Genomic DNA, 72089 nt, shown 5'->3' with positions numbered 1-72089 from the left:
AAACCTAGCTTTTCTTCACGAACAATAAACCAAGTTCCATTAAAAGGCTCCATTGAAGATCCAACAACCTTGAACAAAAGCTTCAGTAGCAACGTTAATTTCTTGGAGACCTCTCTCTTTCTCTCTCTTAAATGAAAGCTCCATACAATCTCTTTCTCTCTCACTCCCCCCCCCCCCCCTTCTCTCTTTTTCTTTCTCGTCACATCATTCCTTTGAACCTCAAGAGCATTTTTGTCTCTTTTGTTTGTTGTGAACCCTAACTGTTCTTCACCATTAGAAGTTCTATTGAAGCTTGAATGAACCAGCAATGTCAAGCAAACTAAAAATTCTTCACGAACAACGAATCATGTTATTCACCGAACCCTAACAACGATTTGAATATTGCAACAAACCTACTATTCCTCCACCATTCCAGCAACCATTGAAACTCGAATGAACTCACTCTTTCAAACATCTTTGCAAGTGCGACACCAATCTCTATCCAGTCTCAACAGAGTTGAGTATTTAAATTTTATGTTTGGTCTTTTATTATTTTGATTGTTTTTTTTTTTCATTATTATAGATTTTTTTATTTGATTTTTAAACTGGATTTTGTGTGTAGATTTACATGTAGGTCTGATGGTGCTTCACTTGCTGCTTATTGAACTTGATTGAAGAAGATTTATAATGTTACAACCTTAAGTCATAACTTGATGATTATATCGCAAGAAATAAAAATAAAAAATAAAAAATAAAAATAAGGAAGATGAGATAAATAAAATCAGACCTCCTAGACCATTAATTCGAGGGGAGCGGATCCTCTGTAGTATTACTTTCCTGTAATTTCCTATTGTGAATCTTCCACAATCAAGACAAAGTAACTTTCAAATCCATTAATACCTCAATTCTCCAGATTTCATAGGATAGGTCAGACTTAAGAAAAGAAATTGCACCCCTCCCCCCTCAAAAAAAAAAAAAAAAAAAAAAAAAAAAAAAAAAAAAAAAAAAAAAAAAAATAAAAATAAGGAAGATGAGATAAATAAAATCAGACCTCCTAGACCATTAATTCGAGGGGAGCGGATCCTCTGTAGTATTACTTTCCTGTAATTTCCTATTGTGAATCTTCCACAATCAAGACAAAGTAACTTTCAAATCCATTAATACCTCAATTCTCCAGATTTCATAGGATAGGTCAGACTTAAGAAAAGAAATTGCACCCCTCCCCCTCAAAAAAAAAAAAAAAAAACAAAAAAAAATTAAAATAAAATAAATAAAATAAATAATAATAATAATAATAATAATAATAATAATAATAAATAAATAAATAAATAAAATGATTTGAAAATTGACGGTGAATGAAAGTTGAAATATAGAAGTGTATAATTGCTACTTGGAAGACGTGAAAAAAATCTCAACCGTTAGAATACACTACAAAGAAAAATTACGGCAAAAGATTTACTCCCTAATTCGAGATAGCTAGTCTCTTACACCAAAAAGATTTGGTACATATTTCTCATTAATTCTCAAAACTAAGATATATTTATAAATGTTTTTTTAAACTAATTAATCCTTATTAAATTCAAATTCAAATTATTCACAATTCAATTCCAATTAGAACTAATCCACTAATATATCGCATGCTACACTTCTTACCAACATGTAATGTGCAATTAAAAAAAAAATCATCCCCCAATTCATTAAAAAACATCTTATTTTGGTATGGGGTCCTACAAGAACAAATTGGCGTGTCAAATGAAAGACCTCTTTTTTAACCCCAAACTACGTTTGACGGATATTGTCAAATGTACGGCTGAGATGGGAAGAAAAAGAATAATTTACCTAGAGATCATTAGATGTTCTAAAGATTCCCAGAAATATCTTCCCTATTCATCCTCAAACATCGTTTGAGGTTTGAATACTATATACTATATATGAGAAAAAAGAAAGATAAAACCGAAATAAAACCTCAACCTTCCTCCTTAATTCATCAGACGTTAGTGTAAAAAAGGGTTCTTGAAGTTGCAGAGAAATCCATCATCCATGGCGACCTCACTGATCTCTTCTGTAACTATTCCTCCAACCTCATCCACAGTTACCATGAACGAGTCTGGAAATCGAGAAAATTTGGGCGCTGGGTTTAGTTTCTCCAAGACTTCTTTTATTTGTGGTGACGCCAAGAAGCTCTTCGCGACTCCCTCTTCGTCTCTTCTTAGTTTGAGAAGAAGAAAAGCAGTTCGGAAATTTCAGTCTCCCTCTGCCTCGAGTTCTTTCGATCACATCCCCAAACAGTTCAGAGAGGTGAATCTCAAAGATGGATGTGAGTCTCTAGGAAAAAAAATCTCTTCTTTGCTCCCGTTTTAATTTCAATTGACTTTTTTTTTTCCTTTATTGTTCTTGTTTTATTTTGCAATTTTGTCTATTGGGTTACTTTGATTTTTTATTTTTGGTGATAATTTCCCTTTTGGTGATTGATTCCTGTATTGGGGTTGAATAAATTTTAATGGGTTTGTTTGTTTCTTTCTCTCTTATTAGAATTTTTGAACTTTGTTTAGGATTTTTGGCATTTTATTGATAGAAAATAGATTGAAATCACACGCCTTTGCAGGGTGAGAAGGGGAAGTGCAAATTAAATCTGACTTTGTTGTTGTCAATTGAACTACTTGTATATAGTTTCTTTGCTTTGCTACTCACTAAATGATTAGTTCCCAATTTGTTTGGAAGAGTTTCTATATGATTTTTAGAATTTGTTAATCAATAATTAACACCCGACTCCCAACCCATTCGTTCATATGGGCTTTCTAATTTGGTTTGGCCCCCAAAACCCGGCATCTTAGTAAAATTGTTCCTTAGGTCCGGTTGATGGCAATTTCTGTTACTTGGTGTTGATCATCTACATATTCATGTTTAGTCTCTCTAGCTCCATAGCTAATTAACTTGTACACTCATGTGAATGATTCTAGTGCTATTGTAGTTTCCATTGTTTATGAATAAATGTTGATATCTCTCAATAGACCACCATTGCTTCACCGATTATAATTGTAGTGGGCTTTGATTTTGTATTTGCCTTAAAAAATGACACCCCATGCATCCTCCATAGATTTTTCCACATTAGGGTAGGAATGGATGACCCTAAAACATAGGGAGTCACAATTTTCTATTTATAATATTAAAAAACGATTTTCACTCTTTGTTGTTCATTATATGTTTTCAAGTGGAGTATGGAATTGGTGTGTCCTTTGTGTAGATAGAACAAACCCTGAAAAGGTAGATGATCTTGTTGTTCGATGCTTTTGAAATGTGTTTGGTACTAAGTGAAACATTCTCTGGACTTATGTTCCTTGTGCTCTTTGTCGGGAGTTTTGGAAAGTAAGAAATATGATTATTTTTTACAAAAAATGACCTTTTATCTCAAGTCATATGCTGTTTTAACAGATTCACTACTAATGTCATTCTAATTTTTGGATTAAATTAGGTAAGGGTTCTAAAAGCTTTCAATTCATTTCATTAAATTAAATGTAACACGACAAAACTAGATGGAGATATGAATTGAAACCCTGTTTGTGTAATAAAAAAGTAAAGACAAGTAAGGCAGTCGTGGAAGTTCAATAAGTGGACCTTAATTTTCTAGTTAATACAAAAAATTTCGGGACCTTGAATAAATTGGGAGCAGTTGGTGATGTTAGATCCCAAAAAATAAAGTGGTGCTTGGATGGTAAAATCGGAGAATAATAGAGTTAAAATTAAGTTTGAGGGATGTTCACCTGGGAATCTCAGTCAATCTGACTAAGGCAAGGAGTTGAGCTTATGAAGTTGAGAGATCTCATCTGGAAATCTAGATTGTTTATTACAATTGCTTTAATAGCATCTAATGGTTAGAAGCAATCTATGAATATTAATGGTTTGGCGTCAAGTGCGGGGAGTGTTCCTTGGAAATATTGTAGAGAAAATGAAAGATGTTGATGAAGGTGTCATTCTTTTCTTAATATGATATCTTAGAAATGCTAATGAGAGTACCAACTTGTAAGCGGGCGAATTTTTATAGGCAATAGTAGTCTTGAGTTTTCAACAATACTTGTTTGGAAAATGTCAATAAACAATTAAATCCATACTAATCTTCATTTGAGCAATATAAATCCTTAGTCATTCTCTATTCTCCCCCAAGAAAATACATACTTGTCCTTGATGTATATATAACTATTACACCTGGATTTTTTTTATTGGAATCCATAATGTAGCATGAACATGAATTCGATTTAGGGAATTCGAGTTCCAATCCTTCTTCGTACCCACCATGAGTTGGATTGGTAAGCAATCAAGCTTACAGTGAGTTAGTTGGTTTTAACTTGGTTGTTCTCAACTTGGTTTCTGGATAATATTCAATAAGAAATTAAAAATGAAAGACGAAATCACATCCATCCTAGAACAGATAACTTACCATTTTGCTAGTGAAAAGCTTCAAAAGAATCATAGATATACAAGAAAAAGAATGGATCTGAACCCTGAAGTCTTATGAGAGAATAGAGAGAATTACAAGCCCAAAATTGAAAAGCATGAAAAATGAAAGACTGTCTCATTTAGACCTCCCCACCCCTGTTTATAAATGTACATAGGTATGGAGTCACATGAAAATAGAAAAATGGAAAATATTGGATTGCCGATTGGATTGGTATTCGCCTTTATGTAGGTTATTGATCAGATCGGTAATATCTTCATAGGCTTCAATCTTCAAGTTATCTATCAGATTGGTAATAACTTATTCTTCAATTTTCAAGTTACCGATCAGTTCTATATCTTCACATTCTTCAATCTTCAAGTTACTGATTGGATCTATGCTAGTGTTATTCAATCGTCATGTTACCAATTGGGTCAGTAACTTCAAACTTCAAGCTCTTTCGTGTCTTCATGCATTTTTGACAAAATTTGTGGTTTTTAAGACAACTTCCAAAGAGCCATTTCTCACGTATGACAATTGTAAACTCGAATACATTGATATCTGGGGAGATTCTTATTAAATAGAGATGGGAACTACGAGTAGTTACATAATTGACTAACTACCCTAACCACATGATCTGATCCTAAATAAGATGAACCAATGCATCTCAATGTACCTTAATATACACTACCACATAACTAATATTCTAATACCTGATCACATTTATTGAATTGATGTTCTCAAAGAGGAGTTTCCACCATGCTAGTGATCATCATATGATCTCATTCAAGAGCATTCAATTGGATTGCGAGTCTTGACTATTACTCAATGGGAATTACCAAACCTTTAAGGTTGTTTCTATGAAAAAGAGTAAAATCTTGACTCTGAAGGATAAGACTGAAGTTGGATTTGTGGATTTTAATGGCCCATGGACTAAGGCACAAGATCATTGGGCTTCTACGACCTATGTCAAGAAAATCCACAAAGTCTAGTTGGAAACTAGCTATTGGAAGGTGGAGCCCACATTCTTCAAATTTTTTTTCCATCAAATTAGGAGAAAGGGTGCTGATGGGGGGATGTTAAAGTTTGAAGAGTAGAGATTTTTTTAGGCTTTTATTTTGGACTTATTTTTATCTTCTTGGGCTTATTTTCATGTTTCATTGGCCCATGGTCGTAGTATGCATGTTTGGGGGTGGTTTAGTAACTTTAGTATGTCTTTTTATTAAATTTATAATGGTTGAAAGTTTAGGTGAGAAAATGTTATGAAAATTAAAGAATTTTTGTAATTTATTTTTAACTTTAAGGGTAGCTTTAAGTCTTTTTTTCTTTAGGGTTTTGTTTTAGTATTTAAACACACATTTATGTTATCTTATCAGATTTTTTTAATATAATTTACAAAATTTCTGGTTTTCCTATCTTGAATGTTGGGTTATCATCTTGGTGGACAAAAATCATCAATATCTACCATTTTGCTTCTTGGTTTGCAGGTATTAATTTAATTTTCTTCTTTTTCTTCATCATTTTCCATAGATTTCTTTAATTTTCTGTTTCTAAACACTAGGTCAACCTTTACCAACATCTTTTAGAGTCCCTATACATAATAGAACCTATCAAATCCTTTCCAAAACCTACAATGTTGTTGCCTAGTCCCAACCAGTCCCAAAACCCTAACTGAATCGACTTAAGTTACTCTAAAAATCATTCATACTTGCTGTCCAAAAATCATCTCTGATGCCAAATAGGAAGCAAGACTATGAAACTAACTAAAATGATGATTATGACATTATGAAGAAATTACCAAGGATAAAGAATATTATAAACTTCTGGATACTACCACAGAAAATAAGAAAAGTCTAATAAATAACTAACTAATAATTCCAAACAATGTTTTAAGCCCCATCGGTCTGAATCTAAAATATTAAATTGAGGAATCTTATGGAAGGTAGAACTTCAACTAACCTAAGATATTAATCTAACAATATCTGAGAAGATATAGAAAATTATGGTTCCTAAGATTAAATCTAGGGTTGGAGTAAGGTTAGATTAATAAAAATAATGATATAGGATGGTCTAAGCTTGTTATAAATTATGGGGCAACAAGTAGGGATGATTTTTGGAGTGAGTTAGGTTGATTTGGCTAGGGTTTTCGGACTGGTTTGGGTTGGGCAGCGGTATGGTAGGTTTTATGAGAATATTTGATTGGTTTTATAATGTTTAGGGACTCTTAAAGATGTTTCTAAGGGCTGACCTAGTGTTTAGAAACAAAAATCAAAGAAACTTGTAGAAAATGATGGAGAAAAAGAAGAAAATTAGACTAATACCTGCAAACTAAGAAGAAAAATGAATGATATTGATGATTTTTTTCTACTAAGATGAATGCCCCAACATTCAAGATAGGAAAACTAGAAATTCTATAAATTGTATAGTTAAAATTAAGAGATGATTATTATTCGATTAATTAGCCCTAATTAGGCTATATAAGATTACATAAGATAAATAAAAAAAAGTGAAAAGACTAAAATACCCTACAGACTTATTTAACACTCCCCCTCAAGTTGGTGCGTGGATATCAACAATGCCCAACTTGGACAAGACATCTTCAAAGGAGGTTTTACTAACACCTTTAGTAAGAACATCAGCAAGTTGTTGAGAGGTAGGAACAAAGGGAGTACAAATCTGTCCAGAAGCTATCTTTTCTCTAATGAAATGACGATCAACTTCTATGTGCTTCGTTCTGTCATGCTGAACCGGATTTGCAGCTATGTTAATAGCTGATTTATTATCGCAATATAGTAAGAAGGGGACCGGCACAGAAAGACGTAAATCAGCTAGTAAGATTTTGAGCCACAACAATTCGCATACTCCAAGTGCCATGGCTCTGTATTCTGACTCAGCACTCGACCGAGAAACCACATCCTGCTTCTTACTACGCCAAGTTACCAAATTACCACCAACTTTAGTATAATACCCAGAAGTAGACCGTTTATCAGTCACTGAACCAGTATAATCTGCATCTGTCCATGCCTCAATGCGAAAATGACCATGATTGTTGAATAAAATACCTCGACCAGGACATCCCTTAAGGTATCTAAGAATACGATGAACAACAACAAGATGAGATGTTCGAGGCGAGTGCATAAACTGACTTACAACACTAACAGCATAGGCAATGTCAGGGCGAGTCATAGACAAGTAGATCAATTTTCCCACAAGACGCTGATATTGGCCAATATCTGACACACACTCCCCCTCAGAATCAGCCAACCTGTGATTCTACTCAATAGGAGTATCAGCTGGACGAGATCCAAGCTGACCGGAGGCACGGAGTAAGTCAAGAACATACTTACGCTGAGAAATAAATATACCAGACTGGGACCGTGCAACCTCAATACCCAGAAAATAACGAAGATGTCCCAGGTCCTTAATCTCAAATTGACGGCCTAAGTAAGTTTTGACCTCGGTGAGGCCATCGGCATCATCTCCAGTAAGAACAATATCATCCACATATACAATCAAAGCAATAGTTTTGCCTTGGGAGTGACGCAAAAACAAGGTGTGATCAGCAGAACTCTGATGGAAACCAAACTGATGCATGGCCTTAGTGAAGCGCTCAGACCAAGCACGAGGAGACTGCTTCAGACCATAAAGAGACCGGCGAAGACGGCAAACATGTGTAGGAGAAGCAGAAGGAAGAAACCCAGGAGGTTGGACCATATAGACTTCTTCCTGAAGATCACCATTGAGAAAAGCATTCTTGACATCTAACTGAAAAGAGGCCATCTTCGGATAGCAGCAACAGAAAGTAGAACGCGAATAGTGGTCATCTTGGCAACTGGAGCAAAAGTTTCCTGATAATCAATCCCATAAGTTTGAGCATAACCTTTGGCCACCAGACGGGCCTTATAACGAGCAATGGAACCATCCGGATTATGCTTAAGCGTGAATACCCAGCGATAACCCACAGCTTTCCTTCCAGGCGGAAGAGGCACAATTTCCCAAGTTTGAGTCTTTTCAAGAGCAGTCAACTCATCAATCATAGCGGCGCGCCACTCAGGATGAGCAATAGCATCTGCAACAGTAGTAGGAAGAGAAACAGCGGAAACAGAAGTAAGAAAACTCCGATATGAGGGTGATAGTGCAGAGTCAGATATATAATTGGAAATGGGATAAGTACAAGTGCGCTTACCCTTACGAGTGGCAATAGGAAGATCATCACAGGGAACAGACGAAGGCGGAGCTGGAGGCGAAGAGGCGAGCTGGTCGGACATAGAAGTGATGGTAGTATCACGTGGACGTTGAGAGTAAACCTGCAATGGAGGAGAGGACGAACTGACAGGGGGTGGAGAGGAACAGGCAGAGGAAGGGGAAATAAAGAAGGAAAATGATCATCAGGTGAATCCAAAGGAAACCACTCAGATTGAATGCCAACGGACCCATTATAATGAGTATGCTCAAAAAAAGAAACATCTCGAGAAATGAAACGTCGTCGAGAAGGAGGATGGTAACAACGGCATCCTTTCTGGGTAGAGGAATAACCTAGAAAGATACATTTGACGGCTTTAGGGTCAAGTTTAGAACGATTTTGGTCAAGAATTTGAACAAAACAGACACACCCAAAAACACGCGGAGGAAGTGGAAACACGGGACGATCTGGAGAGAGCTTAGAGAGAGGTATGACAAACTGAAGAACACTGGAGGGGGTCCGATTAATAAGGTAAACAGCAGTAAGAACTGCATCAGCCCAATAGGATTGGGGCACGTTCATGCCAATCGAAATAGCACGGGCTAACTCTAGAATATGACGATTTTTTCTTTCGGATCGGCCGTTCTGCTGAGGGGTCTTAACATTGGACATTTGATGCTCAATGCCAGACTCTAAACAAAGTTTCAAGACCTCACTATAGGTGTACTCAGTACCATGATCAGAACGGAAGGTCCTGATGGTACGACCAAATTGGGTTTGAACCATAGTAAGAAATTGCTTGAAGATCCCATAAACCTCATTCTTGTGTTTCATAAGATAAACCCAAGTGGTGCGACTGTAATCATCAATGAACAAAACAAAATAACGAAAACCAAGAGTAGATGTGACAGGGGAAGGACCCCACACATCAGAATGAATTAAGTCAAACATAGCAGGTGTAGTAGGATTCATACTAATAGGATAAGAAGAACGCACATGTTTAGCTAATTGACAAGTTTCACAAGAAAAATCAAGCACATTGTTATTATTAAATAAATTAGGGAACATGTGTTTCAAATATCCAAAAGAAATATGGCCTAAGCGTAAATGCCAACGCATTACAAGAGCCTTATTAGATTGACTACTAAAACTACTAAGCTGAAGAGCGGAATGGGTGCTAGGGGAACCGGGAACATCCAGGAGATACAATCCATTCACTTCATGTCCAGTGCCAATTGTCTTCTTCGACTCCAGATCCTGAAAGACACAATGAGAAGAATAAAAGGTTACACTGCAGTTCAAATTTTTAGTAAGACTACTAACGGATACCAGGTTAGTAGTAAGTTGAGGAACATGCAGTGTTTTAGTTAAGGATAAAGAGGATGTAACAGGTAAAAGACCTTGACTAGCTATGGAAGACAAAGACAAAGAACCATCAGCTAGGCGAACCTTGCGATGACCAGAGCAAACACTATAGGTTTGAAATAGGGAGAACATACCGGTCATGTTATCTGAGGTACCAGAATCAATGATCCAAGGTGAGGAAGTGGTGGAAACACTGTTTGCAGATGCAAAGGTACCTGAGTGTACGAAGGTAGAAACCGGCTGAGATGAAGTCTCTATCTGATTGAAGAATTTTCTGAACTTGTCAAGCTCTACTTGAGATAGAGATACTGAGTCTGATGAGGATGTAGTAACTGAAAGAGGTGCTGAATCAGTAGTCGACTGAGAAACTATATGAGCTGAAGATCGTTGAGACTGTTTACGTTGCTGATTAGGATGACCATGAAGTGCATAACATCGAGCCTTCACATGACCTAACTTTCCACAATAATCACACTTATGTCGTTGACGGGTAGGCATAGACCCACTGGGGGGTTGTGGAGAAGATAGACGAGTAAGCATAGCCGAATGATCCCCTGAAGAATGAGGTAGGACAGCTGCACGACGACTCTCATCCGCTAAGACATATGAATAAGCAGTCTGAAGCGATGGAAAATGATCCATACCCAATAAATGAACTCGCGCATACTCAAATTCGTCCCGGAGACTCGCTAGAAACTGAAAAACCCGATTCTTATCCAGAATTGACGAATATAATGTCTCATCAAGAGGGTCTTTCCAAACATAGGATGAGGAATAGAAAGTCAGCTCTTCCCACCGAGCACGTAGCTGTGAGATATAAGTGGTAACTGAAGAGTCTCCTTGGGAAATACGAGAAATCTCACGCTCCAAATTAAAGATCCTAACATTATTTTGACGTTGTGAGTAAATACTCTTTACGAAATCCCATATCTGTTTTGCTGTCGAGGAAAACATAAAACCAGCCGCAATGTGTGGTTGCATAGAAGTAACCAACCAAGAACGGACCATAGAATCATTAGCAAATCAATGGGAGTAAGAACTGTCAGTCTGTGCAGGTTGTTTGTCTGTCCCAGTGAGGTAACCGATTTTCCCTTTTCCACCAATGAACATTTCAACTGATCGTGCCCAAAGGAGATAATTAGGACCATCTAATTTTACGGTAGTGATCTGAATACCTGGAAAATCGGTTGAGTGAGAAAGAGAACCACTCGATCCATTACTATTACCAGTGATCGAGGAGGAGGATGTCTCAGAGGCCATCAAAGAATCCGAGTACTCTGTTGTGATCCCAAGACTCATAACAGCAAACTGCTGTGTCGCACAGGTCAGGGCAGTCACCTAATGGTGTCGCCTGCTAAAAAAAACTAACTCCTGCTGTGATCGAACAAGAAGAAGGAGCCCAAACAGCAACCTACTGGTGTCGCACAAGGCAGAGCATCGCCTGCTGTGGTAAAAAAAGCCTAGATGGCTACCCACAAGGGTCGTACAGGCCCCTGCTGTGATCGCAAGGTTCTGGCAGCTACCAACCAGCGTCGTGTGAGGCAGAGCAACCTCTACTGGTGTTGTCTGCTCAGAAACTATCGCCTGTTGTGATCGTAGAGGTCGAACCGAGTTGGTTAGGTAGTCGTAAGTCTCAAAGACAGCCACTGTGGGTGTCGAAAATCTTATACGAGACCACTAGAGATGTCATAAGTCCTCAACAGCATCACTGCTGTGAATACAGCCTGATCGCAGGCTCTAAATAACTGTTATCTCCCTATCGCATGATGCGATTAGGGTATGTTGCGACTGAGAACCCCCGTAGGGGTGATCTGAATCGAAGATGAGAAGTATCGGTGCTGTTTTTGATGAAAAACTTGTCAATGGAGTTATCGCAGAAGGAGTAGAGGTCGAGAGTTCGCTCTGATACCAAGTTAAAATTAAGAGAGGATTATTATTCGATTAATTAGCCCTAATTAGGCTATATAAGATTACATAAGATAAATAAAAAAGTGAAAAGACTAAAATACCCTACAACTTATTTAACATGTATTAAAAAAAAAGTCTTGATAAAATAACATAAAGGTGTATTTAAATATTAAAACAAAATCCTAAAGAGAAAAAGACCTAAGTTACCCTTAAGTTAATACAAAAAATTTCTAATTTTCTTAATTTTCTCTCTCCTAAATCTTCAACCATTATAAACTTAATAAAAAAAACATTAAATTTACTGAACTACCCTCAAACATCTATATGACCATGGGCCAATAAAACATGTAAATATGCCCCAAAACATAAAATAATTCCAAAATAAAATCCTAAAAAAAAAAAATCTCTACTCTTCAAACTTTGATGTCCCCATCAATTCTCCTCGGATGGGAAGATTCTCCACTGGCGAAATAAAATGGTTGTAATACACCAACAGATCAGGTCCCTATAATCTACATGCAATCTGATCTTGACTTGCTTATAAACCAATGCATCCTCTACGCTCCAATATATATATCAAACCAGATAAATGATTGTTGGACACTTATTTTCTGACAAGAATTGAAGCTGGCACTTTGAAATGCTCCATGGATAATGTAACTCATTGGTTTGTCCAAAATATTATCTACCTTTTCTTTTCCATTGGATAAAACCTATGTAAGAGGTATAGGATGTAGCGAATCAACAATTTCCTTTTTCGGTTCAGATTTTTCAAACATAGATTCTTCTTCAAAGATCCAATAATGATGCCTCACATGCATCAATCTCACTCTCGTTGAAACCAGGTTCATAAATTTCTTCATCGATTTTTTCATTACTCGCCTTGAGTTTAGGCTCATGTACTTTAATCACATGCTTCATTATCCTAGTTTGAGCACTCTGGTTTATAGTGTCCAAGACGATTGCACTTGCAACATAAGTTTTGTTGCATGGGCACTTCATCCCGTTCATGTAGTTGTTTGCGTTCTTCGCTTTCCTTTATAATACGGTCACGAACACAATAGAAATCTGCCCGAGAGGCTTGTTTGACGTAAGTTTGACAACATAGTTGTTAGTTCCTCTAAGAACGTGTATGTTGGGTCCATTTTCTCTCAACATGATCTACTAATTTTTTTTGTTACCTGAACCTAGGCTCCGATATTAATTTGATGCAGGACAAAGAGAGAATGAATGATGTTTTTTTTTGACAGAAGTTTCTGTTTTCTTATTCTAAATGTTGTTACATTCAACGTGGTGATGCTATGAAATCATTGGGGTGATTCTAAGGTAAATCTACCATGTTTTTCTCTTTAATCTTCTTTTTAGTCCTATCTTCGTCAATCCAAATTTTTTATATTATTTTTGTTTATATGTGACGAATCAATCTATTCAAACCCTTCTTGAATCTTGTTAGAATTCTTGAATTTTGATTTTTGAACCTTGAATTCTTGAAATCCTTTTCTCACAACCCTTGATCCTTAACCTATAAACCTGGGCCTTAACCCTTTCCTTTATCCTATTGAAAATATTACAATTGCAAAACTTTATATTTTACCTTTCAACATATAGCCATTGGGATTGTGATTGTAATTGCAAAACATCAAAATTTAACCCCACAACTCAAATTCTTTTGGGTTTACCCTATCATAGCTCAAATCCTTGGCCCAATCCCAAACCAGATTCCTGAATCCCCATATTTCATTTTCTTCCCTCATCTTCCTACATCAGGTGCTTGGAGAGGTAATATTCCGACTGTGAATGTTGGATGCAACCCATCAATAGAAAAGGTTGTTATGCGATACGCTTAGTGTTAACTTCACAATGGTGATTTGGTGAGGCCATAAACGACAATTTGGTGAAGACACGATAAAATTCTGCAACAATAGTGGTGCGCCTTGGGACTTTCCTTTGATAATGAAGACCATCTTTGGCAGCCATTTCAATCTGAGAAGTGGAGAAGAGAGAAATTCATGTTCTACTCTCATGTAAAGTACACTACAAACCTTGAATTTAGATCAACGGTGGCATGGTAGTGGCAATGATAATAAACATGGTGAAAATGATCATGGCAAAGATTAGACCTTGATCCCACCTTTGGCAGTGAAAAACAAAGGCCTTGTGTCCAAATGGATTGCTTGGTATTTTGAATAAGAAGTTTGAGGATTTGGTAACATCTTTGATGGTCCGTGCCTATAAAATGTTTGATGAAATATCCAAATGGCTGAAGAAATGGGTGATGTTTTGCCTGCAGTACTTCCACCACCGGTGGAGGAGTGGCGTTTCAAGTTTGGTTGTCAATAAAGACCTGCTCTAATACCATGATAACTTTTAAGTTTAAGTGGAATATCTGAATACATTGATCTCCGGTGAGATTCTTATTAAATAGAGAAGGCAACTACAAATAGTTACATATCTGACTAACTATCCTAACCTCATGATCTGATCCTAAATAAGATGAGCCGGTGCATCTCAATGTGCCTTAATACATTACAACATAACTAATACTTTAATAACAATAAGTTGAAGGATCGCCCAAGTTTTAGGTTTTATGTTTTTGATTCAGTAAGTAGAGGTCTTTAAAATTGCTAGGACTTATCTACCTTTAAATTTGGATCATGTAATCAGCATTTATATTTACCTTTATCATTTTGATTTCCTTTAAATTTCTTTACAACAACTAGAATTGTTTAGTTTCTCCTGGAAACTTTTTTCTAAGTTTCTCTTTTATAGTGATGGACAATTACAAAAATGTACCCAAACACCTTTATGGCCTTACGCCTTCACAAATGGACATGTTCATGACAGAAGATAACCCCGTCAGAAGACAATCAGAAAAAGTCACAGAGGTATTCTTTGTTTTTTTTTTTCCTTTTTGTTTTACATTGCAGTCGTGTTGTCTTTATTTTTAATCTTCTAGGAAAAATTCGCTATTCCCATGACACAATTATAAACTGTGACAGGAAAGCATTGCGTCTGCCACTAATTATATAAATCATGGGGGAATGTGGAGCCAATCAGGAATGAAGGATTCAGGTCCATCAAGGTATAGTATGAGTGTAAGCATGTACCGTGGAGGGGCCCGAGGATTTGGAAGACCCAGAAGTGCTCCTCCAGATTTGCCTTCTTTACTCTTGGATGCCCGGATTTGCTTTCTAGGCATGTCTGTAAGACACTACACTCGATCTTGTTTGATTCTATTATTCACAACTTAGATTTTTCTTTTTGATAACCTACTGCTTTAGATTTTTCTGGTTTCTCTCGTCACATTTGTATACTTTGATCTGTCATTTTAAACTTTTTTGTTTCTGGTTTACAACAGATTGTTCCGGCAGTAACAGAGCTTCTTGTTGCTCAGCTTATGTGGTTGGATTATGATAATCCTTCCAAGCCTATATATTTATATATTAATTCATCTGGGACACAGGTAAGTCTACGATAGATATATGGGACATGTTTTGCAGCCCACATTAGGGAGAAATTTGTCTCATATGGGTTAAAAGTTTTGGATTGGGCTGGTTTTTTTTGTGAGGATGATCTTTATGGTGAGGAGAGCATCCTCACAAAAAATCAGCCCAATCTGAAACTTATAACTTCATCAAAAGTGATTTACAAGTTGAAGAATTGTAGACCGTTGATTTTTACCATTAATTTGTAAACCACTTTTGATGGGGTTAGAAGTTTCAGAATGGGCTATTTTCTGAAACTTTTAACCCATATAAAACAAATTTTGGTTCCCGACGTTGGTTCCCTAATGTTGGCTGCCGAACCTGACCCTATATATACACATGTAGATACATACATACATACATGTTAAGGAAATATTTCCTCCTTAGCCGGCAGCATTACTTCCAGAGTTGAATTCCTCTCTTTATATGCCAGAATGAGAAGATGGAGACTGTTGGATCTGAAACTGAGGCATATGCAATCGCTGACACCTTGTCTGTAAGAAATCTCATTTGATTCTATGGGGTTATAACTGCTTTTAATTTCATCAATCAACCCGCATTAATGTCATCTGTTTTCTTCATATTAAGTACTGCAAATCCAAAATCTACACGGTGAATTGCGGCATGGCATATGGTCAAGCAGCAATGTTGTTATCACTTGGAGCCAAGGGTTTCCGTGCTGTACAGCCGAATGCATCGAGTATGTTTCATCTTCATTTCAACAAATATAATTTCTTTTTGAAGAAACGTCCGGTGTCCCCTACCCGAGGAGCATTTATTATCAGCAGGCCACCTATTGTATGGAAAGCATAACCGTAGATCAGATCAACCAGACAGATCTTAAGACCCGACCTTTTTAACCATGTCGTTTCAAATAATCGGTACTCTAGATCAGGGTTACCCAATTCATTGGAAAGGAACCGAACTGCAAACTGGTTTGGACCAAACCACTTTGCGGTACGGTTGGCTGTTGGTTGGTGAAATGAAGCAAACCAAAGCAACTGTATATTTTATCTTATTTTTTTACTTCCCCCTCCACAAGTTTGATAATATTTAAGATATCCCCCTAAAATTTTAAAACAATAGCATGCCCCTTTGACCTTGGTCTTTTTTAATAGACTTTTGCAAAATGACCAAATCTTCAACTCATAAATTAAAAAAGCTTGATTGTTTTTCTTCCCAAAATCTGCCATCTTCAATCTCTTTCTTACCTTACTCATCACTTCAACCTTTAAATGCCCCTCATCTCTGGCTACCCCTATGGATTGGGTTCATTCTTGAGTGGCGAACCGGGAACCGAATTCGAACTGAGCAAACCCACGAATCAGGTAACATAGCTCTAGATTACCATTAAGATACTCCTGTAAGTCTGAATTTTGGGCTATATGCCCTAAAGGTGCTTTCTGAGCAGTTTGGAACGAACTGTAAGACGACCACATATCAAGTAAGTGTGAGGTATGGATGGCTTCTGATCATTTTAATATTGAATTGCAGCAAAATTATATTTGCCAAAAGTTGATAGGTCAAGCGGGGCAGTGATCGATATGTGGATCAAGGTACTCTCTCTGACTTTTTTGATTGTTTTCTCGACTGTTTCCTGAGTTCTCTTTCTTTTTAGGCCAAAGAGTTAGATGCAACCACAGATTACTACATTGAGCTATTAGCTAAAGGAACTGGGAAATCAAAGGAGGAAATCGCAAAAGACGTCCAGCGTCCCAAGTATCTCCAAGCACAAGAAGCCATTGAATATGGAATTGTTGACAAGATAATCAACTCTAGAGATGTTGCGTTTGAGAAACGGGTAAGGCTTCCTTTCAATGTCTTCAGTTACTTTGAAAAGCTTAAATGTCTTCCTTGTCTTTTACTATTATTTGTAATGTGTTCTTACCAGGACTATGAGGACATTCTTGCTCAATCTAGAGCCATGCGAAAAGGAGCAGGGGGACCACAAGCTGCTCCCGCTGGACTTAGGTAGACAAAATGCATTAAGTATATCATGACAATATCTGTGAAAAATGGTAGATGTATTTTGTTCTATATACCATGTTGTGGATGTTGCTTTTCGCTACTGCGAACACTAAGTTAAAGGTATATTTAATCAGATTGTTTGGTTTATCGCCATTATGTGATAATGCATGAATTGATGTGGGTTTCTTGAGTACAGGAACAAACAACAAAATTGTGATTCATATGTGTTCTTCCTGCTATAGAAAATTTGTCTACCATCCATTAGTAGTCTTTTCTGGCTGCTTTGTCCTAGGAGTTGTCTGCTCATCTCGGTGTCGTAGGAGCACATGAACACACTCTTAGACTCGGTTATCCTTGCCTGTTATGTTGGTGTTTCATAGTCTTTTAAGATTGGAAAATCCCCATTAATGGAGACTCATGTGCCATGTAATTGATAGGTAGGAGTTCATGGAAGGCTTAAGTGAAAAGTGAAACAATACAAAACTTCCGTAGGGTTGGGGCTTCCCAATCCCAAAATGGCCTACGACATAAAAAAAAAATAAAAATAAAACAAAACTTCGGATTTCAAATGCTTCAGTTTGTATTTGGGTTCCTCATGTACCATGAACTGGAATCTAAATACCATACCAATGTTGGATCTTATTCTTTCAAGTGTGAGATCTTTCAAATTGAAAATTGACCCTACAAATATTTGATACACATTGAGTGCCTGTCATCTGAATACAAAATCTATTTGGATCTTATTGCATTGACAAAAACCGACCTTACAAATATCTGATACACATCGAGTGCCTGTTAGAGTTATCCCACAAAACAATAATTTTTGTGTGAAAAATAATAATAATAACTGAGGGAATTTTTTTTGTCATCTCAAATTGAGGTGATTGGATTTGCACCCTTGGATACAAAATAGAGGTCTTAGTGAATGGGTTTCTTCCATCCTATTCATCGGTTCAACTTGGAAAGTAATACCATAGTTTTAAGTTTGCGAACTAAACAAATAAAAAATTGCTGGTTTGTCGAATCACCCTTCCATCATCTTCTTCTGATCTAATATCTTTTGCGACAACGTTAGCAAAATATATTTTCAGAAGCCATCAAAAGTTCATAGGAAACATGATTGGAAATGAGAAAAACTTACAAGGGAAAGAAAGGATATTCTTTATTAGTTTTTCAGTGAAATCAACGCGAAGAGCCCCAAAAATCAGTCTATGATAGACCTTCAACACTAGTTCTTGCAGTTTAGACCTCAAATGAAACTCCACTTGATATATATTGTGCTGTGTAACTCTTAACACAAAAATAATGAATGACATATCTGCAGTGTGTGCTTATGAAGTCCAACTCATTAGCTCTCAATAAATTGAGTTTTAACCTAAAAAAGAATGATGAAAAATGATTACCTAAATCTTCCAACTAATAATATAACAATTAGAAGGAGATAACTTGAGAGTGAACAAATTAATAATAGCTCGAGTTGGGTGATCACGTCAATCTTGTGGTTACAATAGATCCTTCAACATTTATTTAGAGACCGACTAGTTGCACATCACCGACTACTAATTGCACTCCATCACTTAAAATATTTCCTTTGCACTCCATTTGGATGATTGCCCTCAAAATAAAAATTATATATATATACACCGTTGGTCCAATAATTTTTGTAAAAAATACTTGATCATATAACAAGTATGCTTATAATTTCCATGAGCAGAGAAGACCAAGTCACGAGAAAGTGAGTAATCCTAAGTCTTAATGTTATCAATAATGAATTACAATTAATAGGTTAAAATAGAGATTATAAAGGAAAAAAATATATATATTTTAAGGTTGGCATGCAACCAACTACTTAGTGGTGTGCAACTAGTCGGTCCTTTTATTTATTTTTTATTTTGATTATTTAGTTGAAAAAGTTTATTAATTGGACGATTTAGTTTGGTTCCAAAGTAAAAGTTAATAGTGCAATAAATAATATTTCCTAAAGTTATTGATGGGAATGATGTTTTTAATGACCACCTTCGCCCTGTGAACTCTCTTACCTTCCCAGCTTATGCCGATCAAAAGAGAAAAAAACTCTCTCACCTCAGTCTCTAGTGGCCCTGTCACCACCTCTGTACAAACAAGTGTCAAAAAGAGAAGAAAGGTTTATAATTGGCTGTGATTAGTTGATGAAAGCTACTTTTCAACCCTTAAGCCTTTACATTCATCATCAATATGTCAAATGTTTGGTATATTTGAACACGTTTATGACTTACAAAATATATAATTTATTATTATTGCTTCGAAGGGGAAGCTCTTGATATATAATAAGATATAACAATCAATAGAATTATGCCTTATTACTTAACTCCATGACTCTTTACATGCCACATGTTCTATTCGTTTGGGCCCATTAACCTATGACTATCTCTGCACATGAGACCCTCGATACTACTAATAATAATAATAATAAGAGTCGTGATGAATGCATTTTTTGGTATGTGGCTGATGTGGTAAGGGTAGATGACCATAGATGTTTTTTTCGGGATACATAAGAAAAAGATTTGCGGTTCGGTGACTTTGTCATGTCAACCATGTACTAAAAACTGCGTGCATTCATCATTATTCTAATAATAAACATAATTGCGATTCAAAACGATTCTCATTCTTAAAGAAAAATATATTGTCTATGTGACACATGTTTGTTGGGAAACAAAAACATTGGACTTGTGCCATACACTCCTACCAAAACATGCCACGCACACATCGTTCCTCTGCTATAGATCCAAACTCTAATAATAATAATACATGGATCTAAAGGCTGTAATCACAAATCAGGTCATTTTTGTGTCACTCCAATATTGTTAACGTAATTATGAATGAGTTGGATCAGAAATTTTGCCAAGTGGTATGCAAAGGAGATGTGGAGTTGGATAACTATCGGATTTCATGTTGTACAGGATCAAGATAAGTCTCCTAATTAAAATGGGAACTATATTTTCCCAAAGGTCTATCAAATGCGCATAATTTATATTAATAGCTCAAGCCTCAAACATTTTTAAGTCAAAATGTGATTTATTTAATTCAACTAAGTAGGAACTTCAAATTCGGAGAATTTTAAGTGTCACGTTCACTTCGAATATTCAAAGAGGAAAAATAATGATAATATTCATTTTCTGAAATAATGTATTTAAAAATATTTCTTTTGAAATTTGAACTAATTAATTGTTATTATTTAAAAAAACATTAAAATAACAACATTATTTGAAGACATTTTTCTTGTATAATAACGAAGTGATAAGACCATTATAAACAATAAAATATCCATATAACCTTTGTCTTTTCGACAACGTGAGCGAGTGGAATTTCTAATGGAGGCTCAGATGCAGCGATATAAGTTCGATCTCTCTGTCTTTGTTGAAATCAGAGATCCCGATTACCTTACCTCATGGAGGGAGAGAGTCCTTATCAATCCCCAATTTATTAAAAAAAGCTCTTGTGAGATGGGTTTTCCACTTTCTATCACGATGTGTGTTAATTAGTGTTGTCCTTGGGATCCCATATCCAAAAAGTGATTATATAGGATGCTTTCTAGCGGATCTTCTTTCCTGTTTTTTATCGATAAGTCTGTTTTTAATGAATTTAGTAACTCAATATTGGAGGGATATGAACCCAAGTCTCCAGTATCATCATCTAAAGACTTTACTAACTAAGTTAACTGACAATGTTGTAAGGTCATAAACCTTGTGTCAATGCTGGGAAGTCGAACGGGAAAGAAAGAGGGACCTCAAATTCCACCAATAGAATGCCAATATCAATCAAACAATTAGTAATAAAGAAAGTTGATTAGTGATGAAAGTGGAAAACCCATATCTTGGGTATCAACTTCACAAACTTAAATAACATTGTGACATTAATATCTAAAACTCATTCTATTCTTCAGAAAATAGCAAGATTTTATTGTTCAATAATCACAACACCATTTATTTGATGAAATAGTATATTTATTTTAACACGAATATAGGATTTAGTTATGACTGAGCTATCGAAACATGGGTTGAAGATTGTAAAATTCTTATTTTGGCACACTTCTCATTGTAATTAAATTGGGGAATAAATTTATTGTTTTATAAAGAAAAATGTTTTAATCCTCTACTAGAATTAAAATTTAAAAAATATGTACTATTTTATAAAACAGAAAATTTTCCCCAATTTAATAAAATGAAGAAATGGCGAATTTCATAATTTTTCCATCTTTTTTAAAATTTCTCCTTTAATTATTGTTATTTTTAAAATGAGACGTTATTTACTGGGATAAAACGAAACAACCTTACGTGCTTCAAATCTAATAGAGTTTCTTGTTGAGTTGAGCCAATTTGAAAATTAGTGAATTAACTCGGACAAACTTCGAGTCTCTATATGCCCCTCCACAGAAATGTGTGTGCCGCCCCAAAGAGATAGAGTCTCACCAAGGTGGGGATATTTCCTGTTGTAACATGTGACTAGGTGCACTACATGAAAATTGAAAATTTTGATTTGCCAAACCCTACAAATTTTAGAAATCAAAGTTGAAAATTTTTATGTTCCCCAATTCGACGGCTTAGAACCATCAAATTTCTCCATTAATTTGATAGTTTTGGTTTGTCGAAAAAAAATTGACAATAAAAAATTCAATAGTCTTGGGCCGTCAAATATATGTTTTTTTTCATGTTTTGGTGGGAAGTTGCGTGCGGCCCTAGAGAGATAAGTCTCACCAAAGGTGGGCATACTCCTTAGGTTTCCCAAAATAAAAAAATAAACTCAAAATATTAATTTTATAAATATTATTAACCAACCAACTACTCCCAAAACCAACTTGTTTGAGTTGGGGCGAACTATGAATATAAGAGAGTCACGAGGATTAACAAGGGTATTATACATCCGAGAGTGGAGGAAAATATACACCCAACACTCTCTGTCACTAAGGGTGAAAAGAATCGATGCCATGACTATAGGAACCTAATGCTTTGATACCATGTTAATCAACCAACTACTCCAAAGGATTGGTATGTTGGAGAGGGGGTGAACTATAAATATAAGAGGGTTATGAACATGGGCGGATTTAGAGTGGGGGCTATAGGGGCACTTGTCCACACAAGAGTTTTCAAATTCTATAAATTAATGTGCTATTGCGACAGATTTTAACGGTGGATAAAGAAATCTGTCATTATTGCCCCTACAATCTATTTTTTCTACTCATAGTTGCCCTCACAACTATTTTTTTCACTCTTAATTGTCTCCACAAATTTTTTTTCTACTCTTGATTGCCCCATATGAGCAAAATCCTAACTCCGCCCCTGATCACGAGGCTAAATAAGGGTATTACACACATAAGAGTGGAGGAAAAGTATACACTCAACAAATATTAAAAAATAATTTTTAATATTTTAAAACACAAAAATATTTAATTTTTATTCTCCACCAAAATCTATATATTGGCTTCCCCCCAATGTTTATCGTCCACAAAGAGTTGTTTAGAATCTATCTCGCCAATACTTAAAGAAATAATTTCAATTTTATTCCCTTTCACTCATTCCTTTCCTAAAATATATACCCCTTCAATTTTATTTTATTTTATTCTTTTCTCCTTTTCAATAATGTCCCTCCAATTTTATTATTTTTAACTTTCTACCCTTTTTCCAATAATATACCTATAACTTTATTATTTTTTCCCTTTTACCTTCGTAATGATAACATGGATGACCTTGCCTGAGCGAGGGGCAAATTCTAGTATTATATATAATCAAATAACTGGGCAAAGTTTATGATAATCACGTTGAGAAGTAACTCATCCATTTCTTGGTTGAATTGGAAATTTGACCCCATTGACAGTGAAACTGTGGAATCCACAGTTATGTACTGTCATTCTGTTACCGTTATCTATAACGTTGATACTTAACAGTCCCTGACCGTTGCAACCCACCAAAAACGTTAATTTAAACATTGATTAAAATAAGTATAGGGTTTGGATGACTTTGGAGAGACTATTGCTTCACGTTTATTTAGTTTTAATAACACTTCTCACAATTCTTAAGAAGGACCACAGGGACAAGCCTACAGTGACGTGGAACTAGTCCAATGCTATATGGTCAGACCATTAAAATACCTCTCCTTGTTTCATGGGGATATTTGGGTAAGAAATTATGAATTTTCCAATATCTCATTCATTAATTTTGTAGCTTAGAAATACCTTCATAGATTCAAAGAAAATTTTATGTTCCACTCTTGGCTATTTTAATTTGATCTTACTGATTGTGGTTCTAGTTCCTATTTGTCTTGATCCCAATATTATAAAGGGCTGGGATCAATTGACTTATGAGAAAAGACATGATCCCAACCTTTTAAATACAATATCCAACAATTGAGATTTATGTGTATCTTGATGACACATATCTCGGAGATATTTATTCTAAGATTTGATTTTGTGTTTAAATCGTTGGGATCATGTATTTTTTCCATGAGTCATTCTTGATGAGTTAAGGGATCCTTACCCTATTATTAAACACATATTCAATATTAAATAATCAATTTCAAGAGTGGAGCCATGATTTCTGGAAACGGGTGCAAATTATAGTCAATTGATAATATCAATAATGTTTTTACCACAGTTTTCCAGGACCACCAACAACAAAAAAATGCTATTTTTTTCCCTATAAATACCATTGAGAAGGGAAGTAACTAACCCAATAAAAAGAAAAAGAAAAAAAAGATTTCATTCATCCCTACTACCACAAAAAAGACTTTAGACATCACTTTTTTTTTAATAATAGACACCAAATCTTGCATAATCGATGTCTAAATTAAAGTAAAATTTAAGCGGGATAAGAGTGGTGCCAAAAAATTTTGGGACTTCTGATATTAATTTTCAAAACATCAATGTATGAAGTTATAATAATAGACATCGGTTTTGGAGGAAATATTGGTAAAGTCTTGATAACTTTTTTTTTTTTTTAGACTTTTTATTATTAGTATTTTATACATCAGTTTTATGAAAACCAATGTCTAAAGTATTTTAAACTGCATGATTTTTCCTATCAACCATGCCTTAATATTATTTTTTTTCCTTCATTTAAACTGATGTTCTCTGATCTATGTTTCATTATCCACAAATTACACATATCCTCGAAAGACTATCGCTAGGACCTCAAAGTATAAAAGACTAGTACTTTCATTTGAAGAGTTGTGCCACTCCATTCAAGTTGAAAAAGAGTTGCCATCAACTCTAGAATCATAGTGGAGGTGGCTAATAGTTATAAACCTAAAGGAAAAGAGAATAAGGGTCTACTTGATTACATAGAAATTCATTCTACATGGATTTTGAAATCATTGGCAAAATGGTAGTGGAAAAAATGTATAGGGTGAAAAAATTGAATTCCATTGTTTGATTGCATCTGTAAAATATCAAGGGAAGGGAAAACTTTAGAGAAAGGAAGGAAGGGAAGAAGAAGAAGAGAGAGAAAGGGTGAAGTGGTGGCGTTGGAGGCGGAGGGAGGAGGAAGAATAAGAGGAAAAAAGAAGAAGAGCAGGAGAGAGAAAGAGAGAGAGGGAGGGCGGCCAAAAGTGACTATGATGCTGGTGGTCAACGATGAGGGTGATTATGGTGGTGGTGGTGATCGACTACAAGGGTAATTTTGGTTGTGATGGGTCAAAAGAGGAAGAAGTGGTTAGGGTTTGATTTTGGGTGGATTTTATTTTTTCATTGGTATAAGTAAAAAAAATGAAATCCAACATTTGCTAGATTGTTTGATGAGGGTGGAAAACTATCTTTCATGAAAAAAAAATACGAGTCAAACACATGAAACATTATAATTCTTATGAAAAATGGATTTTTTTAACTATTTTCCATGCAAAATGAAACACATCTTAAAGTATGTAAATTATACTACATCAAATCAGATTTGATCCGATTAATCCACTTGTTATCGGATTGATTTGGATTCTAATATCAAGGTCTAATAAAACCCAATTTAACAAAGGCTTGGTCCAAATAATATCGGACTGGTTACGGGCCCCATCCAAAATCTTTATCGGATCAGTCTCAAATCAACCCTGATCGACCCATTCAATTGACAGCACTAGGTATTATCATTTACCCAACCAATTCTTATTCTCATGGCACACATCCACATCAAACCTATTCTTCTCACACCATATGGAATCCAATTGTGGCACCCACTTCTACCTAACATCATTCTGTTACCGTTAAAATAATACACATAACGTTGACCCCTTGCACCGTCCATTAACATTATTCTAAAGCTAAACCTTTTTGTTTAAAAAATGAAAAAGGTTTGGACTTTGGACTTTGGACTTTGGATTTATATTTTATTTATTTGGTAATAATATTTCTCAACAGTGACCAGCCTTAAAAGGACAACAGGGACAAGTCTACAGTGGTGACACATGTAACAAGTCCAATCCTCATAGTCACACCATTAAAATATTTCTCCTGTCATGGGCATATTTTGGTAGGAAATTATAAACTTTCCCTGCTACATTCTTCATTAATTTTTGGATCACTACTGAGCTGGCATCTAAATATCAGATATCATATAATTGATATTGAAATCGTCCAAGTAAATCGAAAGTTACATTTAAATCTTCGAAAGTATGAGTATTTGAATCTCCATTTGTCATTCACTGATCACAAATCGTCAAAATGGATCACAATCGCCATGTGTGAACTCATTTTTTTTATTTATTTATTTTTTTTTTTGTCAGAGAGACTAAAGAGCTAATTGTTACGAGTGATCGTCAATTTTTTTTTACTAATGACAAATTAACTCGTAAAATTTGTCATTCTTGACGTGGTAGTGCACAAAATCATATATCTTTTTTCCTTGTGAATCTCCAAAAAAAAAAGAAACAAAAAACAAAAAGATCTATTGTTTTGTACACTGTCATGCCAAGAACATCAATTTTGCGTGTCAATTTATCATGACTCAATGTTTTTATTCCTATAACCACTGGAACATTTTACTCTTTATTATTTTCTTCCTTGGCCTTTTCTTGAATAACTACAAGCACGTAGAATAATTTATTTATTTATTTATTTTTTATTTTTTAAAAATTCCGTTTCATTTAAAAAGAGAAGGGATTTGATTAAGAGTAGTGTTAAAGGCACCCCAATCATTATCAAGGGCATCCCACATCATAACTAAATTGTTTTATCTTATATGAGTTAAAAAATTTAGACTGAGCGGAATTTTGTGAGGATGATCTTCTCAATATATACATCATCCTCACAAAAAATTAACCCATTTCAAAAATTTTAATCTATATAAGATTAAAAATTGACTATGATGTGTGGTGTCCTTAATAATAATTGGAGTGCTTTTAACACTACCCTTTGATTAAGTCCAAACTTCAACGGATGGCTATCCACTTTTTTGATAAAAAGGAATGTGTCTAATATGCCACATTAGCGAGCTGGTTAACTGAAAAGAAAACTGAATTGAAATATTTTAGAGAGAGAGAGAGAGATTTTGACTTTTTAAGTATTAAATATCAGTTTAAGAGATAATTTTTTATATAAAAAAAAGTTCTTCATCACTATTAAAAATTAAGGACAAGTATTATATAAGAAGGATAACCTTATCTTTTCATAGAATATAATAATTCAATTTCAACAAATTTTATCACTTAATCATGTTTTTTTGGTGCAGCTCACTCATTTGATGAAAAAAATCAATAATATAACCCGATATTTGACTAGGGTAGGATGATTCAGTGCTTCTTGGTTTTATAGATGACCTGTGCTAGTGATTCCACTACCATTGGATCCAAGAAACTTTTCGTTATCCAATTAATTAGTGTCAACTAGAAAGAGACACGTATACTTAGTTGAGGGAGGGTATTTTTTGGGAAAATCACTTAATAGGCCCTGTGGTAGGATTTTCTTTCTAAATAATCCCTAACTTTTGGGCTGTATTTTGATAGTCCATTTACGAAACTTTTATATTTAAATGGTCCTTCAACATCTCTCCTAATAATATTTTTTTAAATACCCAAACTATCCTTTCTCACCTTCTTTCGATATTTTGATTTTTCATTGGCGATGGTAATCATTTCTAAGGATTTTTGACGATTAATGATGAGTGGAGAATGATATACTCTTAATTTTAAAATTTTAGATGCATTTTTCAATCTATTTCAATGATTTGTAATATAAAAAACGACTAATGAGCGAAGTTGGGATTCTAAGATTTTTGAAGGTTTTGTTGTAATGTTTGATTCAAGTATTTCTTATGCGACTAAAATATATGCATTTTGGGTATTTTGAAAATATTTATCCAGTGGCAAGATCGAAAATACGAAAAAAAAACAATCTGAATCACATTTACGATGTCGAGTGCACCCCTTTTTATTATCGAATTCAACATTTTTTATTGATGAGACCAACAATTTCGGAGTCAAGTCTAACACTTTCTATTGTCGAATTCAACATTTTTATTGTCGAGATCAACAAGTTCAATGTCAAGATCAACAATAAAAAATGTTGATCTCAATGATAAAACTTTTGAACTTGACAATAAAAAATGTTAAATTTGACAAAGAAAATGTTGAAACTTGAAAAAGTGTTGAACTTGACATTAAAATTGTTAAATTTGACAATAAAAATGTTGAACTCAATAATAAAAAGTGGTGAACTCAAGAATAAAAATGTTGAACTTGACAATAAAAAATAATGAACTCGACACTATAAACATGATTCTATCCTTTTTTTCATTTCTTTTTTCAGCTTTTGACTTCAATGTTGTAGGAATATTCATAAAATACCCAAAATATCTATATTAAGAACATTCCAACAAAACGCTACAACGAAATTTTCAAAAAATTTAGAATCTCAAAATGTCTATATTAAGAGCCCCCACTTGCCCACACAAGCTACTATTTTCTTCTCTAATTGTAGGGCCAAAGTGATAATAGATCATTCACCAAAGATTTTCAGTCATTTCAAAATGTTTCAAACCCTTTTCAAATGTGTTGTTAGACCTATTTAGGTTTGATATTTTATCGACCACATGCAAAGCACAATATAAAATTATTCAGAAACGTTCTATCAACATTTAAAGGAAGGTATGTCAACTCCACAAGATAGATCTATCAACAATTAGAGAAAGGTATGCAAACACTATGTACTCACAAATGAATCACAAATAAGCAAGTGGAAGTTACTAAATTTTTTTCTTGTTTAAAACTCAATATAAACATAAAAATCCCAAGGCTCTTTTTGTTTGTAGTCAATATAGCATTGCAGTCAACTTCTCCATCAAAGTGATAACAAATCTTTCAAAAAAGGTTAATAAACACTTGAAAAAGTCTACAATTTTTTTTTCAAATGTGTTGTTGGACCGTTTTATAATTAGTATCTCTTCGATCACATATAAAGTACATTGTAATATTATTCAAACATTTTGTTTACAAAACAAAAATGAACTATTCTCATTTAAAGTATGTATGTCAACAGTATATTCACGACTTAATTGTCAACTGTGTATAAAGATTATGTCAAGACTTTATTCAGTCTGTTTGTAAAGTTTATATGATCTATCAACATTCTTTATCCACCATGTAATAGAAATTTAGTTTGAAGTAGTAGTTACCTTACTCATCAAATTGAATTATCTATCCAAAATGAAGAAGAAGAAGAAGAAATCTAATGGAAATTGGACTTTAACAGAAATTTTAATGGATATTTAGATTTTTTTTAAAGTAGGATTTATCTTACTAATCTTGTTGAACGAAGAAAGAGAAAGAGAAAAAAAAAGGAAGAAAATACTTGAATGGAGATTGACTTGCTAAGTAAGCTTTTTTACGTTTTTTTTCCACCTTAACCTTATAACTTGTCACCTCAAACAAGAAGGTGTCACGTCAAATAATAGTAGTACAAAAAGCTTTTGTTTATTTACTTTTAAGGACAATTTTCTCAAAAATGTATATTTTTATTACAAACGGGGAATACGGTAAAAACATCTACACTTATTGAAAATGTATATTCTCAAAAATTATATATATCCTTCTCATTGAATTTATTGAGCTCTAACCCTATCTTTCTTGAGATCCTTAAATGTTAAAATAGAGTAAGATCGTGTTTCTACCACCCGGGTTCTTACATTTGAGCTTGAAACTCGAAAAATTTGAGCATGCAAGGACGTAGTAACCAAGTTTTGATTTGGCAATTATTTAGTGGGACGGTTTTATTTAGTTAAGACATATTGGAATAAGTTTCAAAAAATAATTCAAATTTTTTTTAAGAATTATACAAATGATATTTTTGGATTTCTTCCTAAAGACCCATCTACTTTTAACATCTCTAAGATTCATATCTTGCTCTTGAAGTTCGAAGGTTGATTGATTGAGGTTTGGTTGATTGATAAAACTGTGAGGTTAAGAAGGGAAGGGAGGGGAGGGAATTAATTGGTAAATCACCGATTAATTCATCAATTCGCCAATTTAATTGACTGGTCCCTTATTCGGATAAAAATTGTCTAATGTTGTGACAATGTTCCAAGAGACAAGAATCAGAATCCACAGATACAATGTCTCCATGAAAACACCGTCCTTTGACACCATTTTTCTTTATTCCTCTTACAAAATTCCCTTTGGTGTTTTTTTTCATATTCAAGAAGACCAAGCACGTTCCTCGACCAATTTTTTTTTTCCAATTCAAAGTCGTTTTATTTCTTTAATAACTAACCATTTTGCGACTAATTAATCACTATTAGTCCCCTTCTAATGATTCCTCCTTAGACCTCTAATCATTCTCATTATGTTTTTTAATCAAATTCGAAGACACATACAATCATTACAGATTTGCATTATTTTAATCAATCATTCCATGAACTTGGGCATATCTGGGTTGTACTTAGCCCCCAGCGTGGACTCTTGCAAGCCCTCCCCTGCAACAGAGAATTAATAATTCAAGTTACAAGTCAACCCACTGCAACATTCCATGGAACAGTTGGGTATAAATATATTTTCAGAACTTAGTTTCTCCTAAAAAAAAAAATCGATCAAATCGAGCTTCAATTAAGAGTTATAAGTCTATAGGCTTCCAATTGTAGAAAGAAGATGGAGCTTCTAGGATCCTTGTCTGAGGTTGAATGGAGTTCTTTTGCTGGGATTTTCACAAGTGAAGAATCCGATTTCATGGAACAGTTTCTTGGTAATAACCCCTTTTCGAGCGTCGAAGATTGGGTTCACAATTTGGGATCAAGTCATGAGCCTAATTTTAAGTCCAATTCATGCTATTTCCCTGAAGAGAGTGGCTATAGTACTAGTAACAGTTGTAGTCTGTTTCTACCCTTTTCGGGTCACGGAAACGATAACTTAAGTGATTCTAATCCCATTTTCGTGAACGATAATAGTTCGATGTGCATGGATGTTTGTATGGTGGACGGCTTGGGAGACTCCGGTGAAGCCCCACAGCTGAAAAGGAAATCCGAGATAGCCCAACCCAATACTAACAAGAAATTTCGGGTTTCAGAAAATGTGAGTGTATAATGTGAAGCTTTTACCTTGTTATTAATCATTTTTTTTTTTATTATCCTTTTATCATAATTCCAATGTTTTTTCAGATTGAAAGGAACGAGACGACGAATGTACAGCCAAAGAAGATTCAAAAGATAGTCCCAATTAGTAATGATGGGGAAGGGACTAACAGCTCGGAAGTTGACACTAATGCTTCTCAGGAGTTAATTGGAGGAGAAGAGACTTTGAGGTCGAATGGGTCCACAGCTATCGATTTGAATGAGAAAACAAGATCGAAGAAGCGGGGATTGGCTACCGATCCTCAGAGTCTGTATGCAAGGGTAACTAGCTGCAACTAACACAATTAAACCGTAATTCGACTAATGTGCATTTATCACCTACTTAATTACTTCTCTTTGATCTTTCTTTATGCAGAGAAGAAGAGAAAGAATAAATGAGAGATTGAAAATTCTACAGAACCTGGTTCCCAATGGAACTAAGGTAAGCAGGCTAAAAGAAAGAAAATTCTCAAAATTATGTCAATGGGCGGGCCAGAAAAGCCCAATGATAAATGGGCTTAAAATCCTAATCTAAGTCTAGCCCAACCCATAAAGATTCTGATACGTAGGTAAGATCATCATCACAAAAAATCAGTCCATTCTGAAATTTCAAACTCGCTTTAAAACTGGTTTGCAAGTTGAAGAATCATGAATCGTCAATTTTTAGTGTCAACTTATAAAACAATTTTGATGGGATTTGAAATTTTAAAAAGGAATTTATTTTTATTTTTATAAGGATGATCTCCTTACCATGGATATGTCATCCTCACAATGTATATAAAACTTTAATATAAGTTAGTGGCAGACCTCTATATCTCAAGATCGGCCTTAAACATGAATTGGGCTTAGCACAATTTGGATGAATAACTAAATTAGGCTAGACCGGTCAGGCTGGACCAAAACCCGACCCATTGACAGCCCTATTCAAAACTGATCATTTTTTGGTGATGGTATGTATGGCAGGTTGACATCAGCACAATGCTTGAAGAGGCTGTTCAGTATGTGAAGTTTTTGCAAGTCCAAATCAAGGTAAAATGACAAATGTGCTTTTAAACAATCTACAATGTTTTTTTTTTTTAAAAAAAAAAAACTTAAAATGTTTATTAATCTTATTTACTAATTTTTTATTTTTACTTTTTATTGTGTGGGTATTTGCAGCTTTTAAGTTCCAATGATCTATGGATGTACGCTCCAATCGCTTACAATGGAATGAATATCGATGGTCTCAATCTTGAGGCCTATCTACCAAGATGATTTGGAAGACAAAAGAGGGGGGTAGTGTAGGAATTCTGCTGTTAATGAAAATACCCCTTTATTTAGAGGGGAAAAAGAGAGTTAGAGCTACTTGTAATGGGCTAACAATAATTAAAGATTGGGTGATTTAGACATCCCCACCTCCTCGCATTTTGATGAATATTATAGATACCCCTTTGTTTTAAAACTGTTGACATGCTTTCCTTTTTCTCTGTCTTCTTAATAGACTATTAAAAATTGAACTATATGCCCTCTTCTTCAACTTCTAGCAATAAATCCTTGATTTTTTTTTCTTTCCAAATGTGTAATGAGCAATAAATGTTTCGAAAACCGCAAAGGATCAGTGGGTGCAAAAACAGGAGTATGCCACATCCAATATATTTAACATGGGTCAGGCTTTTGTTTGCAATATTCATGATTTACTTTTAAAATAATACATGTCAACTGGAAATAACATAATCACTCTTAATCTCTGGGTTCATCTTTTATCAATTTCAACCACCCCACAAGTTGAAGGTTACCAAAAAAAAAAAAAAAAAAACTGGACCATGCCTTGAGATTTTATCTTTATGTGTCATAAATTAGAAAATTCTCAAATAGTTTGTATATATATATATATGGGGAATGCTTATGTCTAATATTTCATGAGGATGTTAATATTGTCCAATAATTTTTTTTTCAATAATATGTTTCCTCGTTTTGTCTTTTAGTGAAAAAAATAAGGATATATTAGTCTTTTACACAATAAATATATTTATTATGTTGGTATTGATTGTTATAGTATTTAATACAAAAAGGATATTTAATTCAAAATATTTAAATACTCATAACATTTATTATGTAAATCAGTATTTATTGTGTAAAGGTCAATACACCCTTATCTTTTTCATAAAAAGATAAAATGAGGAGGGGTATTATTGAGAAAAAAGAAAGTTGGATAATACTAACGTCTCCAAAAAGTATTGAATTTTAACATTCCCATATATATATTGATGATAGGGGTTCTAGACTCGTAGGCCCCACTAATAAGGGCGAGATAACTAGTCCCTTAGAGCACCATAGCTCACCAAATCCCCTAGGTACATGCAATACCCCTACAAATTACGCATACCAAGTAAGCAAAGATAAATCCTTGTGAGTGACCAACAAAAGGGTTTGAACCTTATTACCTAATTCCTTAAAAAAGAATTGAACCACGAACCAGTTCAAACTGAACTTGTTCACGATAAGGTAAATTGTTGGTTCGTTAAAAGCAATGAATTCAACGAATTCTGTTTTATTTTTAATTTGTTAAAATCCCCTTCCACATGGATATTATTTGAGAAAAGCCCCTAAAATTTTAAACTAATAACATGCCCTTTTGACCTTAGTCTTTACTAGTAGACTAATGAAAAATGACCAAATACCCTCATGGTCATATTATAAATTAAAAAAGCTTGATTTTTTTTTTCTTTCCAAAATCTACCATTGTCATTATCTTTTTTACCTTACTTATTACTTCAACTTTCAAATGTCCTCATTTCTGTCTACCCCTAAGAATTGGGTTCATTATCAAGCAGCAAACCACGAATTACGAACCCAAATTCAAACCAAGCAAACCCCATGAATCAGGTAACATGGGGTTAAACTCAAGATCTCTCCCTTTTTAGAGGGATGCTTTGGCCACTCTTGTGTATCAAATATTTATTATTATAACGAGAGAAGGCAGCATAGAAGTGGTTTGACATAAAAATTTGAGTGGTGAGAAATACCCCCACTCTTATATTTAAATTTAATATAATCATGGTCATTTTAGCCAAAAATCCAAAAAATTGCAACTTGCCAATCCCATTCTTTATTTGCTTAGTTTTCAAAATTACAAAAATACCCTTTTTAATTATTTAATGTACAAAAACCCATTAATCAATATTTTAAATTACAAATAAGCCCTTTTGATACATGTGTGTTGCACATGCCAATGGTGTGTAAATGATAAAAGGAATTGTCTACTTGGGCCATTCATGTCAGTAATTTGAAGAAGAAAATAAATCCAGAACTAATCACTGAAAGAAAGAAGTAATAATTAATTAAAAACCTGCTATCACGCCATATTTATCACTTTATCAATCATGTCTTGGCCATCGATCATTAAACACTAGATCGATTGTAGTGCTCCAATAGTCTAGTCAATGGGTGTTGATCGACCTCTCTTTGTTGTTAATAGTTTTATCAATTTGTCTATTTACCTCAAATATAATCACACTTAGAGCCATCTACCGTCCATTTAACTGGAGATTGCCGATGATAAAACATGTACCAATCAACCTATGTCTATATTAAACCAATGGCACCTTTAAATTATATGTTTTAAGACCATGGGTGTGCGTACCTAGTAAGCTGGTCTACACATGAACCCCCGATTCAGTTATATATTCAACCTGGAATAATAGTACATGACTTTCGAGAAATTGATTTGCTCTTTAATTTAGACTTAATTTGATTTTTCGATACTCATTTTGGTAGAGTTCTATGCTGCACCAAGTTTTTTTTCTCCAGCTACCCAAACCCAGTTCACAACTGGTAGGGCCAGGTTTTGATGGCCTAGAAATGTACCTCACCTTGTTCAACAGGCCCAGCCCATTGGTCCACAAATTGGATTTCAAGTCCTTGATATAAAGACAACAAACCAACAACCAGGTATCACAAACAGCTACATGGGTTATTCTCATTATTACTATAAATAAAAATGAAATACAGTGAGCGTGGAAACCATGACAAAAGTGTAACCCATAGGAGCTTATGCATGAATGTACACAATTGTTCTTTGGATTAGAGGACAACTATATTCTTAAAAACAGTTAAAATGGAAAAATAGATCGCTAAAATACAATTCAGCCTTTCATATAACCTGCTTCCCTAACTCCCATCTCTCTCCCCCTACATGTCCTTGTCCTATCAAATTTCAGGGCAGTCTATGTCTTATAACTTCACTGAGATCTAACAGTGGAGCTTTCTTTCTCTTCAAGCATGAACCTCGCTAACATGATTTTGAACCCCCGCTTGGTTGTCCAATGGCATGTACTGTGCCATTATAGCTCTAATCTCCGAGTCCATGTACGACTGAAACAACAATTAAATGAAGAAATATCAATAATTTCAATGGAGATAAGATTTAGCTAGGTGCCTCCATTCCTTTTATGTCAGTAAAATACTTCAGAATAATATTATTATTCTTAAAAATGTGAAACTGAAATCTGATCATCGAAAATCCAAATCATGTATGAATGTTTTAAGCATAGTCAAGAAGAAAATTTTGTAAAAATAAGAGAAGGAATATACATAGTGCACTGAACTTACTCGTAATCTATATTTGTACATGAGATATGCCCCACCAGCAATCACAGCCAAGAGTATCAAAATGATCCAAATGGTAGTCCATGTAGTGTTTGCTTTACTAGCCATCTTACCTGCAAATGAACGTGGAAAGGACATCAAACAAATGTGTGTCTGGATGAGGGAGTATGTGTGGGCAAAAAGACTGGGTCTGCTGACTCGTGCAAGTGCCTTGGTCCTTCGTAATCCTATCTAGTATGAGTTTTAACTAATTGTGAAATGCCAGAATGTTTTTTATTTTTATTTTTTTGTATCTCCCTAGAGAGATCATCCTCACAAAAATCCATCCTTGGAGAGAAGTGAAATGCATGTCTATACAACGGAATTGTATAATTATTTAATGGGAATGAATTGCAAAGTTAACCATCGGATCTACACATCCACATTCAATGTGGACCAATATAACAATATACTTTCCGTTAGTGTAGAATGCATAGCTGGATACCTATGTGATATATATATATATATGCTATAAGATATGTGACATATGCTTATCAGGGCCATCTAACGAAAATTGAAACAACCCTTCCTCTTGCATTCAGTTTTCACGTATATATTCAAAAAAATAATGTAGGAACTCTACACAGATACTTGAGGCTGAAATTCAGAATTTATTGGGCTCATATGGACCTCCTGATTTAGCCCTTGGTTCAAGCAATATCTCAGCTTTCTAAGCTCATTGTCCAACCCATGGTTTAAAATCTCGTTTCAATCTAGTGTTTCGGTTTTTTCAAAAACGAAAACATTCGATACATAGAACTAACGTTTTTTTTTTTTCTTTCAAATGAGACTGGTCAAAGGGTACACCATCAGTTTGAAACACGGGTATCTCAAATATTTACAAAATATGAGGTTGGTATCTGAATAACCTAGTCTTCCATGGAAAACCAAGGTCAAGGGCATGCCATTCCATGAAAACAAGACCAAGCTTAAGTTTTCAGATTTAAAAAAACAAAAACCCAGAAAATCAGATGAAGAAGAGGAGGGAAGAAACCTCCTCTGACGGCACGGATCTCTCTCTCTCTCGATCAAGAAAAATCAGAAAAAAATGACCGAAAAACCTTTATTTTTTTTTTCGGTTTGGAGATTGTTTTGTCTCAGCAAGTTGAAATTCCGAAATGTTTCATATGAGACATCACAATACAAGACAAAATTTTAAACCATGGTCCAACCACTTTCAGCCCAATACAAAAGTTAAACAAGGTCCAATGTTTAGCCCACTAAAAAGTGTTTTTATTTTTTATTTTTTATTTTTTAAAGGAGTTTTTGTGTTTGTCCAACAGTTCATAAGTAGCTCTAGGTCCCATATTTAGTCAACCATATTCTCACAATTAGATGCTTACTAGTGTAGGATCCCTTTTTCCTTTTGTTTACTTATAGGTTTCTATTTGGTTTGTTAAGTCAATAAGTTTCCAGGAATTAGTGTTCTTCTCTTTTAAGTTCCTATTCTAGAATCTAGGAGTTCTAAATTATTACAAGTTTTTATTTTTTATATGAAAAAGTTGAGTTGGTTAAGGGGAAGGATAGGGGAGTCGCATATATATATATATAGGGGCATGTTCGGCACCCTACTATTTACCCTACGTTTTGCCCTACATGTTTTGTCCTACATGGGTTAGAAGTTTTGGAATGAGCTGATTTTTGGTAAGGATGATCTCCTAGGACAAAACACATAGGGCAAATAGTAGGGTGCCGAACATTTTCCATATATATATATATACATGTAATTTCTTTGGTTCGTTGGAGGGAATATAAGAAGACTTCATTGGCTGCTAGTACTATTGTTGCTTTGTCTCGACATGGGTGAGACTCCTCTTCATTGATAAGTGTCTTTCCAATCAATGGAAAGTCCAAATAAGGAGAGAATCCACCGGTTTGCTTTCGAAGGGCAGTGTGATTCAGTCCAGCTATCCTTTTGTTATCGTATCAGCAAGTTACATATTTTTATGTTCTGCTCCTGCCCAAAATTCCAGACCTCCCATAGCCTTCTTTAGCACAATTGGCAACCACATGTGCTACCTAAAAGTCTATTTCAGCCTAGTTCAACACCGACTAATTCCACATGTCGTTTTATACTGAATAGGGACAAATCCTCTGTAAAACCATGACTTCAAGTCTTCTCTCACTATCTCAATCAACATCCTTTTTAGGCTTCCCTTCATCCCTTTTGAAGTCTTGACAATACTCAATAAAACAAGATGCTGAACAAACGATTTTACAAAGGATCAGCCATAGGTATGGATGAACAAGGTTTTCAAATCCATCAATCAATCTAAGATGTGGTCTAATAAGTTGTCAAAATGCCAGATTCATCACATCTTACTAGAGGTACACAATCGGAAGAGCCTTTGTCCACTAGAAGAGCCCCACCACCCCGCAACACACACAAATTAAATAAATAAATAAAGGATAAAGCATCATTATCAAATCCCTATCCCAAATATCTGGATCTCTTCCATGAAGCAGGATCCTCCATTCAATTCCATCTTATATTAATAATAAAAGGGACTTTAAATTTTCCACGAGAGCTATCCTTTCTACTTCATTGTCATGCCTCTGGAATTTATGTTAACCTTCTTCATGACTACCATTTGACTCAATGACACTTCAAAGATTAGCTTTATCATACCTCCATTAGGTCTTTCAATCAAGGAGATGTGAAAGTTATATACCACTACTTGTTTTGCATGCTTTCCAATCCGAAGCTAGTCTTTTCAAAACCCCTTAAAAACGGCCTTTCACCACGGAAATCTCCTGTTTTGTCAAAATAAGTTTCACAAGATGCCACTTCAAAAAATCCAAGCTATTATGCTTATTCTAGATCTCACGAAAGAGTGAATGAGAGAGTTCTAGGAATCTTTTTCTTCCTCACATAAAAGGGACAAAAATCCACACCAAGGCTACCCATGTCCATCCAGATCTTTCTCCACATAACAATAGTAATTGAAGGATTCTTGACTTCCCTAATCATCACAAAAACATTAAGTAGAACTCCCTTGGATGAAGTTATCAATAATTGAAAATTTGCAAGGTACATTGTTCTACACAGTTTCCACTCTAGCAGGGAAGTGTGGTTCACACCTTAGTTTTAGAAGGACCTTCTATCCAAGCTCAAGCAACACTAAAGGCCCTAAAAAACCCTTCAACTGGGAAATCCAAACAACTTCAATAATTTAAAAAGACTGCTCCCTCATAATGTTAAGAAGAGCATCAACTTGATTAATCTAGCCATGTTGAAGTTTTGAGGGTGATATGGTGCTTCTTGGTCAAATCTTACAATTGGGTTCAGTTAAATTTCCAGGTATATTATAGGATTTTCTTTGAAGAAAAATGATTTAAAAAACATGGAGATATAGAGATTCACCACTGCAGGTATTGTAGCCATCTCCCTTAAACTGCACACCATCAACCAGGGGACACTCACACACTCTTCCGCGGAATGTATCCTGAATAGATAATGCAACTGTCAACACAAACAGAAACATGAAATACAAGTTTTAAGCCAAGTGGTGTTAAAATAATACCTTGCAAGCAGTGATCTTGGAAGCCTTATCCTGCCAACAACCACCGTTATTATCCAAACACTCATTTGTCTCTATATCTGCATGAAAAGATACCCACTTAAGAATTCAGTTTGCACAACCAAAAAAAAGCCCATCATATCAGAAAGCTAAATATAGAGAGCTACTATTGGCACCCCGACTTCTACTTATTGCAACCCAATTAAAAATAAAGAAAATAAGTGAATGGTTGAGAATAAGTAATGCGGAACGGAAATCAAGTCAACAGTCAAGGGTTCCTATGAAAAATTTGTAATTATTTAAGTTCTCACTTATTTGGGTATAGATTTATCGTTTGGAAATATTTTAGATTAGTTATTTATTTAATTTTCTGTTTTAGGACTTTAATTTTATGTTTTTTAGGTTTATTTTGATGTTTTATTGGCCTATGGTCTTAGTATAATATTTACGGGTAGTTTAGTAACTTTACTTTGTCTTTTATTTAAGTTTATTAAGATTTGAAAATTAGGAGAGAAAAAATTACGAAAATTAAGTTTATTTATTTTGTATTTTAGTTTAACTAGGATTCTTGATTTATTTTCTTTATATAGATAGTATTATGATTTTTTTATTAATGAATGAAGATTTTGATGAATAAAGAATGAGTTTCTTTCATGGAGTGAAGCGAGTTCTCCACCATTCTTAATGTGATTCCAAGGTTCTATCTTTCCATCCCTTCTCTTTTTTAATCTTTATTTTTCTTTTTATGATTTTCTTTAGTTTCTTGATTCTTGATTCTTGAAACCCCTTTCTTGATTTTTTTATTCTTAAAATCTACAAACCTCAACCCTTAATCCTTTCTCCATTTTTTAAACCCTTATTTCATTAATCTTTTTTCCAAATCACCCTTAAACCTTTCCTTACCCTACAAACCTTTAACCATTTTCATTGGGATTGTACTCACACCTATAATCATTGTTTTCATTTTACCTTTTGGGTTTACCCAATACTAAACCAAATTCCTTAAACCCCCCATATTTTCTTATCTCCCCTCATCCTCCTGCATCAATAAGTAAAAGTTGGGGTGCCAATAAAAGCTCTCTAGTCTCTAGCAAATCTTTTTTGCTAGATTTTGGGGTTTAGGATTTGATATGAGCCTAATCATAATTGTAAACAACTACTGAAATTGTTTGAACAAGTGTTATAATGTTTTTTTTTTTATTATCAGTAAAGATGAATTTATTGAAAAGAAAAATGAGGGGGGGTCGAGAAGACCAACCCACAACAAAGAGGGAAAACAAGAAAAGAAAACAACAATAAAGTGTTATAATTTTTTGTAATGTTAAGATTATAATTTGGGCCAAACTTTTGTAATGTTTGAAAAGTATGTTTTAATCTTTAATTGGGGCATGATAAATAATTTAAGAAATTGGGGTGTAATAAGTAAAACTTGGGATGCCCATAGCAGCTCTCTAAATATATCAAAGTTTGACCTAACGCTATAAATGAAGCTTACCATCACTCAAACAAACAGCTGGCTCAGTCGTTTCCTCAAATCCAGCACAAATAGCCTTCATAACAGCCCCTCTCTCTAACTTTCCTGCAATTACATAGTTTAGAATTTGACAAACCTACATGTAAGAGTAAGAAATACAAGTTTCCAAGACTGACCTCGGTACTGTCGATTGTTAACAACAAGGGTTGGCAGTATGGTAACATCACCTCTGGTACCTTTTCCAAGCTATAAAAAAGTATCCCAATCATCAATTTGTTTGAATAACTAAGACTTGAAATGTCAGTTTTGAAGGATTGTATCTACTATTCAGAGGCTGAACAAATCCACACTAAGAATCTGTTTGGATACACTTAAAAAAACAACCTTTTACTTTTGAAAGTTAAAAAGTTTGTTTGGATTCATTTTAGAAAACTACTTTTAAAATGTTAAAAATCCTTACTTTTTAAAAAGAAAAAGGAAACTACTTTCTACTTTCGAAAAGTTACTTTCTCCCAAAAGCCACTTTCTTCCTAGCTACTTTCTAGTTTTTATCCAAACGGGGCCTAAAAAAACACATAAAAGTGATTGAGAAAATGCAGAAAGAAATTGATTAATAAGAGATACCTACTTGGGCATCCTGCTCCTCTTTCAGAATAGCATTGTCAGAGTCGGCATTTGGGTCTCCCATACACTTCTCAATCTTTTTAATGTCAAGCCCTAAAGAAATACAAGATGTAAACTAAAATGGTACCACTAATAAATAATGATGTCCTTAGAATCAAAACAAGAGATAAAATAGCCTACCTAGAGATTTGAGAACAGTTTCGGCACATTCCTTGTTGTACTTTTTCTGATTCATGGGACATCTTATTTGAAAATCAGTTACATAATCCCACCAAATCCAAGGCTTTTTGGTCTCACTTGCCACTTTAAACACACATAGTTGCCTTAAGTTTTCAATAACCACGTCTTTTCCTTCATAACCTTGGCTGAAATCCTGTTCAGGATCCGGTGCACAATATCGACCATGATTTATGCATTGAGATTTGCACTGTTGGCTCAATATGAATGGCCGTGGACAGTACCAAGTTATATAATGAGGTGTAAACTGAGTATAACCACCTCGCTCAAGTATCTGTGCCGCACCTTTGAAATCCTTCATAAAATCCATCAACATGTCACATTTTGGTCCACATTCATCATTACTATTGGTCCACAACTCATACTCCACGCGATCATCGGGATGCGGAACAGCTTCCCTCCAGTCAAGGTTCACATTGACCATATCCCCGTTGTTAATTGCCTTCTTTAACTTTTCACCAAAATCTCTATCAACAAGTGCAGATGGTATTGTTATGTTCTCAATAAACTTTGTAGATGAACTCCCATCTTTAGGTGAATCCATGGTTATCAGTGGTTCCCCAATGTCATCTGCAACAAGCACGGCAGAAGCCCCAGCATTCTGTGCATTCCAAGCTTTTAAGGCAAAAAAGCAATCTGTGAAGCAGCATAAAACATTAAAATCCATTCAAATTGGCCTTTCATCAGGGAACCCAACTATAAGCATCATTATGCAATTATACTTAATAAATCAATATGTTGAGAAAAAGAATGTATCACAATTGATCAAGTACTCTGGGATACCAAGTGGACATGTAGAATTGTAAACTGGATCAACCAACTTTTGTGGATGACATGGTCGAGGTGTACCCATCCGTGGAAGTTTCTGATTGAAGAGAGAAAGGTGAAGGACACATATTAATCATCATTACCCCACTCTCTGAGAGGCATTTGATTGCCAAAATCCCATTTACCGTGCTCATCTGAGGTGCCTACTAATCATTAAGGTTGTTTTGCATCATATTTATTCGTGTACCTCCATGATTTACACGAGGAAATTTCCTCCACAAGAGGTCATCATAACCTCTACGTAGTGTTGGGAACTAATGCAGATGGTGTAAAACAAATCGGTCCACATGGACCAATCATGAGTGAGGTGGCAAAGCACAGTCAACATGGAGGACAAGAGATTACCAAGACCTGAGTGATCATGCACTCTTCGCCCTTCATCTAAGAGTTCATCCCATATTTTGGGTCGGATGAGAGAGGGGTATGTCAGTCATTTACCACCTATTTTCCTACAAATGAAGATTTTAGAGCAAAAAATAAATAAAATAATGGGGGAGCTCATTCTCTAATCCTAACCCTCATGGCGTCACCTCCTCGATCATATAGGGGGTTCTCCTCTCCCTCTCATCTTCTTATCTGCCTCTTCCTCTCTTGGAACAAAATCCCCATCCCTCTTATCCTCCGACCGGAAAAATGACCCGTTAATGACCATATTCCTGGTTTAGGCTGTGAATTAGATCCATCTCACTCTAACCTCTACATACACACATTCAAAGCCTTATCCGTGTTTACGATAATGAATCTCTATTAGGGAAAGATTTCTAATTTAGGATGGTCTTGTCAATAGTTACCAAATCTCTAAACCCATCTTGTAAACATAAATAGAGTTCTCTTCATGTAGTAGTTTGAGTGGGCAAACAGAAATTTTGCATCTCCATAACATAACCCTTAAAAGTTAAAATATTTTGGTCATGGCATAACAACAATTTCCTAAAGTTGCAATTAGACCTTTTTGTATTTTTCAATCAATAGGGTGTATGTTTTGTTCTTAAATCAAACCAATTCTAATTGCTTTAAAAATAAAAATAAAAAATTAAACCAAACCCATATCACATAAGCAAAGAAACTCTTCAATAACATCATAATTCACCACAAACATAAAAACCCACCATCAAATTATTCCCTTTTCCCTTCTCCACCAAAAAAACAAAATCTATTACATTAAGATTAAGGCGTACCTCCTCGATCGACCAAAACAAAGGCGGGGAGAGCTCCAGGCTTGGCCTTGAACGAAGTCCCAAACTCATCAAAACTCTTGCAAGCCTTCCGATTTTCCTTGGGATAAACAACCGTCCCGGCCATGCGTCCACCATATTGAGGGATACCAAAGTTTCCAATAGCACTGTCATGAGTTCCTTTAATGCTATCTGGAGATGTTACAGTTAAGCTGTTCTTCTCCACCACGAATTTCGCCATTGAAACCCAAAACAACACTTTAAAACTCAGAAACCCTAGAAAAAACCCTACTGATCTCCTCATCTTCCAAACTCAAAACTCTTAAAAAAATATTAAAAATAAAAGTTTTGCTTGAATGATGAAGCACAAAATGAATCAGATTTGTTGCAGGTCTTGTGAAATTATTTTCATTTTATATTTGCGTTGCTGACGGAGGCTGAGGTTGAGGTTGAGGTTGAGGTTGTTGACTATCGAAGTCTTTCTTTGATGGGGATTTGATTTCGTGTTTATGGGGTTAGGGAGATTAAGATTGGTCTTCTTTCAAGTCGTTGGACGTGTAGAACATATAACTGCCAACTTCAGAGAAATTTCTAGTGTCTAAGAAAAAGTCTAAAGTCCTACTTTGAAATTAATCAAAATAGATTATGGTGAAGATCTCTCTATAATTGCCACGTGTCTTCTCACCCACGAATAGTTACCATCGAGCGTGTCTTCCAAGATCCAAACATTGTATTATTCTAATCAAAAGAGATATTATTGGCACACCAAATTTTACTTATGACACACCAAATCTTTTTGAAGTTATAGATTGTGGTGTTATAACTAAAACTTGGTGTGTTAGTAGAAGTTCTCTTCAATGAATCTTAGCATGGTGTTTTCTTTGTAAAGACTCACAAGTTTAGGGGTACTTAAAGAAGTGACGATCTCGTTGCTTGTTGACTTTTAAAAATGATGATTTTGTTATTTTTTTAATTGATGAATCTTCATGAAAATACCTGAAATGCTTATTAATATAGCAAAATGTACACTTAATTGAATGTTATGATTTCATTTAAGTTCAATATTTAACGATCGAGGTATCCAGACCTTCTAGAGCACCCCCAAGGGCAAAACTATATATATAGAAACAAGACGAGACCGTGGCCCTTACAATTTTTTTTTTTTTTTTTTTTTTTCTTTTTAAGAAAAAAAGGGAAGTTATTTTAGTTCTTAATTTATGGTAAGAATGGATAATACAACTTCTATTATAAAAATATATATATATAAATTATTATTTATAATTTTTCTAGTTTCATTTTCATACACCAAAAGTTGATGTATTAGTAGAAGTCCTCTTGAATGAATGAATCTTGACATAGAGTTTTCTTTGGAAACACTCCCAACTTCAGGGGTATTTAGAAAAGCTACTACCTTGGCGTTTGTTGACTTTTAAAAATAAAGAGTTTGTTGTTTTTTCAATAGGATTGAATCTTCTTGAAAATACCTAACATTCATATTAACATAGTGAAATGTGTTAGTTACGTTTTATTTTCTAAAATAAAATATTAATTTGTGGCCCATTATCTTTATTAATATTTAAATAAATAACTCTTTATATAGTTATTTTTCTTTAGATAGTGGGATAGTGAGACATGTGGAATGAGGTAACTACCCCATCTTATATAACCTCTCTTCTTTTGATGGGAAATAAGGTTTTTTTTTTTTAAGATTTGAGGAAAATATTACATAAAGAGGTCTCTAGTCAAACAAGAGAGTATGTGATATCACAATCAATTGCAAGGATTAAGGTCTTGGATAGACTAGACAAAGATTCCTTATTCTTTTCTTACTGTTTGGTGTAGTGATTTCCCACATAATTGAAATCTAATTGCTATGGCTGGAGGTATATGTTCTTGGGCTTCTGCTTTTAGTTTATTGAAATTCATGATATATATATTACTATCATTTTTGGTATCAAAGCCTTACCCCTAATTTGACTTTCGATTCTAACGAAAATCATTTACTGCTGTTGAATTTTTGTTTTGGGACTGTACGAGGAGTGTTTTGTAAATTTAATTTCCGTTTATATATTGGGCTGATTCACGTATTTAGTCAAAGAAATTTTATTTCGATGTCATTTTCCATCGGGCTTTCTGTATACAATCATTATGCTATGATTGATTGGATTTTTGTAGTCTATTTTCCCAATGCCATATATAGATTCCCGTTATCATATACGCCCATTTGTGGATATACTTATGCATGTGCTTTGGTTTTGGGTTATATGTTTCGATGTTTCAATTCCTTGTGTCTTGGTTGATTTGCATAAGGAGTTACATTAAGTCTTATCTATATTTTTTTTGAAAGAAAAACCGTAGAATCATTATGAATAAACATTTGGAATTAGTTGTTGTTATATATATATATATATAGTTAATTGTGAGTTATTTTTCGTTTTCAAGCAATTAAGAGTGAATGTCATAATGTTATCATGCATTTAGATTTTGATAAATTATGGTATTTTTATTTCATCTTTTGTATTTATTAGATACATGCTAGAAATTTTAGGTTTATAACTTAGAGTGAAATATACTTAAAGGTAATAAATGGAAATACTACTTATGCATGATTGACAAAAAGTTTAGTCTTAATTATAAAAGTGTCTAGTGACATTAAGTTTAGTCACATAAAGTTAATGACATGAATAATTGTAATTAATCATAGAAATATAACAATTTAACCCCACACGGTAACTATTATATTTTAAGTGTTTAATTAGGATGGGATAGAAAAAAATTTGTTAATAAAAAAAATTATCTAGTTGCCCACAGGCCTAGAAAATTCGTTTGAGATAAAATGCTAGCCACATCATAAAGTAATTTTTAAATCACCTGCATGTTATAAGTTAAACCCACAGGAAAGATTATGATGGCGTATTGATTTATTTGTTTGGTTTAATTTACATGGGTAAATATTCCATATTTGACTTCATTGCATGTTTTAGTAAGATTTGTTGTTTATTTGCAATTGTTCAAACTTTGCCTGTTCTGAATTTTGATTCCTCTAATATTGCTCCTCTGAGTGGTGAGAGCTATGTTGATTGGGAGGAGAATGTGTTCATTGCATTAGGGTGCATGGGCCTTGATTTGGCATTTAGAGTGAATGAACCTCCAAAGCCCATAGAATCAAGCATTGAGAAAATATCATATGATCTTTGGGAAAGATCCAATCGCTTGAGTTTGATGTTTATTAGGTCTCATATTAGGAAGAATATTTGTGAATCCATCCCTGATTATGCTAAAAGAGAAAGAGTATCTCAAAGCTATTCATGATCAATTTAAGACTTCTGACAAGGCATTAGCAAACACCTTGATGACTTAAATGTGTTCCATGAAATTTAATGGCACCAAAGGTGTGCGTGAGCACATCATGCAGATGCGGGACATAGTTGCTCGACTAAAATCATTAGAGATTGAGATGTTTGAGTCATTTCTGATTCACTTCATCCTCTACTCACTCCCGTCTAGATATGGGTCCTTCAAGATCTCTTACAACACACAAAAAGAAATGGTCAATCAATGAGCTTCTAACCATGTGTGTGCAAGAGGAAGGGAGGTTGAATCAAGAGAGGCTTGAAAGTGCACAAAAACCATCCAAGAAAAGGAAAGGAAAAGCGCCTTTAAATTAAGCTAGAAAGGGCGATGTCAAATGCTTCTTTTGCAAGAAGAAATGACATATAAAGAAGACCTATCCCAAATTCAAGCATTGACTTGAAAAGAAATGTAATCTCATTTCTTTCGTGTGTTTAAAATCTTATATGGTTCATATTTCTCATAACACTTGGTGGATTGGTTCTAGTTCTACAATTCATATTGTTAAAATCGCCTCAACCATTTTTTCACTAAATAGTAAAAATGTATCTGATTGGTAAATTGAGGATTTTCTAAGAATTGGGAATCGCCACGTAATTTAGGTCTAGGAATCAAAATAACTCTAAAGCAAATCTGGATTGGTCTATAGGTAAGTGAAATGGGTAAGAGGTTAGATTATAAGTTTTGAAAGGTGTAAGGCACTGAACCCATCCGATCGAAATGATCAATCTCTACTACAATCCAAAATAATTATATGGTCAACAAGCAAAGAATAAAGTCAAACTAGGGTCCAATCATCATCAATTCATATTGGATTTGCTAAACGAATCCTAGAGTTAAAATCCCTCAAAATATCACATGATACCTCGAATTCCACACAAAAGGGGAAAAATGTAAAAATGCTTTAATTTTATCCCATGCTCTAGAGCTTACATGACAATAAATTTTAATTGAAGAGTCAACATGTATAAATATCTCCCAAATCACCAAAATTTTGTACATGCACTAACAATTTCAAAATTGAGAAATATTCCATGTATAAATAATTCCTGAATTGGTAATACCATACGCACATAAATTGCTACCAAATAAGTCATCACAATGCATGCACAAATAATTGCCAATTCAATATGAATAAAGATAAAATCGGTAAAAATACATGGTTGCCAAATTGATCAAATATGTTAACCCTCTGAATTAAGAAAATTGTTAAATTAGAAACATATGAATGTACATGAACCTTTTGAATAAGAAAAATTGATATCTCGTAAAATTGCCAAATTAGTAAAATATGAATGAAAATATGAATCTTTCAAATTAAAAATCATTGATATTAGCAAGATTATCAAATCAGTATCAATATGAATTTGTATGAATTTCGAAGTTGGAAAATTATGAACATGAAGCAAATCAATGAATTGGAAATTCATGCACATATAAAATTTCCAAATTAAACAATTATGAACACGTGACAAGTCAGTGAATTAGAAATTCATGAATATAATTCTAATTTAAACATTGTGAACACGTGGAAAATTAGTAAATAAGAAATCCATGCATATAATTATGATTTAAACATTATGAACACTTGGCAAATCAGTGAATTGGAAATTCCATATCACATAAAATTACCAAATAAAATAGGGATACAAAAATTCCACAAATTAGTAAAATATGACATGTCACCCATAATTGCCAAATCGACGAGATGTGAATATATGCAAAATTTCTAAATTGGAAAATAATGAACACATCTAAAATTTCCAAATCATAAAATTATAAAGTAAACGCAAAATTCCCAAATTGGAAAGTTACAAATAAACACAAAATTAGAAAATTACAAATAAATTCAAATTTTCTAAATCAAAATATTATGAATGTATAGTAAATTCTAAGTTAACAAAAGAGATACATGCAAATTTCCAATTTCCCAAAAGAGTCATTTTGAAAATTAACCAATTTAAAAAACACCTCATTGCATGGCATAAATCCCAAATCATCACTCAACACATCTTATACCAAAATTCATCGAATTGAACATATCTTATTTCCAAACACAAATGTAACTAAAGCAATTCGGATCAAAATTTCAAGCAACTTTAAAAAAAACTGGTTTAAACATGATGATCTTGAACAAAACAAGAGAAAACACAAAATAAAATTAAAAAATGGGCTTTCCAATCCTATTAGTATGAAAAATGAAAGAAAAAAAAAATTTGTTATATATAAATTACATGATGATTGAGGGAAAAAAATGAATTAATGAAGAGAAAGAAATTAAAAAATAAAAATAAGAGGATGAACATAAAATAAAACTTGACTTATCTCTATGAATGATAGTTGCTAAGTGTTCCTTCAGGTGCAACTCAAGACAACCTTGATAGACATGAAAAGGAAGTCGTTGCGAAAGAACATTGGAGATGAAGGTGTGACAACTATCGTGAGGGAGCGTTGTGGAGAAGGAGAAGTAATGAGGCTATTGTTGGGGGCGTGGTGGAGAAGAAGAAGAGACGAGATCGATGGTTACTGTTAGGGGCGTGGTGGAGAAGAAGAAGAGACGAGATCGATGGTTGGAGGCGTTGGTGGAGAAGAAAAAAAGAGAGAACGTTGGCTATTATTGGGGGAGTGTTCTTGTTCATGTATTTTCCTTCTTCTTCGAATCTTCTCTCTCTTAACATGTTTAACCATGTAAGGATACCTCAAGGGAGTAAAAAAAAAATCGCAGAGATGGAAAAAACAAAAAGAGAATGTGGAGCTATGGAGGATGGAGAGAAAAAGGGGCCATTTCTTGGAGAAGTGCAAAACAATCTTTGGTTACTACTTCTACTACTGAAGCAGAGTTGTATCATGTTTTGAAGTGACATCACAGGCTATATGGGTGAGAAGTTTTATTTCGGGGCTTGAAGTTGTTGATACAATTTTCAAACCATTGAGGATTTACTGCGATAATTCCGCTGCAATGTTTTTGGCCAAGAACAATAAACGCGGAAGTCGTAGTAAGCACATCGACATTAAGTAACTAGCTATTCGGGAACATGTCAAAGCAAACAAAGTGGTTGTTGAACACATCAGTATTAGATTTATGAATGTTTCCGTTGACAAAAGATTTACCACCTATTGCTTATATGGACATGTTGAGCATATGGACTCAATTTTATTTTGTAGTTTTTCTATGTGATTGAGATACCCTTTATGTTTGTATCATTTTTTGTCGATTTGAAAGACACCATTAATTTTATATTTGTCTTCTCTTTTTAGTTGTGTACATGAAGTTTGGAGAATGGCAATGCATGTTTGAATTTCGTTTGTTGACCATAAAAATAATGTACCACATATGGTTCTCATATAGATGCATTGTAATACATGGAAGGTAATACTTGCTCTAAATGACTTACCGTCATGATTCAAGTAATTTAAACTTTTTCGTTTTGGGTATAAGGATATCATATCTACGGGGAAAAAGATTTGAGAATGTATCACTATTGAATTGGTACATATTAAGTGTTGAATAGGCCAAGTGGAAGAATGTTAGTTATGTTCTATTTTTTAAAATAAAATGTTAATTTGTAGCCCATTATCTTTATTAATATCTAAATAAATAACTCCATATACAGTTATTTTCCCTTAGATAATGGGCCATGTGAAAAGGGGTAACTACCCCATCTTATATAACCTTTCTTCTTTGATGGGAAAGAAAAAAAAAATTAAGATTTGAGGAAAATATTACGTTAAGAGGTCTCTAGTCTAACAAGAGAGTCTATGATATCTCCATCAATTGCATGGATTAAGATCTTGGATAGACTAGACAAAGATTCCTTATTTCTTTTCTTACTGTTTGGTGTTTGTGATTTCTCTCATAATTGGAATGTGATTGCTATGGCTGGAAATGTGTTTTTGAGCTTTTGCTTTTAGTTTATTGAAATTTATGATATATATATATTTTGTTATCAAAATGGACACTTCGATTGAGTGTTATTCTTTGATGTAAGTTCAATTTTTTATAATCAAGGTATTCAAGCCTCTTAGAGCACCTCAGCACCCAGCTAATCCTTGGGGCAAGTGCAGTCCCTTCTTCCCATATGTACCAGGTAATTTCTAAGATAAATTCAAGAGAGTGGCTACTAAAGAGGAATTTGAACTCAAAACCTTTGCTTAAAAAAATGTCATCTTGGCCATATGACCAACCCCTACGATAAATTCTTGAAAGTGGCCACATGTTATATCAACCACTAAAAGTCAGCATTTAGGATGATTTTCAAGTTTCAAACACCGTATTATCTAATTAGAAGGGATTTTATGGGCACACCAAATTTTACTTCTAACACACCAAACCTTTTGAAGTTATAGATTGCCAAATTATAACTAAAACTTGGTGTGTTAGTAGAAGTTCTCTTTAATGAATCTTAACATGGAGTTTTCTTTGTAAAGATTCCCAAGTTTAGGGGACTTTAGAACAATGACCACCTAGTTGTTTGTTGATTGTTAAAATGATGAGTTTGTTTCTTTTTAAATCGACGAATCTTCATTAAATACCTTAAATGCATATTAATATAATGAAATGCTCACCCAGATTGAATGTTATGTTTTGATCCAAGTTTTGTTTTTGACAATCGAGGCATCCAAACCTCTTAGAATACCTCAACACCCGACTAATCCTCAAGGTAAGTACAGTCCCTTCACCCCACATGTATTAGGTAATTTCTAGGATAAATTCCTATGAGTGGACGCTAAGGAGGAATTTGAACTTAAAACCTCCGCTTCAAAAAATGTAGTCTTGGCCATTTGACCAACCCTTTGAGGTTAGAGTGAGAATGTCCACTTTGCTACTATTAAATATGTATTTAAGGTATTTTGTGAAGAACTATCTATTGGCAAAGCTACGAGCTCACCATTGGTTAGATCTTCACAAAATTCTTGAAATTAATATATAATAATAATAATCAAATAAAATTACGTTTAAATCTTCAAAACTTTGATTATATGCCCTTCTTTGTTTTTTATCATAATAGATCAAAAGATTCAACTTTAAAATATAAGTACGTCATTTTTTGTTCATTGTTACACATTGTTGGAATGGATAGCCGTTGAAAAATTCAAGTAGGCTAAAAGAGTATTTTGGATACCTTAAAACTTTTGTTAAAGTGAGTAGGCCTTCAGTTAGAAAAAGTTTACTAACTAGATTGTTAAGTTACCACCTGATATTTGGGGTGTATTTGGAAAGAACCACGAAAATGACTTTTAATGCATGAGAAAAATAAATAGATGATGGTTCTTAAATCGATCATCATCTAAAGTAGTATTTTGGCATGAATTTTTTTTGCAAAACTAATTGATGCAACTTTAAGATGATGGTTTTTAATAAAATCAACGTTAAAAACCATGTTTTCAAGAATAGAATTAAATAAAAACTTTAGACATCAATTTTGTCAAAAATTTACATTTTGAATCATCAACATTAGTTTTCTCTTTTTAAGTTGCTTTGAAAGGAGAAGCCTTCTGTAAGTGATGCTGTCAGGTTTATTCATGGTTCAGCCCATAGACTTTGTTCTGATAGTGGATGAGGTGCGTAACTTGAAAATTTCACTTAGGGTGAATTACCATTTTGTGAGCTGAAAATAAGTTATTTATAATTCTGGCTAACTATTCATTTTAATTACTAAAACATGAATAATCACTTTTTCGTTAAAAAATATTAAGAACAGTAACAAATTCAGCAGTTTTAAAGTGACTATTTCGTTATCATTCAGGTTTTAGTAATTAAAATGAACAGTGAGGTGGAATCCTAAAGTCGTCAAAAGTTGATCACTTTTTCGTAAATATCCCATTTACTTATTCATATATGTTGTAAAATGCCTTTTTTCATTACTATCTTTTTTTTTTTGGCAAATTTCCTATCCTAAGAAAATAAAACGATACCATGATAGACTCATTAAAGAATTGGCTAGAGATCTAAAAGTAAGAAAAGCTCCTCTTTATATCATTCTTGTTGTAGTAGAAAAGAATATTTTTGGTCAGGCATTCGAGATGAAGCTTTTGGCCATGTTTGTCTATTACGAGAATTTAAGTAACGTATAAGATACATTATCCAAGAAAATACTGTTCATTCCACATATTAGGTAATATTAAAAGATTTAACATAAACCAAGTGGGAGTATGGTTTTTAAACTCGGTTTTGAGGCCCGATACCGAGTCGTCTAGGACGAGTTTCCGATAAATTTGAGACTTCTCATGAGACAACTCAAAAAAATGAACGTGAGTCCTAAAACTCGGTCAAAAAATGACTTTGTGAGTTGGTCTCGTTCAACTCTAATACTGAGTTAACTCGGACGATACGTCTCGGTCTCGAACGAGTTTAAAAACCATGAGTGGGAGAAGCGCAAATTTAAAATTGGGATAGAGGAAACCCACCAAAAAATCGAGATTCCTCTTTCCCACGTTACATAAGTTTCCCACAAATAAAATGTAATTTAGATATTGCTTCCACTAACTTTTGGTCAATATTAGAAATTCCCTATATGCGATTTCATAGTTGTAACATGCCCCCTTGACCTAGGTTACATCTTAGAGACCAACAGAAAATGAACTAAATGCCATTGTCTTTCACTTCAAGCCAAATATCCTTAAGTTTTTTCCTTCAAGAAAATTTGTCATTTTCAACTTATTCAATCTATTATCTTCAATTTATTGTAGAAATTCTTTGACTTTTCTATCCAAAATTCCATCATTCTCCTCCAAAAATTCTTTCTTGTTCTTGGAGTTTTAAGGTTGAAGGTGGTGGAATCTTCAAATTGAGGAGGAATGTAAAAAATTTCAATCTTCAAGTTATTAAAGCCTAGGGTCAACTATTTTTGACCCATTCAAGCTCTTAAATTTCTTGTAGAAACCCTTAATTTTTCTATCCAAAATCTATTAATCTTCAACTTCTTCAAAAATCATATTCTTCAAGCTTTTAAGTCTGTAGTGTTGTTCTGACCTATTTAATCTCTTCTTCAATGTCCTATAGTAAGTCTTGATTTTTCTACTCAAAATTTCACCTTTATTCAAAAAATCCTATCTTGTTCTTATAACTTGCAGGTTGAGTAAGATATGATCTTAAGCTTGAAGGAGAGGATAAAAGATTTTAAATGTTGAAGATGTTTGGTTTTGGGGGGAAAAATGAGTTATTTCTAGAGGTTGAACGTGAGGGGATTTAGGTCATTTATAACGTCACTCATAGAAAGACCGAATGATAAAAAATGTGATGTTTATATTTTTAAGATTATTACTCTCTGTTACGATATATACATATATGGTTCAATTAATGGATGATGATTTTCTTATTTATATTTTTATTAGTATAAAATCTAAAAGCTAATTTTTTTTTTTTTTCTATTTTATCCTTGGATCTGATCATATATTTTTTCAAATAATTATGTATATTTTATTCTTCGTCTAAAGAATTATGTGGGTTATCAACAATTTCACTTAATTAGGAGGCAACGACAAACTGTTGAATGACTTTAAAAATCAATTACGGAGGTAATGTGGAACAATTTTTAAAAAATGATGAGGATGGGATATTTCTAAATTTTGATAGTTATTAAAAAAGAATTATGTTAAGATTTTATGTTGTGATATTTGTTTTGAGTTAAAATTTATATAAAATTTAAATTTGATTTAGTTACCATATTAGATTATCTTAGCCAGGGAGGATTTAGAGCGGGGGCATTTGCCTTCACAAGAATTTTCAAAGTCTATGAATTAGTGTGTTATTGCGCGGATTTTAACGGCAAATAAAAAATGGGCCATTATTGCCCTCACAAATTATTTTTTTTTTCAATCTTAATTGCCCTCCCAACTATATTATTGCCCCCACATTTTTTTTTTTTTTCAATCTTAATTGCCCTCACAACTATTTATTTTTTCACTCTTAATTGTCCCCCACACAAAAATTTCTACTCTTGATTACCCCACATGGGCAAAATCCTGGCTCCACCCCTAAACTTAGTCTCGGTATCAAGCAAACAAAATGCATCTTAACCCTATCATCAAGCAAAATAAAATGCAAAGTAAACCCACATCAAGAATAATATCAAACAAACAACGTGGAAGATGATATAGCTCAAGGTTTATCACCATAGGACCAAGGAAAATCTAATTCAAGATATGCTAGGGTATAGAGTGGGGGAGGGGGGGATTGGAGATACGTTTAGATAAAAAACTCAACCAAATCTTTGTGATTCAAAGGCATCTACTCTAATTAAATGACCCACATTTTAAACATGATGACTGTATACAATGCCAAAAATAACATAATTATAAAACTTGCAATACCTTCAAAGACATTCTTTCATGAGTGCCATCATCTATTGTATTTGTACCCATTACACTCACATACATCATTCTCCTTTTATTTTATATATATAGCTCACTCTAGACAAATGCTTTTTATTCAATATGATTGGTGTGGACATAAAAATTTGCAATGCTCCTCGAGATTTGTAGTACATATTTTATCTTGACTCTCCTCTTACTACAAGTTCATCAAACACTCTGGGCCTTACAAAAATTACATAGCTTTTCTAACGACCCTTTTAAAATTTTCATCTCTAATTATGTGATGATTACTCATTTCAAGAAATTGCCACATAGATAGTAGGGCTTATTCGCAATTGCTCGTAACTCAAAAGCTTATCAGATGCCACAAACCACGAATGGCACTCCGAGAATATAGGGACTCTGAGGTCATTGATCGAGAGTACTTTTGGAGACTGACATTCTTCATGGGCGACCCGCAAGGTCGCACCCTCACTTGCCTGGTACGTATGATGTGTGGGCGTTGCACGTGCCCCAAGACTAGTCCATCAACAAGACCATGGTTTATGGAATGAGAAAAGCTCAGATATAGGCACGGTCCACCTTTTATCAGGATAACCAATCATCAAAAAAAAAACAAATGAATACCCATCTCCTAAATGGCACTCCCGTGGATCCCAAGCTTGAACTTGGATTTTTTAACTAAATCTATTTCGATTATTAATTCAACACATATCCCAAAGTACCATATGTTATTGATTTGGAATGAATGTGAAAACTACCTCCCACATCTGATTTTTGTCTTAGCTACTTATAATGGCGGAAAAGGCTGTCGTTGTAGACTGAATTTCTTGTAGCGTGGCTGGACTTAATTCGTCTCCGACTCACCTAGAGCTCAAGGAACAAGTAGAAGAGAGATTTTCTGTTACTAAAAAAGTTACTGCTAAGATGATGACCCAATGGCATAATGCCACGTGTATGAAAAAAAAATAGAAAGAGTGATTGGCTAACTGGGAAATTTCACAACCATTTTTGTATTTGGATTTCATTTCTATTTCAATATATACTTGGCGCAATGTTATTGGTTCATTAGCTTAGCACCGACTTATGTTAACAGCACATCTCAATTTGAACGAAGTTCATTTTAATTTTAATATTGAGTAGGTGAATTTTCTAATGACTCCATGGAATTGGGTCCTATGTTTTAAAACTGGTTCAAGTTAACTCGAAATACAACTGACACGACTCGCTTGAATTTTAAGTTGACTTAGAAACTCATCGAGTCCAATTAGAAACTCCCTAAGGTGAGAGCTATTTAATATTATTTTTTGGAAAAATAGAAAATATAAAATTCAATATATTAAATAAATGAGTGCTGATAATTTGACGGACTTTTGGTGCACGCATCTGACACATGCTGATGTGCACATAACTTATTTGAAAAAAAAAAAAAATTTCTCTCTCCTAACCTATTTATAGTGAAAAAAAGAAATTTTCAAATCTGATCACCTTGTGACATTCAACATCTTGATCCAATGAAATGGGGTTGTAGAGGATAAAATTATATGAATTTTAAAAAAATAAAAATAAAAAAATAAAAAACAAAAAAAAAAAACTGTTATTTTTTACCGTTGAATTTTATTTTTAAATTTAGGTGTTTGCTAACTGTCTATTTTAAACACCTTGGAACAAGTTCAAATTTTTTTTTTTTTTTTTTTTTTTGAATATGAATATTTTAACGAAATCTAGATGGCTGTGTTGTTGGATTGTCAATGTGATAATCAATGCGAGTCCAACGATCTTTTTTAAGATTTAAAATCTAAAAAAGTAAATATGTGGGCAGAGAAAAGGCAAGAGAGAGAGACTCTCTTTTTTTAATAAGTTATAGAATCGTGATAATCTGGCTACCCCATATGGCAAACTCAATCAACTACCCTGATGTGACAAGTTCGAGTATCGTAGATCTGAGCTCCTCAAGATATATGGCTGCACTTCCCTATAAATAAAAGTGTATCTCGAGGGAACTATGTATCCCCAGGAATGCAGATCTACGATTCCCAACTTGTCACGTCAAGTAGTCGATTGATTATGTCATGTGGGGTAGTCAGATTATCACGACTCTTAAGCTATATGCTTCCACGTTAGCATGCGTCAAGTTCGTGCACCAAAAGTATGTCAAATTATCAGCACTCTAAATAAAAGGAATTTTCTTCGGATATTTAACCAATCATATATATTTGATATATTTATTTGACTCACCCATCTTTGAGTTTACTCAATTCAATTCACATACGAGTCAAGTTGAGTTTTAAATTGGATTGGCTTATTTTAAGTGAGGTAAGATTTTTAGTTAACAAACGTGTTCCGTAATGTCTCTAGTATGTCACAACGGGGAGATTACGCTATTTTGAGAGGTAAGTTCTTGGTTACAATAAATTTCGAGGGCAGCTCTATATTGGGAGCGGGATTGTTATTCAAAAATTAGAATTGAACTATTTTACTATTCAAAAATAGAGGATTCCTTAATGGGATTAGCGTGCTTGGTAGATAAAAATTCCTGCTAGTAAGGGTAAGATTTGTTATTATTCATGGGGCATGTTGGCATTGAACCATGGTTTTAAAACTCATTTTGATGCCTCGTCTCGTCCGTGAGCGAAACCTCATCAATACATTTGAGACTACTCGTTCAACAATGAGAAAAATGAACATGGGTTTTAAATCTCATCCGATACATTGACTTGTCCATCTGTCTCATAGTTGGGTGATACAGAGATGACTCAGGCGATACGTCTTTGTCTCGGATGAGTTTTGAAACCATGCATTGGATAGTAGTTTCCTACGGGAGATACTTTTTAATTTCTATTTTGACTCTTTGATCATAGTAAAATCAGTGTGAATCGGTAGATGCTCCTCAATCTTGAGAGAACCATGTAAATCAACGTGAGGTGTTTGCATCTTCGATCTCTTTATTTCTTTTCTTCTTTATTATTATTATGTTTTTGCTATCCTTCCATTACAAGATTGACTAAGATCCATGATCCTCGATGTATCCTATTTAGATGGGAGCCCATCAATCAAATGATCTTGCTTATGGGTTGGAAGGCTATGTGTAATAAGGCTTATAGAGATTAGTGGTCCTGAGGTCCATCATATAACCACCAAAAATTTTAAAAACTTTGGTTTGATTATGCTTCAAGAAACTGTAACTACAAATGGTAACAGTCGTAGTTATGTGTCCCTATAGCAATCCTATCAAACTGATTCCTTCAACTATAGTTTCCTAAATGACATAAATGGCCGGAAAGGGTTGGTAGCTTTCACTTTGATGCAAAAATGGTGCAATGTGTATAAATAATAGACATTTTATTTGATAAAGCATATATGGAGGACCTCATCAATCAAATGGTCCCGTCTATGAATTGAAGGGCTAAGTATGATGAGGCGTGCTGAGAATGATGGACCTGAGGTCCATCATAACCACAAAAAGCTTAAAAACTTTGGTTCGATTATGCTTGAAGAAACTATAACTCCAAAAATAGATTATCCCTTTTATCATTAAAAGCAATATCTATATGGAGCTTTTACTATAAATTCTCTGCCAAATCCTCACTAACATTTGTACCCAAATAGAAAGAGAGGAGAGAATAAAAAAACATGAAGAAACACTTGGTCTTGGCTCTGTGCCTCTCAATTCTCCTGGTGAGCCCATCCATCACACAACAGTATGCTTGCGACAAGCGCGTAATCGACACCAACACCTTCCCATTTTGTAACACATCTCTATCTTACACAGCTCGTGCAAAAGACCTTGTGTCACGCCTTAGTTTACAAGAGAAGGTACAACAACTAGTAAACAAGGCCACAGGGGTGTCAAGGCTTGGTGTCTCTGGATATGAATGGTGGTCAGAAGCACTTCATGGTGTCTCAAATGTTGGGCCTGCCGTACGTTTCAATGGGACCGTGCCTGGTGCAACTAGTTTTCCTGCAGTAATCCTTTCGGCTGCTTCCTTCAATTCCTCACTATGGTATGAGATGGGACGCGTTGTGTCAACAGAAGCAAGGGCCATGTACAATGTTGGTCTGGCCGGACTGACATATTGGAGCCCAAACGTTAATGTGTTTCGTGACCCGAGATGGGGGAGGGGTCAAGAGACACCAGGAGAGGACCCCTTGGTGGTGTCCAAGTACGCTGTGAATTATGTTCGTGGGCTGCAGGAGGTCGGCAAGGAGGGGAACTCTAGTAATGATGGGCTCAAGGTTTCTAGTTGTTGTAAGCATTACACTGCCTATGATGTGGACAATTGGAAAGGGGTTGATAGATTTCACTTCGATGCAAAGGTACGTGCCCTACAACAACTCCTCCATTTGCCGAGCTTTGCCAGCCCGGATCATATATAGTTGCCTATGTATAAAGGTCCTGGAGTATTTGATATCTAAGGGACCATTACTCGACCCCATTAAAATGACCATGACACCTAGCCATGGCCTAGCATAGTCATGACAAGTATAGAGTTAGAATCAAGATCGACCCAATTTGATATTTATCGGTTCTAAATTGAATCCAGGCCCAGATTATTGGGTCTAATTCCCATCCCATTAAGATCACAATTATGCTATGCTATCGATTAAATCGAACCAACTCAATGACTCGCAACTTGACTCCCCCATAAATATGTATTCAATTCATTAATATCCCAAAATTATCTTTAATTTTTTTTTTTTTAAATTATATTTATTTTACTCCGAGTTTCAATCCAACTCAAATAGTTTCCTATCCGAATCAACTAAGTTTCCATGTCGACCATACAAGTTGCTTCACATGACTTTTACCATAAAATGAACTCAAAACTCAATCAAGTCAATTCTTCTTGACCAGATTAAAAATATAGCTATTGATTGCTGCAAGTTAATAGAATAAATATTAATGGTTCTTAAGCTAATTTTACTCTATATTATCTAACTATTCTCCTTTATAGTAGTCTATGATGCTAGACCAAAATTAAAGTATACGTGAACATGTCCTTGATTAAACACCATAATTGGGCTTTGCAGGTGACACTGCAAGACTTGGAGGACACATACCAACCACCATTTAAGAGCTGTGTAGTGGATGGACATGTCAGCAGTGTGATGTGTTCATATAACAGAGTGAATGGTGTCCCCACTTGTGCTGACCCGGATCTCCTAAAAGGGGTCGTCAGAGGCCAATGGGGTCTAGATGGGTTCGTTTCTCTTCCAACTTTTTACCATATATCTTCAAGTTTTCTTTTATTTATTAATATTCAAACCTTAGTTATTAAGGTTATATAGTTCAATTAAAACAGGTGATATACACCAAAAATCGTGTAAGATCGGGTAATTTGATTATCTAATATTGTCACAACCCTTTATGTACTGTTTTTATAGCATTAATTTTGTTTTTCCCCCCTTACTCCAAAAATAATTTGTTTGTTGTGAGAAGGTGTAATAAGAGAAAACAAATAAGAAAACAGATTTACGTGATTCGGTAAATTGCCTACATCCACGGAGGAGAGGAGAAAAATCCACTTATCAACAATAAAGATTACACTCTCTTTATCATCTAACAACTCTCTATCGCGAGAAACCTCACAGAGCAAAAACATAAACAAACCCTATCCTAAAGTACACATATACCCAATTAAAAATTCGCCTCGGGAGGTGTCCTAAACTTCTGCATGGGCCCAGTTGGGTAGCCTGACCAAGCCCATCCGCTATGGAAAATGTCCCTTTTAATACTGTTTTGCCTCATAAAGTCCAAGCCTTATAAGAATACTAGACATCTCACAACATAAATGATATTGATTTTCGTGACTAATTTGTTATTTGGCATGAAACAGCTACATTGTTTCGGACTGTGATTCGGTTGAGGTGTTTTACAATGCCATCCATTACACTGCGACGCCTGAAGATGCTGTGGCCTTGGCTCTGAAAGCAGGTTCTTCAACAATTAATCCGAATAATTTCTAAGGACTATAGTTTCATATATCTCATTAGTCTATATCTTCAAATTAATTGGTGGTCCATATCTAAAAAACAAGCACTTATATTGTCTGAATAGTTCTTGTTTCGCAAATGATCGTATAGTTACCATGTGTTAAATAATTCATGCAGGTTTAGAGATGAACTGTGGGGATTACTTGGGTAAGTACACTGAGAATGCAGTGAAGTTGGGAAAAGTTGAAGAAACTGTGGTAGACCAAGCTTTGATTAACAACTATATAGTCCTCATGAGGCTGGGTTTCTTCGATGGTGACCCTACGCAACTCCCATTCGGAAAACTAGGACCGTCGGATGTATGTACCGATGATCACCAAAAGTTAGCCCTTGAAGCAGCCAATCAAGGAATAGTTTTGTTAGAGAACGATGGAACTCTACCTTTGGCCTCAAACAACACAAAAAGCTTAGCTGTTGTTGGACCTAACGCTAACGCAACTCAAGTGATGATAAGTAACTATGCTGGTATCCCTTGTGGATACATTAGTCCTTTACAAGGCCTACAGAAGTATGCATCAGTGACTTATGAGTCGGGCTGTTTGAATGTGAAGTGTAGTGATGGGAGTCAGATTGAATTAGCAGCGAAGGCTGCAGCGACAGCGGATGCGGTTGTGGTAGTTGTGGGGCTTGATCAGTCGATAGAGGCCGAAGGGCTGGATAGAGTCAACTTGACCTTGCCTGGATTGCAAGAGAAACTTGTCATGGATGTGGCAAGTGCGGCAACTGGGCCAGTGATACTAGTTGTTATGTCAGCTGGTCCGATTGATCTGTCATTTATGAAGAATGAGAGCAAGATAGTAGGGATACTGTGGGTAGGGTATCCAGGTCAATCTGGAGGAGAGGCCATAGCTCAAGTCATATTTGGAGACTATAATCCAGGTGAATAATCTTGCTTTAATTGAGTAGAAAAAAGTCTTTAAACGTCACTTTTTAAATGATGTTATATAGGAAAAAAGTGATGTCTATAAGAGTGATATTTATTATTCGGATGAAAAAATGCATGTTAAATGCAATTTTTAGACATCGATTTTTCAAAATCGATGTCTAAAGACCTAACATAAACCCTACGCGTCTAAGGTCCTGCACTTTTTGGCGTGATCCCTCCACCGGCAAAAATGCACTTTAGATGTCATTTTTTCCAAAATTGGTGTTTATTAAAAATAAAAGTGGTGTTTAAAGTCTTTTGTGTGGTAGCTAGGAAAATTGAATTCTATTGATTCCTGATGTGATCATTCTCAAACAATTCTCTGAATATATAATAGAACAACTGATTTAATCAGTAAATCAATCTGTGACTTGCCAATTAATACCGTGCCTGGCCTCTCTTTCCCTCAACCTCAGAATTCTATCTTCATCAACCTCCAAATCTAAAGAGTAAGGTATTGTTTAGGGAGGTTGAACTTGATGGGGTTGTTTTTGGAAAAAATCCAAAAAACATCATTTTTATAATCCCAAATCTTTTCCAGATGTCTGAATTAAACCGAACTGACCCCCACCGAATAGTTTTCAAATCCAAACTTGCCTACTATGGATGCAATTACATGAACACTAACAGTGTTTATGTTGAGAACAAATGAACCACATCTTAATTAGAAGAAAATTATTAGTAGTATAAAATGATATGATCTTAAACTAGTTTTCATCTTAATCTTAATGAGAAACTTGATTTGATGTATAAGTGTAGAGTTCACTATAATGTTTAGCAGTATACATCCTATCAGTATATATATTGATAGAGCAGATCCTGTTTTGGGTGCGCTTTTATGTATTAATACATGTCATGTCTCATTCTCACAACGATTAGAATAAAGGTTAAATTATATTAATTTTATGTGAGAAGTATAAAAAATGAGAATGAATTTTACGAAAATTAATTACAAAACTGGTATGACAAAAAATAATTACAAAGGGAGGTAAATACATGTTTTCATATACTATTTTTTTACAAAATGGATAAAACAACTAATTTGCTGCTTTTTAATCTTAATTAGAGCTTAACTTTTGATCTAGACATCTATTTGTATATATATAATTATATATGTCTTGGGCTATAAACTCTGTGGAAATGTATCCTGTTGGAATTGCGAAGTTGTTCAATATAATATTACTCTTTAAAAAAATTGTTGAGTACGTAGAGTTTTCGTATATTTATTGTACAATTATAATAAGTTGTGTTTTCTCAGGTGGAAGATCACCATTTACATGGTACCCACAGAAGTACGTTGACCAAGTGCCAATGACAGACATGAACATGAGAGCTAACACTACTACGAACTTCCCTGGACGGACATATCGATTCTACACTGGCCCAAGCATTTACGAATTTGGACATGGACTCAGTTACTCCATTTTCTCAAAGTTCGTTAAATCCGCTCCACCAACAGTAACTGTTCCCGTGAACCAATCTCTCATGAATGGCTCACATAACATTCTCTTTTCCGATACCACCCTATCAGCCTCAAAATTGATCGATATATCAGCTGTGAAGTGTCAGGGACTACAGTTTGAAGTCGTGATTGGTGTGAAAAATGGAGGAAATAGAGATGGGACTGATGTCGTGTTAGTCTACTGGAAGCCACCCACTTCAGCGGGTGTGGTTGGATTACCAAATACACAATTGATTGGTTTTGATAGGGTTGAGGTGAAGAGAGGTAAGGTTGAGAATGTGAAGTTTATGGTAGATGTGTGCAAGGACTTGAATGTGGTAGATGGAGAAGGGAAGAGGAAACTGATTTTAGGGCAGCATACACTAGTGATTGGTACCTCTAGTGAGCATCAAGTGAGGCATCACCTCTATCTTAGGGCACTTGAAAGTGGGGTACAAGTATTATCAATGTACTAAGTATAGGTAGTAGTAAAAGGGTTTCAAGGAAGTCTTCCCATGAGTTATATTATCCATCTTTAGTAATATTTATAGGTTTACAATACCATATGATTACATGATAGAAAACACATCTACCCATTGTATACTTAATTATTTAATTAGAATAAATTTGAATGAGATCTCTCTCGTTGCTTACAAATGTACATGTTCAATTTGGTTGAGTAGAAAGTCGAAGGCCTGATCGATAGAGACCCTTTGTGAAAATATCTGCTAGTTGACGATCAAACAGAACAAAAGAACTAATACACCAATGTGAGAACACCCTTTATATATAAGAATCTAAAACATTGGTGCGAGAAATAACAAAATTGGGTCAGGGAGTAGACCAGAGTTTGCCCTGCAATAGCTCTCAAACGGGGTATTGCAGGCCACCAACTAAGTAAGCTGAAGTAGAAATGTGGATCATTAGGAAGATTAGCGCAGTCTTCTTGTGAGCATTGAGAGTTAGTTTAGATGGAATACTTTTGAGGAGTCCGATTCATAGGGCTTCAGAATCATGTGTCATGATGAATTGATGATGCTGGGGACAGGTTGTTAAACCATTCATTCCAACATATTCACCGAATGACATGACGATCAATCTACCGATTAAATCGTGAATCATTGCATTAACTGACTAATCTGTCGATTAATCATCAAATCATTTAATTACCCTCCCTCCCCCGTTAGGATTTCCTCTCTCTCATTTATTATGTAAGAGAAAAATAGAGAGATTCTATTGCCACACCAACTTTTGCTAACACCACCTCTGGGGTGCCATTAGTAAATCACCAAAGCCCAATTCTGGGGTGCCATTAGTAAAAGAAGTTGTGGCAATTGAAGCTCTCTAAAATATTACCCTTCGACAAAACATTTTATCTTTCTTCAACCTTCAAAATCTTCAACACAACATTCTATCTTCTTCAACCTTCAAGTCTTACCAACAAGATAGGATTTTTAGAGAGATTGACGATGGTGGGTTTGGGGAGAAACCAAAGAACATCAATTGCATAATCTCCAAAGCTTCCTGGATTTATCCAAATCAACAAGCTTTTTCCAAAATCTTTCCCAGATTTACCCGAAATGAACTCCACCAAATATTCGGTAAATCCAAACTCTCCTATGATTGCCTAGTTGATGAAAATTTGGTAGAAATGTTCAGGATTAGGGGATTAGTGACTGTTGTGAGCAACTTCACTTGGGGGCACATAGAACACACTAGTTGTTCACACTCACCACTAAGCAATCCATTGCTTTACACAAATACTTCACAATACATCACTAATCACATGTCACCATATTCAAGCAAATAAATCTTCATTCAAGAAATATGGTACTTGGATCTAGCCTCGCAATCCCCAAGATGCAGCCAACAACACACCCATATGTCTGCTCACTTGATTCCTCAAACTAAAAACATGCTAATGTCTTAGTATGACAAAGTGCATGCAAATCATTCTGCCCTCTGACACCTGAACACCCTGTGTTTTTCACCTCCACGGGCAAGCACAAAAATGTAAAAAAGCATTCACCAATCAATTGTTTTCTCATTTCATCAAGGCAGAGAATCAACAATCTCCCAAGTCTGAATATATTTATTGACCCCTCTCGTTATGACAAAAAGAATTTAATGCTACAACATAACTAATCTGTCTGTAAATCACCAAGGTACCAAAGTAATTAATTAAAGAACTTCCCAACAATAAATTCGATTGTGCTGAATTGAAACAAACAAAAGAAAAATTGTAAATCAAACTGGTTCAACCAGAAACTTTCATCGGTCCTATAGCAGTCTATTGGAGAAACCACTCATCTAATTTTCCTAGGCCTCTTCATCCCCCATATTAACTGCGTAGTGCCCGATATTCCTCCCCTGCAAACAAAAGTGGAACATTACATGGCTTAGTAATTGAAAACAGACTTCTCAAAACTGACAAGAAGTCCCCCGCCTAGGTGCGGCATGTGTGTTGTGGGGGATTTCATTTTTTTTTTTGTTTGGGGGGGGGGGGGGGGGGGTAGACAAAAAACCATATATGAAACAGTTTTCACATAAGAAACTACCTGTGATATCATCCGCTTCTTGTTCAATGATTGAGTCCTCGCCTTATTGACTACAGAGTTCGGTGACTTGAACATCCTCTGTAGAGAGCATAAAAAATGCAATATGAGCACCACCACTTTATGAGAACCCATAGATCAAAATGTAAAAGTCCCCATATGAGACCAAATTTAACATGAATAATTGAACCAACTATACTTTTCAGAAAAATACTCCAAACTAACCTTCTCACTGCTTGATAGTTGTTGCTCACCACTTGAAATATTCTGTTTTTTCTTTGGTGTGAATTCAAAAACATCATGAAGCAATTCATTTTCCTGTTTAAACAAGCACATAATTAATTGATAATCTATAATAAACAAATAAATTTAAAAAAATTAAGCAACCAAACGGCAGATTGTAACAATTTATAATTTTAAGGAAATGGAGAGACCAGGTTATGGGGGCAAGATACCCTACCTGCATGTGCTTAACAAAACCACCTCCCAGAAAACGTTTCAGAAAGTTCACCTGTTAAAAATAAAAATTAGGGAAGTTTTAAAAGGAGTCAGCCTTAGCATCCAAAGAAATAATTCCAAGAAGAAAATATATATTTTTCTTTTGAAAAAGGAGCTACTATTGCCACAATCTCTCTGAAAAACATACCTGTATCAATTGAGACCATGTTGTTATGTTTAGGACATCTCCACCAATCTTTATCGAGGTTTCAGGACAATAACCATCCTAGATTGCACATCGAAATTAGTTCAATTTATGTTCAAGCACATACATAATCATTAAGTATTTATTTTTCAAAAACAAAGTAATACCTCAAGAAATTCCAAAATGTCCCGAAACAAGTTCCGTTGGCTATTAAGATCTTTCTTAGCGGAACCTTTACCTCCTGCTTCAACAGAAAGAATCCTCACTTGGTTTAGGATTTTGCCCCTCAATCCTTGTATATGTTGATATCCTTCAATTTTAATCCCTTCACTACCGGTATTGTCACTAGAACCCTCAGCTTCATTATAGAACTTCTCTAGACTTCCAATCTCAAAAATAAGGGCTATTACTTCACCAGTTGCCATACGAATAGATCGATCATCCTTGTCCAATAGACTCGAGAAGTAAGAAATGGACCTGCATCAGTTTTGCAAAACCATATGATATAATATTTCTCTTCAAATATTACATACCTAGCAAAAATAAATAAATCATATGAGATCAAAATTAAAAATTCTACTCACTCTTGCCAATGTTTGGAATTAATTTTCCATCCATCCATAGTTGTAAGCAGAAAGGACCAAGCAGATATAGCAGCTGTTAACACAGTCATTATAGGTTTGCTCGCAACTACCTGAGAAGAAAGCAAATGGATATAAATTTTCATTAAAAATAATGGAAAAAAATTGATAAGTGAAAAAAAAAATATATATATATATATATATATATATATATGAAAAAAATGTAAAACATCAATAAAAATCAAAGTCAATTCATCAATAAAAACAACTAATATAATACGACATGATCTCATGAATTCACGTCACTTATGAAGGCTGAAGGATAAGGTTACATACATTGGAACCGGACTTTGGATGGACAAATTGCCACATAATTTCCATTGACCTTTCTGTCTCCTCAGGACCATTCCCACCGACAAAAGTTATAATAGCCAAACATTCCAGTATCTATAATAGTAAATCCACATTTTCCAGGGATCAACAAATAATGCATCAGAATTATTCCCCAAAATAATAAAACAATCAACTTCCAAATTCTTTTTTTAAACATCATCATACATACAGCTATCGTCTTCAATGATTCTGAACGAGATTTTAAAGCTTGTGAAATAATAGGAATTGATTCCTCCAATATTTCATGTGCTGCGGCATTCCCACCGACAGTAATAGCAAGCAGCCCTACAAACCGATATACAAAAAATTATAAATGCTCTGAAATTAACATGAATAAACTATGTGTCAGTTAGAAGAGTTAAGAAGTAACCAATGGCACGACAAGCTAGCTGTATCTCCTTCGTAGATCCCCGCTTGATGGAATTGAGACACTGATGCAGTAAAGTAATACATCTGCATGAAACCGTCACAGTAGCCACAAACATAAGTAAGAAGTAAAGTACTTTTGACAAGGAAACACGTCCATATGAAGATATTGTAATAAACGTATCATATATGTATGTGTATGAATGTGTTCGTAAGTAAATGCACACATAGAGATTGACCCAACTACAGGTGAATCACATAGAGCAGCATATCAGAGCAATGTTGTTTCCAAAGGCATTGGAGGCTTACTCATTTGGGTTATGTTATCACAAAAAGCTCGAGAATTGAGGGAAGGCTCTTTTTGCTTGAAGAATTACATCTTACTCCCTCTCTGCTCGAGTCTTCTCCTCAGTTCAAATGGAGATGTGCTCCAATGTTGATGGCTTATATTCATTTTCATTTTATCTATCAAACAAAAAAGAATTACATCTTACTCCAAGAGGCACTGAAAAAGCTTAGGCCCTGGGAGGTGCTAATATGCCTTATAGGGATGTGTTTTGATGGGATATGAAATGTCTAAGATTTCAATGAGAGATTAGCAATCTTGTAAACCATCCATGTTTCATAAATGTTTTTAAAAACAAATCCTACTTTTTTTTTAAAAGAGAAAAACCAAGTGATTTTGATGTTATTGTGTGTAAATCACTTGAAGCTTAGTGATACTTACAAAAATTTCCTTTTGCAATGATAATAAAACCCTCGCTTTTTTCTCTCTAAAAGAGAAAGTAGGATGGATTTTTGCGGCATTTCTCATTAATACATGGTTTTTGAGGGTGCTAACATCCCATTGATGTCTTGGACATCACAAAGTAAGCCTTATAATTATGAACTTGCCCCTGTTATAGTGTTTAACTTACATAAAGGTCCTTGGTTATATATATTGCATACTTTATTTTGGCCATAATCTCTAAAAACACTAGTCAACTTGCAAATCTAACATTCTCTAGTACTTCTTCTTCCAATGTTTTTTATGCCTAAACTACTCATTCGCTTCTTCTAGTATTAGAATGGTGTTATTCTTTTTAGTGAAAGTGGTAGTTATGACATTCTAAGGTTTGTTTCATGTAAGGGATTGGAAACATGGAAAGTGGGGAGTTATAAATCTATGAATGCAACGTTCTAACTTGACCTTGATGAATATGGATTTGGATGTTAAACTTAGGGGATGTGAACTCGTGAATTGTTGAAATGCCTTTTTTTTTAAGATTTCCTCAGATTTTATTTATCAAAAAAAAAAGATTTCCCCTGATTTTTCCTCTATTAGATTTTATATATATATATATATATATATATATATATCGATGTAAAATGCATGCCCATGAGGCTTATACCTCAGGCTTTGGCTAATGAAAAGTCTTTCCTCATGCCTTGGGATTTTAAAACATTGTATCTAAGTACAATGTACATGGCAGATTTTAATTTTTATGAGATTCATAGTTCAAATAACCAAATATATGGACCCTACATTATTTTTTTTTTTTTTTTGATAGGTAATGAAATTTATTGATTAAGTGGTCGAGAAGTCCAACTAGAAAAGGTCCTACATCAGTTATGAACTATTTTAAAAAGCCCATACAAGGTCCTACAAAAAATCTAACAATTTTTTTTTATAAGCAGAATTTAACATAAAAAATCATTTTCAAAGCAGAACATATGTTACCCAGATACCTTATTGAGCTAACAAATTAATTATCATCACTCTGAGTCCCTAACCAAAAAAAAAAAACATAAATAATAATTATTATTTAAAGAGAGAGTACTTACTTATTTGCCACAAACTGGTGTTGTAACTTATTTGTAAAACCCTCAATAAGTAATGACAAAGCCTTCTCTCTTGTGGATCCCCTAATTAAAACAATAGAAATAATATTCAAGTTCAGCTAAATGCACTAATCCCATCAAAAGATACTCAGCATCAACATAAAAGTTCAATGAGTAGTTAATCAAAGAGTAAAAACATCACAATATACACATAGACAATGTTAACACGATACAATAACAATGAAATCTTTCCAACAAACGGGTAGACCAACTTTGGTGACAACGCTTAACAATATGGATGTTCTCGGAAGAAAACCCTAAATCAAATTGCTCGCATATCTAATAGTTTACACTAGCAGTTCAAACTTTATGAATTTGGCAATAAAACAAGAAAAGAGACACAGATGTAGCTATGTAAAATTTCAAGGCCCATAAATTTGTATCTTTTTCTCATTGTTATAAGTTGGTGACTACGCATAACAACACAGATGCTCTTGGAGAGAAAGCAACTAAATCAAGTTTCTCACGTATTAAATAGTTCACCATACAGATCAAACTCAGTAGAATTTTGCAATAAAGCCAGACAATGGACACGTATAGGTAGCTAGGTCAAAGTTCAGTGCCATAAATTGATCACTTTTTATAACACATCCCTTGGAATTGAATTAAAATACCTCTTCTCAAATAACGCATCCAGACATTGATCCAAGTTATTGTTCCCCCCATACGACTCTTCGGGTTCGGGTGCCAGTGTTAGGTCTGACATAGCTGTTGAAGAAGAACTCACACTGTCATCATCATCACTGTCAAATAAGGCTGCAGCTTTACGTTGACTATTACCTGAAAATACACATCATCAACAACAACAAAAAAGGTTAAGAATTTCGAATTTCATCAGACTCAAACACAGCTACCTGTGCCTTATTCCAAATATTGGGATCTAACAACATTAATCCTATTTCTCCATACAACTCCATCTTCAACCATATTTCTCTCCATCGACATCATATTACGTATTTGTTTCAACTTTTTAAAGCTTTTTAACTTGCACAAAAGAATTATATCTCACTAGTGTCATAATTGGTATTTAATGTACAAGCCCAAACCATTCCCATTGATTTCCCCTTTATTTTTTTTCTCTATTTTGCCTTCCAAATAATAATTCTTCATCATGGCAGCCTTGTCCCTAGAATTTTGGGGTCAGGGCCCTCAAGCATACAATTAACCAGAAAAATATATATATATATATATATATCAGCCAAACCAAAACCCACAGAAAATTGTTACAAACACATCTCTGATGCGCTAGGGTTTTGCACAAAACTGCAATTCAAGTTCAATAATCAACAATCAAACCAAAACCCACATGAAATTTAAGATTTTCATCTTGTGAGGATCAAAACCCTAAACATTGATACGAATTAAAACCAAAAATAAAACAATAATCCGTAAAATTTGACAAAATTGAGCAAAATAATAAATAACAAAAAGAACATAAATTAAAACCAATAAAACGAAAGAAACCCCAAAATTGAAAGATTTCTTACGCTTTCCCATTGCTTCGTTCTTGTATTAGAAGGACCAACAGGGATGAATCTCAAATTGAAAACTCTTGCTGTAATTGTAGTTGTCGTTGTTGAGAAAAAGATCAGATTTTATGGCATCAATGTTTCTAAAACAACAAATAACTGGACGATTAAGGTTAAAATCAGAGAAAGAAATATCCATGAAGATGATTAAAACAAGGGGTTTTAAACAAGGTGAGAAGCAATGGATCCAAATCCAATCCAACTTGAAGAAAGGGAACTAGGTTTCGAGGTTTGGTTGGTCAGAAACGTATTTCATTTTAGGGTTTTCTAAATTCATGGTGTAGATTCAAGAAGGGTGTTATAAACTGTTACCGACGTGTACTAACTTAGGTACGTCACAGTAATCACCACCGTACAATATAAAAGATTCAGATCTTATCCGTAGGTTCTGTAAGTCTTACGTCAGCGAAGTAGATGCGTAAAATTGCAATATTATTCACGTGGCGAATATTCCAATTTGGGTTCTCTTTGGAGCGTTTGAACCACATGGAGAGGTTAGCTTACACAATTCAGGTGGTGTGGTGGGGTGCACGTGTTCAGGAGATAAAGAATGACGTTGTTGTTTAAAAAATTATATTGGCAGACCAGTTTTTACTTATTACATATATTAATAAATGAAATTAACATTACAACCCGAATAGGATTAAAGAGATGTCAAGGTCAACTTCTAGGCAGCTCCTTCTTTGATCTATACTAGATGGGGTATTTTGGGACACTTCAATAAAAATTCAGAGGTTATGAATGAGGGTGCACCTACTT

General features: G+C 34.4%; 5 protein-coding genes across 5 annotated transcripts; 3 read left to right on the top strand and 2 right to left on the bottom strand.

Moving 5' to 3' along the window:
- Positions 1-1930: 1930 nt before the first annotated feature.
- CLPR1 (CLP protease proteolytic subunit 1) lies at positions 1931-17467 on the top strand. Its single transcript, XM_086440352.1, has 9 exons — positions 1931-2296; positions 14637-14752; positions 14867-15070; positions 15226-15330; positions 15786-15848; positions 15941-16052; positions 16847-16908; positions 16971-17153; positions 17244-17467. Exons 1-9 carry the CDS (start codon positions 2020-2022, stop codon positions 17325-17327), a joined length of 1206 nt encoding a protein of 401 aa, XP_086296478.1. The 5' UTR covers positions 1931-2019; the 3' UTR covers positions 17328-17467.
- A 12945-nt stretch (positions 17468-30412) lies between these two features.
- On the top strand, positions 30413-32124 carry LOC147404415 (transcription factor bHLH84-like). The gene is made up of 5 exons (XM_086437848.1): positions 30413-30832; positions 30919-31152; positions 31247-31312; positions 31834-31899; positions 32029-32124. Exons 1-5 carry the CDS (start codon positions 30413-30415, stop codon positions 32122-32124), a joined length of 882 nt encoding a protein of 293 aa, XP_086293974.1.
- Positions 32125-34801: 2677 nt separating this feature from the next.
- On the bottom strand, positions 34802-43946 carry LOC147404414 (vacuolar-sorting receptor 1-like). The gene is made up of 9 exons (XM_086440351.1): positions 43359-43946; positions 41296-41988; positions 41120-41208; positions 40668-40737; positions 40513-40596; positions 39021-39097; positions 38861-38942; positions 35461-35570; positions 34802-35223 (listed from the first exon to the last, which is right to left on the bottom strand). The coding sequence occupies exons 1-9, from the start codon at positions 43657-43659 to the stop codon at positions 35125-35127; spliced, it is 1605 nt and encodes a 534-aa protein (XP_086296477.1). The 5' UTR covers positions 43660-43946; the 3' UTR covers positions 34802-35124.
- A 14665-nt stretch (positions 43947-58611) lies between these two features.
- On the top strand, positions 58612-64039 carry LOC147404413 (Glycosyl hydrolase family protein). Its single transcript, XM_086440349.1, has 5 exons — positions 58612-59339; positions 60054-60223; positions 60860-60957; positions 61134-61895; positions 63200-64039. The coding sequence occupies exons 1-5, from the start codon at positions 58656-58658 to the stop codon at positions 63856-63858; spliced, it is 2373 nt and encodes a 790-aa protein (XP_086296475.1). The 5' UTR covers positions 58612-58655; the 3' UTR covers positions 63859-64039.
- Positions 64040-65447: 1408 nt separating this feature from the next.
- Positions 65448-71596, bottom strand: SAT32 (interferon-related developmental regulator family protein / IFRD protein family). Its single transcript, XM_086440350.1, has 13 exons — positions 71289-71596; positions 70416-70581; positions 69745-69825; positions 67925-68007; positions 67724-67839; positions 67498-67608; positions 67165-67274; positions 66748-67057; positions 66584-66661; positions 66398-66448; positions 66163-66255; positions 65941-66018; positions 65448-65752 (listed from the first exon to the last, which is right to left on the bottom strand). The coding sequence occupies exons 1-13, from the start codon at positions 71296-71298 to the stop codon at positions 65702-65704; spliced, it is 1338 nt and encodes a 445-aa protein (XP_086296476.1). The 5' UTR covers positions 71299-71596; the 3' UTR covers positions 65448-65701.
- Positions 71597-72089: the final 493 nt, after the last annotated feature.

This window comes from Akebia trifoliata, chromosome 4 (genome assembly GCF_017979445.1).
Source record: "Akebia trifoliata isolate Shusen 1 chromosome 4, ASM1797944v1, whole genome shotgun sequence".
Lineage (NCBI taxonomy): Eukaryota > Viridiplantae > Streptophyta > Magnoliopsida > Ranunculales > Lardizabalaceae > Akebia > Akebia trifoliata.
This window is presented reverse-complemented; position numbering and strand designations above follow the sequence as displayed.

Excerpts from the sequence above, each read along its gene's own strand:
- LOC147404413 (XM_086440349.1), top strand. The coding sequence starts at position 58,656 with ATGAAGAAACACTTGGTCTTGGCTCTGTGCCTCTCAATTCTCCTGGTG. Across the intron at positions 60,224-60,859 it reads GGCCAATGGGGTCTAGATGG|CTACATTGTTTCGGACTGTG; the intron begins GTTCGTTTCTCT and ends GGCATGAAACAG. Across the intron at positions 61,896-63,199 it reads ATTTGGAGACTATAATCCAG|GTGGAAGATCACCATTTACA; the intron begins GTGAATAATCTT and ends GTGTTTTCTCAG.
- SAT32 (XM_086440350.1), bottom strand. Across the intron at positions 69,826-70,415 it reads GATGCGTTATTTGAGAAGAG|GGGATCCACAAGAGAGAAGG; the intron begins GTATTTTAATTC and ends TGTTTTAATTAG. Across the intron at positions 66,662-66,747 it reads ACATTTTGGAATTTCTTGAG|GATGGTTATTGTCCTGAAAC; the intron begins GTATTACTTTGT and ends TGTGCAATCTAG.
- CLPR1 (XM_086440352.1), top strand. The coding sequence starts at position 2,020 with ATGGCGACCTCACTGATCTCTTCTGTAACTATTCCTCCAACCTCATCC. Across the intron at positions 2,297-14,636 it reads GGTGAATCTCAAAGATGGAT|TGATGGACAATTACAAAAAT; the intron begins GTGAGTCTCTAG and ends TCTCTTTTATAG. Across the intron at positions 17,154-17,243 it reads ATGTTGCGTTTGAGAAACGG|GACTATGAGGACATTCTTGC; the intron begins GTAAGGCTTCCT and ends TGTTCTTACCAG.
- LOC147404415 (XM_086437848.1), top strand. The coding sequence starts at position 30,413 with ATGGAGCTTCTAGGATCCTTGTCTGAGGTTGAATGGAGTTCTTTTGCT. Across the intron at positions 30,833-30,918 it reads AATTTCGGGTTTCAGAAAAT|ATTGAAAGGAACGAGACGAC; the intron begins GTGAGTGTATAA and ends ATGTTTTTTCAG. Across the intron at positions 31,153-31,246 it reads CTCAGAGTCTGTATGCAAGG|AGAAGAAGAGAAAGAATAAA; the intron begins GTAACTAGCTGC and ends TTCTTTATGCAG.
- LOC147404414 (XM_086440351.1), bottom strand. The coding sequence starts at position 43,659 with ATGAGGAGATCAGTAGGGTTTTTTCTAGGGTTTCTGAGTTTTAAAGTG. Across the intron at positions 41,209-41,295 it reads AACTGTTCTCAAATCTCTAG|GGCTTGACATTAAAAAGATT; the intron begins GTAGGCTATTTT and ends GTATTTCTTTAG. Across the intron at positions 38,943-39,020 it reads CCAAGATCACTGCTTGCAAG|GATACATTCCGCGGAAGAGT; the intron begins GTATTATTTTAA and ends TTATCTATTCAG.